At 40.8% G+C, this 60,948-nt stretch overlaps 3 protein-coding genes across 4 annotated transcripts; 1 reads left to right on the top strand and 2 right to left on the bottom strand.

Moving 5' to 3' along the window:
- Positions 1 to 538: 538 nt before the first annotated feature.
- On the bottom strand, positions 539 to 34,730 carry psmd1 (proteasome 26S subunit, non-ATPase 1). Of its 2 annotated transcripts, none has more exons than XM_061683993.1 (25): positions 34,552 to 34,730; positions 33,874 to 33,917; positions 33,714 to 33,787; positions 32,320 to 32,489; positions 31,988 to 32,196; positions 31,748 to 31,891; positions 31,426 to 31,652; positions 31,228 to 31,288; positions 31,007 to 31,135; positions 30,511 to 30,599; positions 30,317 to 30,395; positions 27,800 to 27,973; positions 27,576 to 27,687; positions 27,112 to 27,308; positions 26,908 to 27,003; positions 26,447 to 26,511; positions 14,860 to 14,974; positions 12,958 to 13,074; positions 11,376 to 11,478; positions 6,622 to 6,791; positions 3,949 to 4,041; positions 3,774 to 3,860; positions 3,037 to 3,204; positions 794 to 945; positions 539 to 691 (listed from the first exon to the last, which is right to left on the bottom strand). In XM_061683993.1, exons 1-24 carry the CDS (start codon positions 34,565 to 34,567, stop codon positions 799 to 801), a joined length of 2,886 nt encoding a protein of 961 aa, XP_061539977.1. In that variant the 5' UTR covers positions 34,568 to 34,730; the 3' UTR covers positions 539 to 691; positions 794 to 798. The 2 variants fall into 2 exon arrangements, with proteins under 2 accessions (XP_061539977.1, XP_061539978.1); XM_061683994.1 differs by having other exon boundaries at positions 31,007 to 31,132.
- On the top strand, positions 20,275 to 25,240 carry htr2b (5-hydroxytryptamine (serotonin) receptor 2B, G protein-coupled). Its single transcript, XM_061683645.1, has 4 exons — positions 20,275 to 20,487; positions 20,807 to 21,388; positions 22,573 to 22,773; positions 23,285 to 25,240. Exons 2-4 carry the CDS (start codon positions 21,130 to 21,132, stop codon positions 24,238 to 24,240), a joined length of 1,416 nt encoding a protein of 471 aa, XP_061539629.1. The 5' UTR covers positions 20,275 to 20,487; positions 20,807 to 21,129; the 3' UTR covers positions 24,241 to 25,240.
- A 562-nt stretch (positions 34,731 to 35,292) lies between the features above and the next one.
- Positions 35,293 to 39,289, bottom strand: LOC133406477 (uncharacterized). The gene is made up of 3 exons (XM_061684128.1): positions 38,544 to 39,289; positions 37,090 to 37,203; positions 35,293 to 35,885 (listed from the first exon to the last, which is right to left on the bottom strand). Exons 1-3 carry the CDS (start codon positions 39,190 to 39,192, stop codon positions 35,794 to 35,796), a joined length of 855 nt encoding a protein of 284 aa, XP_061540112.1. The 5' UTR covers positions 39,193 to 39,289; the 3' UTR covers positions 35,293 to 35,793.
- Between the last annotated feature and the right edge of the window lie 21,659 nt (positions 39,290 to 60,948).

Raw genomic sequence — 60,948 nt, 5'->3', positions numbered from 1 at the left:
GCAATTTTTGAGAATTAAGTCATAGTACAAGAATTATAAACACTGATAATACAAATAATATTGTGAGCATTTTTTTGCCAATTTTACAGGGGATCATTTGCACTGGGAAGTCAGTTTGGAGATCATCCCAAAGATGTTTAAAAGTGGCGTTTATAAGAAACTAAAGACTGATATAAACTTTTACAAGTTTCATCATTAATAAGGGTAAACAAAAATCTTCTCTAATTATAAATTGTTAAAAGACAACCATTTGTTCGTGTACTATCATTAAAAAAATGATGTGTTACACAGAAAGTAAGTTAAATATTGTTTTATTGATACCAATTTGTGAATGCTCTGATGTGTTAGTCGAAGAAATTTCACATGACTCCCGTAAAAGCAACTTTAGAGGAGAGGCACCTCAAATGAGGTGAGTGTGATTAGCAGCCCAGGGTGCCCCCTTCCTCTCCATCTCACCTGCGACACAAAAAATACAAATGGAAGGATGAATGTATAACTGTATATATAGATGTCAAATAAACACTAACACACTCTGGTGTATATATGACATTTTATTATATGGACATAACAAAATACAAGGTGAACATGTAAAATAGCTCCCGTCTGACCAACAGGAGCCTGGGGAGAAACAATGAGAGGGAGGGGGGAGTGGGAGTGGGAGTGGCCAGAAGGACACCGTCTCTTCTGAGGCCTGAAGACAAAAACAACAAACACAAACACACGCATGCAGGTCAGCTGAGATCCGAAGTAAATGTGATTTTTAAATAATTTTAAATAATCATTTGTGCGGTACCTGATCTACTCGTCAATGTATTCGAAGGGCTCGGGGGGCTCCGGCTCCTGCTCCTCTTCCTCGATTTTGGGGCCGTGAGCCGACACGGGCTCGACCAGCTCCTCCTCTTCCTCGCTGGTGTCCTTCATGATGATGATGCCGCCTGTGTGCAGCTGAACAAACGATAGTCATCATTAATAATAGGCCATTAACTGTCCTCGATCCTCCTTTGGGAATAAGTCACACCAAAGAAAAACTCTCTCTCTCTTTCTTTTTAGATTTTTAGATGTGGAGATTTCCCAGAAATGCTGGCACTGGTAGTGTAGTAGTACATGCTGCCTCCTTTTGTGCAGAGTGCCAAGCCAGGTGGTAAGAAAAATGGGTGGGTACTTGGTAGCATCAGGAAGGGCATCCCGTATAAAAAACAGGATCTAACAAATCATACGAGGGACTCGCTGTGACGAGAACTGATGGCCCAGCTAAAATCACATTTCCTGGAAATATTGGCCACATTACAAAATCCATGGCCTCAGAAGCATAGTTCTTGGTTGGTCAAAATCGAAAATAAATGGTCTCAGAAGCGTACTTTCCCCCCCCCTTTTTTAAAATAAATGTTCAAATTCCAAATTGTACAACCTCGGAAGCATATATTTTCTGTCAATTTATAACTATGGTCCAGGAGGGTATTTCTCGTATATTTTAGTAAAAAAAAAAAAAAAAAATTGTTTAAATTAAATCAAAATCAAAATCAACAACCGTGAATGCGGGTGCCGAACTGCGAGTGTGCAGGAGTCAACGGTAGCGGGTAATGATGGTCATATTTGGAAATTTAAGGCCTCGGATGTACAGTGCCACCAGAAAGTATTCACACCCCTTCAAGTTTTCCACATTTGATTGTAATCTAAAGCTGATTTGAGTATAGTTTTCCACATAAAATATCCCATAATGACAAAATAAAAAACATTTCAGAAATGCGTGTAAATTTATAAAAAACAATTAAACATTCAAACGTAATAGGTACATCAGTATTCACACCCTTTGCTATGACACTCAAACTTAGGCTCAGGTGCATCGGATTTCTACCGATCATCCTTGAGATGCTTCTACAACTTGAATGGAGTCCACCTGTGGTAAATTCAGTTGATTGAACATCATTTGGAATGGCACACACCTGTCTATATAAGGTCAGTGCATATCAGAGCAGAAAGAAGCAAGCAAATGAAGGCGAAGGAATTGTCTGCAGACCTCTAAAACCGGATTGTGTCAAGGCACAAATCTGGGGAAGGATACAAAAGAATTTCAGCAGCATTGAAGGTCCCGAAAAGTACTGTGGTCTCGATTATTTTGAAACGTAAGGAGTTAGGAAGCACCGTGACCCTTCCTAGATCAGGCCGTCCGACCAAGCTGAATAACCCGGGAAGAAGGGCCTCGGTCAGAGAGGTGAACAAGAACCCTATGGTCACTAAGGCGGAGCTCTATTCTTCCCTTGCGGAGATAAAACCATCCAGAACATTTTCCAAACTGTCTGAAAATATCTTTTTACTTTGTCATTATGGGATGGTAGATTTAAAAAAAAAAAAAAAAAAAAAAAAAAAAGATACTCAAATCAAATCAGCTTTAGAATAAGTCTAACGGGAAAATGTGGAAAAAGTGAACGGGTGTGAATACTTTCTGGTGGCACTCGATATATTTTCTGGAAAGTTTGGTTTCCTACACAGTTTGTGTGTACATTTCTGGAAATGTTGGTCAAATTCTGACATCTATGTCCATCGAATGTCGGTCAATGTTTTAAATCTAACGCTGAAGTATACATTTAGAGGAAATGTTGGCCAAATTTAGAAATATGGCCCAGCATCATACACTTTGGTGACATTGCGAAGTGAATGAGCTCAGAGGCGTTCTGCTGTACAAGGTGCAATCATGAATGAAAGCTGATGCGAGTGTTTATTCTTCCAGTGCAGCCAACACGTAGCAGATGTCCAGCCAGGTCTATAAAAGTGCTCACTTCCTGTGAATGACATAACAAACCCTTACAAGGAGAGCGGGCCAATCAAAAGAGTACTTCCTCTTTGCCGCATGGCGTCGTGTGCTGATTGGCTCTAGCGTTTAGAGCAGGAAACACTGAGTAGATCTTTTATTGGCCTAACGTCGTGCTGCTGCATCTCGATGTTGCATTCCAACACACACGCAGAAGAACGCTCGAGCGGTGTGCGGTTGTTCAAGCTATTGTTGAACGCGTGTTTGCTGGTTCGGGTTTGGGTTACCTGTTTGAAGGGCTGGTAGCGGCACGTGTCAGGCATGATGAGGACTTTGAGCTGGGCCGGCATCACTCTGGCTGGGTTCTCCAGCAGCTGGAAGTTGGGCTCCGCTTCCTTCTTCTTCTCCTTCTCCTTCTCCTCGTCCTTCTTCTCCTTCTCGCCTTCCTGCACTTCCTGTCGCCACAAACAGACGAGCACAGAGTGGGTGTGTTCTTTGCTTTGTCGTAGCAGCTGATTTGTTGGCTTGTAAAAAAGCAATAGAAGGTAACTGTTGTCTTATAATGAAATTATGAACTGAAGGATGATTTATCAAATAGTTAAGCTGTTCTTTCCCTGCCAGATTTCCTCCATTCTTCTCATTTAACGTGGCTCTGTTGTTCTACTTGGCAAAGAAAGGAGAAATGTTAAACATAAAATTCCAAATAAACAATTTTATTGTACAGTTGGCTACATAAAAGTATCCGCACAGACGGAAATGCCCCGTGTGGCTCCCACCTTCTTCGGACTTTCAATCAAGCAAGAGGACTAAGACAGGAGTGAGACAGTTCCACATTTGACTCTGAGCACCAGAGCGGAGCTGTAACATGGCACGGAGAACCAAACGGGAAGTCTAGAGTTGTGGATGGCTGCCCGATTAAACATGCTCGCTTTGAAAAGTGCTCGTCTAAAATGAAGGAGCGCAAAGCAGCTCTGGCAGTCACCTAAAACGAGTGTAAAACTTTCTAAAAACAAATGGCACTCACCACTTCCATCTTCTCCTCCTCTTTTTCTTTCTTTTCCTTCTCCTTCTTCTTTGCTTTGGCTGTGATGGAGAGAACAGCAGTGGAGACCTGCCAGGCGCACACATCACAGTTATGTTATGATTAGAACACAATAACACAACATGCAAAAGGAAGAAGAGACGAGTGTCTATCTTACCTTCTCCTTCTCCTTCTCTTTGGGAACTTCCAGAGCCGGTGGGTAGGCGAAGGTGGAAGGTTTACAGTTGGACCGATACTGCACCTTGGGCATCTGAAGACGATCAAGGAGGGGAATTATTATTATTATTATTGTCCTGGTGAATTTGTAAGTTACTCTTAAGTCACGTACAAAGAAATTAATTGACAGTAGCGTTCCCCTTGTGAATGAATCTATCTGCAGTTGAAACCAGTGGTTTACATACACTAAACAGTATAAAAAGACACGTTATTTCCCCCACCTCACTGTCTGACATGAAATCAGACTAAACAGCCACTGGCAGAGTGGCTTTTCAGCTCATCTCTGTGTCAGCACCACATTTCACTGAGAATAATAAGACACACTCTTACCAGCTTCAGCCAGCACCTTTCATAGGGTCTTTTGATTTTGTTCTGTACCTTTTGAAAAGCACATTTCGGACCAAAGTATGTTCATGTCTGGAACACAGAACCTGTCTCCTTCCTGAGCGGTATGATCGCTGGACATTGCCATGGTGTTTATACTTTTGAATAATTGAAAAGATGAACGTGGCACCTTCAGGCATCTGGAAATTGCACCCAAGGATGAACCAGACTTGTGCACAAATCTCTTCTTGATATGTTGGCTGATGGGCCTTCAAATAAATCCACAGGTGTATTCAGAAGCTTCCATAGACATGACGTCATTTATCCGGGTTTTCCCCAAACAGTTGAAAGGCATAGTAATATTACTTTATGTAAACTTCTGACTTTGACTAAAATAATGAAAAAATATATATAGAAATATTCTCTCATTATTCTGGCATTTAGCAAATGGTAATAATTGTGGTAATCCTAATTGACCGAAAACAGGAAGTCTGATTAGTCTGATTGCATGTGAGACAGTGAGGGCGGAAAAAATGGTGTGTATTTTGATATAATGTAAAGCTCTGGTTTCAACTCCCTACCACTCTCCCTCAATCCAAATTTGTATCCTTGTTTATTGATCATGGTCAGACAGCATGTCACAAAATAAAAATGCATAGAAAACACAATATAAAAATAATAAGTTGTGCAGTTTGAATGAAACAAGTATTTGACCCTCTACGACTCAGACAAGATTTGGCTTTCACAGATTGGCTGGTCCCCATGTGCCGCACAGCTGTGCACAATTAACTAATTGCCTCCAAAGGTGAGCATCATCGTGAGAAAGGTAAAGGAGCCACTTCACAGTACACTGCAGGCTCTTTGTAATGATCTCATGCCAATTTGGACCATTTACCAGGGGGAAAAAAAGTCTCCAGACCTCAACCCAATAGAAAACCCGTGGAGAGAGCTGAAGCTTCGAGTTTCCAAGCACCAGCCAACAAACATGAAGGATTAGGAGAGTTTTTGCAAAGGGGAACCCTCGTGAGCTGTGTGCAAACCTGGTGACATGAAATGCCTCAATATCAATGTGCTTGCCAACAAGAATTTCTCCACCAATGATAAACTTATGTTTTGCTTGGGGATCAAAAAATTTATTTCACTCAATGAAATGCACAACATTTTATAACTTTTATACTATACATTTTGTTTTTAAAGCTTTTATAATGTGCATGTTAATTCAGCAGGGAATCAAATATTTCCCCCTGCTGTATTAAGAACCAATATGTCTGGTGGAAAATGTGCCCAATAGCTTTATATATTATTTTTTTTATATTTAGAACATGCCATTGATACTGTCAGGCATCTACATGGACACCTAAAAGGTACATGGTCATAGAGATGTTCCACAACTTCACATAGGTTGTTACCAAGGGTAATTAAGAGAGTTGAGAGAAATGACATTGCTATGTGTGACTAAAGTGTGGGAAGATTAAAAAAAAAAAGTATTTAATTTGCTTCAAGAACCTTTAGTCATTTACTTCATTACTTATTTATTTGTTTAAGTTTATTTAGTCATTTGGATTGAGTTTTATTGAGGCTCGCAGCTCATTAAAGATTTTGTCTCATTATTGTATGACAGTCAACAGGAATACATCAGAAAGACATCAGCGATAAAGCGTTTCGTTTGTGATTCATAATATTTGAATACTCAAAACATCTGTCACATGGTTGAAATTGTGGGAGATAAGCAGCTATAATATAATAATATATAAAAATACAGAAAACTGAAACTTATGGACGCCACCTTTTTGGTCTTGTTACACTAAAGAGGACTTTTATTGGAAGTGGAAAATTATCTTTGATTAATATGCATATGTACTAATAAACTACTTAACTCAAAAATGTGGTGGCTTTTCTTTTCCAGAGAAATAAAATACATGCTAGTCAGAATTGTTGTTTAACTGTTCAGGTCAAGTACGCGTTCAGACTTAAAGCAGACCTGCAGCTTTGATTGATGTGACAGAGAGAAACATCTCCAGCACAACACAAAATCTCAACATGATGATGTCTGGTCGTGTTAACCTCGACTGGTTCTGAAGACTGTTGGACCACACTCGCCCTGCTCACTATAGCTAACATTTAGAGTTTAACATGGTGAGGATTACTTATGAAATTTGAAGTAAACAATACAGTTACGAGTCTTCCGCTTGATGCTGGCAAGACAAACAGAAAAGACAATATAAATCCCATAAAGACTAAAAATATTCAGTGGTGGTGAGTCACGAGGCTCTTGGTAATGTGCCAGTACCTTGAGGTCCTTGTTAAGGCCAATGATGGCAGTGGGTGTGAAGGCCAAGGACAGGAAGTGGGAGAGGGGGAACCAGAACCAGAACTGGGTGAAGACAAGCAGGCCCACTACTGATGGCATGTGAGTGTGACCAGTCCTGGACTGAAGCGAGATGCTGACGTTGCGTCCACCTACAACACAGAGGGCACAACGCTTGGATACATGGTAACTGCTACTTTAACAAACCATTGAGTTAAAGGGGGCGGCACGGTGGCCGACTGGTTAGAGCGTCAGCCTCACAGTTCTGAGGTGTGGGGTTCAATCCCCGTCCCCGCCTGTGTGGAGTTTGCATTTTCTCCCCGTGTCTGCGTGGGTTTTCTCCGGGCACTCCGGTTTCCTCCCACATCCCAAAAACATGAATTAATTGGAGACTCTAAATTGCCCGTAGGCATGACTGTGAGTGCGAATGGTTGTTTGTTTCTATGTGCTCTGCGATTGGCTGGCAACCAGTTCGGGGTGTACCCCGCCTCCTGCCCGATGACAGCTGGGATAGGCTCCAGCACGCCCGCGACCCTCGTGAGGAGACGTGGCTCAGAAAATGGATGGATGGATGAGTTAAAGGGGACATATTACGGAAATGTATTGGTTAAATTAGCTATCGGTAGCTTTGGGCCTGCGCCATTATTTTACAATATGAAGGCGGACGGGTGAACAGCTCCTCTAGAATGGGTCCAAAAGTCTCCAATAATGCCACAAAAGTCACTAGATTTGGCAATACTGAGTAGCCGCTAACTTCACTGCGTGCCCTAATTTTGCCCCGGTGATCATGGGAACGAAAGCTACACTATACATTTGCATGAGACAAAACAAAAAGTAATTTGAACCAGATTGTGACGAGTGGATATTAAGCGTGGGGTAATGGTTTAGCCTTTGTTTATTTTGACAGAAGAATGTCAGTGAGACTGTGAAAACAACCTGTCTACTTCTTTAAGGTATTACAGTCAAAAACTAAAGTCAGAGCACTGGTGTGAGCAGTTAACACAATGATAGCACATTTACACGAATTTGTGACAACACAACTACTTGGAAATAAACAGTTGGATGAGCTCCCCTCACAATCAAAATATCGAGAGGCAATAAAACAAACTGAGAAGGGGGACCGTTAACAGCCACACAGAAGATAAATGAAAGAACAATACATCATTGCTAATAGATTGTGACTGACTGTGGACCAAACCCTTTCAAACTTGGCACAAGTTAAGGAAGGTGGAGAGGTTAATGTGGGGACCAGGGATCTATTGATCACGCTGTGGCTTGTAGATAACAGACATATTGCAATGGCAAGCCATAAAAATCAAAAAATGAATTGTCTGTAACATCCGGCATTAAATCACACATTCCTCATGTAATTGTTTGTGTCTGCTTGCTTGTCTAAAAATAATTCCTTATCAGATCATGAAAATGCTGAATATGTAAAAAAGAAAAGCATTGTGCTGAATTTTTAAAGTGTCTTCTTCTCCTTTTCTCACTGTTTACAGTTAAAAGAGCTTTCACAATGAGGGCAATAGTAGAATGAGTGTAACGAGATGTTGACACTGTTCTCCAAGAGTTGAAGATTAGTGACTTTTTATTCTGACAGTATCTGAACAGCGCGAAGAAGGTTCAGCGCAAACGCCCTCCTCCTAACAGAGGCAAACAACAGGGAGGTTTCTAAAAAGTTCAGACGCAAAGACAGTGACAGGAAGGACTTATAGGAGGGAACCAGGATAAATCTGTCATGTCCAGTCATGATGAACAGAAACGATGGTTCAAGGGAGTGGGCCGTACCGCTTCAAATTAAATCAGCCAAGACAATAGCAGGTAACCCATTCTTATCTGAGGTCAATCAACTAAATTTCCCCTGGTAGAGTGATTTGAACCACTTGAAACTCTTCCAATCCACTGACTTGAATGCTGGCCAAAAATCAGTCACATAGCCAGAACTCGTTTCTTAAGAGTCTCTTCAAAATGTGACAACGGGTTAAGAACACTTGACCAGTGAGTTCCCCAGACAGGAGGTTATTTCAAGTACAGTGGGACCGCTAATATACTAATAACAACAGGTCGACTTATTTTTACATTTTCCTGTGGGAAAATATTATCGAAATTCAAACAAGAGGGAGGTGGACCAGCATCCTGAAGCAGATTATGTTGGACCTTAGAGGTTGCAACAACCAGCGCCCTTTATGTCTCTGGGAAACCACCAAAGCACATTGTGTTTCTTTCTATTCGTGAAGGACATTCTGTAAAATCAAAAGAAGGGGAGGATAAAAATGTATAAGTGTAATGGACATGGAAAGAGGGAACATGAAACAAGGTCTAACATTTCCTTGGTAATAAGGCACAGCAATAATGAAATGGAGAGCTAATCGCCTCCGCCTGTCAAATCAAATACAATTACGACGACACCTCAAAAGTTTCAAGTAGACAACAAAATGCGTGATTAAGTGTGTCTGACACCCAAAGAGGAGGGGTGCGATTCCTGTTTGGATCTGTTTAAATTCCAGGTGCCAAAATGCCGTGTGAGTGTCCTAAAAACATGCAGAATCCCTGGAAGTTGAAGGAAGAGAGGGGAGATCGTCTTCGGTGTGAAAAACAATCCCAGCGATAAGTAACTGTCTGGATGCTCTCACGCGAGGTCATCATGGCATGTTGGTGACTGCACTGACTGTGCCTCGTTCGAGCTATGACTTGGCTGTTGTCCACTGTCAACAAATAAAAGCAACCAGGAGGGCTGAGAGACATTGGTATATGGTTGATAAATGTGAAAATGCTAAAGAGTGCACACCGCAGCGTGTAAAAACGTGGCTTCTTTCTGCATTAGCACAAAGTATTTTATGCTGGCACAGGAAAATTCTCCTGCCCACATCGAACGGTTTGTGTATACACGAGAAAATTGGTGCATTCTGTGTCAGTGTGAGTGTGGAGCTAGGACCTCACACATTTTTCACACCATTTTTGTGTGCTTAAGTCCACAAACAGCGGTGCAGGCACACAAACGCCAGAGACGATCAGACAAACATAATTACCAGTGGGACATCAATGTGCCATATGGCAGAGAATGTAGCAGAGCCGCGCTAAACGCCGGCTGCTAATGAACCTTAATGTGATCTGTTCCAGAGTCAGCGCACGGGTGGTCAAGCGTGGAGGCTTACTTTGGTTGCCTGAAGGAACTCAAATTAAGAGACGCTCGTACAAAAGCAAACACTCCTTGTTTTACAGTGCGGTTACAGTTTTCACATCCACCGAGAGATGAAAACAGGGTATCGTGTGCCAGTTTGAGCCACTACACTACAAGGCCAGAAGGTTAAATACCCTTGAGGGCAGTGAATCAATGCCAATTCCACTGAAAAGGTCATAAACCCCATTTAAAGAGGAGTCTACAATCGGGCATACAGCATTTACATGCCAATAATCATTGCCCTTTCTTTTAAACCTAAGTCAAACGTTGGCCGTTCTGTGGCACTGGCTGATTTCCAATCTTCTCTATAGGAAATCATCCATTTTCTTTACCGCTTATCCTCACTAGGGTCGCGGGGTGCTGGAGCCTATCCCAGCTATCTTCGGGTAGGAGGCGGGGTACACCCTGAACCGGTCGCCAGCCAATCGCTGGGCACATTGAAACAAACAACCATTCGCACTAACATTCACACCTACGGACAATTTAGAGTCTTCAATCAACCTACCACGCATGTTTTTGGGACGTGGGAGGAAACCGGAGTGCCTGTAGAAAACCCACCCAGGCACAAAGAGAACATGCAAACCCCACACAGGCGGGGCCGGGATTTGAACCCCGGACCCCAGAACTGTGAGGCAGATGTGCTAATCAGTCGGTTACCGTGCCGATAGAAAATAATGTAGTTAAGAAAAAAAAAATTTCAGGATCATAAAACCTTTATGGACAAAAATTTTTAACAATCCTTTTATAAGTGTAAACAGAAGTTAACTACTGAAACAAAAGTAAAACTACTTAGTTTTTGAAGCTAAATAATTGATTATGTCATTGATTAAAAAAAAGAATCAATCACATTTAGATACCTTCGAGGTACAGTTGGAATTTGTACAACTCTAACACCGATACAGGTGCTACAGTATTCTGTCTTTTTACTGGTACAGGAGGGCATTTGGTACATTTGCTGATAGCTGAAGGTTTAAGGCTGCTCGTCAGCTAGCATTAGTGGATGCCTTTACTGATAGGCATGAATAGCACATGCTTTTGTTGTAATTCAGGATGGACTTGGATGTTTTGCAAGTTACCATGCTACCAGTCTAATTTTCAAAGGTTCCCTTCTATCAAAACGCTATGAACGCTTGGCCGCCAAGATATCAGCAACAGCCAATGAGAGGGAAGCTGTTTACCGTATTTAAATTGAGAAGATCCGCTATCCAGTCAGTGCAAAGCTTAATTACAAGTCAGATATTAATGACAAATCCGGCCGTATAAACTACCAGGCAAAAAAAGACCAACTAGAATAGATTGAAAAAGGGCCTCCTGGGCATTTTCAGCCCAAATTATCTTGCAAACCCGATAAAAGGGCAAGGATTGCATGGGACCTTTAATAATATAATTTCATAAACTTGAGTCACATGATGGCTCCAAATTTTTTACCTTTGAGGCACATTTTTCATGAAAATTTTGTTTGAACTCCAAAATTGTCAGACTTTTGGGGAGTTCAACATGGGTGGTTAGACTGTGTGTCTACAAATATTAAACATAATATATAGTACACACTGACCTGCATCGAGGATTCCCTGGGCCAGGATGGCACCGAATTTGGCCATAACATCATCGTGCTTGTCATTGATTACCTTTGCATAAAGCTGTCTGAATTGATTCACCTGCAGAAAAAGAAGGAAGTTTATTAATATACAAACAACAGCACTTTATTTCCTTATAGAGATTTTGGGAAAACATGGCTTCAATAAGGCTGTTCAACTATCATGCTCAGCAGAACTTGTAAGAGCAACAACACTGTCCCTCCAAGTTCCTTTCCTGGATGCAGTACTTGCGCATAACTTCTTCATCACCCCTATTTCCTTCACCAACATGTCCATTACAATCTGCACCAATCACGACTCTCTCTGTCTGGGATGCTCAGAACTACTTCGTCTAGCTCCTTCCAGAATTTCTCTTTCACCTCTAGGCCACATCCTACCTGTGGGGCATAGCCACTAATCACATTATACATAACACCCTCAATTTAAAGTTTCAGCCTCATCACTCGATCTGGTACTCTTTTCACCTCCAAGACATTCTTAGCCAACTCTTCTTTTAAAATAACCTCAAATCCATTTCTCTTCCCATCTCCATCATGGTAAAATTATTTAAACCCTGCCCCTAAACTTCTAGCCTTACTGCCTTTCCTCCTGGTCTCCTGGACACACAATATATCAACCTTTCTCCTAAACATCATGTCAACCAACTCCTGAGATGTTCCTGTCATAGTCCCAACATTCAAAGTCCCCACATTCAGTTCTAGGCTCTGTGCTTTCCTCTTCTCTTTCTGCCTAAGAACCCGCTTTCCACCTCTTCTTCGACTTCGACCCACAGTAACTGAATTTCCAACGGCGCCCTGCAGGTTGACGGCGCCGGTGGCGGACGTTGTTAACCCGGGCCAGGACCGATCCAGTACGGAATTCTTTGGATGAACGGTCATTCATGTAAACCCCTAAATTCATTTCAAACAGTACTGTCTGTATCGAGATGTGATGTGTGCTATTTCTACCCCTGCGTGCCAGTAAAGCCTAAGGCATGAAGTTCAATGCCTGGATGGCATTTTATTCACATGTCGCGCGGCCTGAAAAAGCCCAATAGAAGCCTTTGTGTACAGACGTGACTTTCTTGTGTTGTCTGACTGGTGAACTTGAGTAAAAAATCAGCGTGCTCATCACAGTGGATTGAAGCAATGGCACCCGATGCGGAAGTCGAAAAAGAAAGTCAAAATTATTGAGAAATGAAAGTAGCAAGCGGCATGTAGATTATTGTAATGAAGTCAAAGTACCATTTCTTCTTCACATAAATACTCGAGTACAAGTAAAAAGTATGCTTCACTAAAACTACTCTGACAATTAAAATTTATCCAAAATGTTACTTGAGTAAATGTAGCGTGTTCCCAACAATCTCTGGCCATGACCTGGCCATTTCTTTCCCTTAATCTTCAAAAAGATGATGCCTTGAGCTTTCAATTTTCTCTCTTTGCTATCCTTTCATACAAAATACTAAGGCTGTTGCTATTGTTGATTGAATTGAATGTTTTTTTTTTTTCATTAACATGAGTTGTAGTTTAGGATGTTCGTTAAACCAAACAGTGGACAAACCTTGGGACAGGTGACTTCTGTTTGCTGGATCATGATGAGTGCAGAGGCAATGAGAGCACCCTGTCTCACGTAGTTCACTGGGTCATTGGTCATGGGCTCCAACAGATTAATGGCCTCCTGCAGAAACAACCACTGCGATGAAAAACTGCATCGTGCTCAAATCAAGAGATTTTATAAGCTTTGACTGATGTTCTCTTGGGTTAAAAAAAACAAACCCAGATGCTATTTATGAACATTTCAAATTTGCTATTTGTAACACTGCAACATTGTCACAACAAGGGGAACATGTGTTACGGAAAACGATTATTAACAGAGGAAACAAGACCATACTAATTAATGAGATTAGTTAGCATCCATATCTGGTTGCCCAGGACAACTGTGTCAGTGTTAAAACAAGGACCGCCTTCCACAATTTGCTCCTATTATGACAGAGAGATGATTTTTCTAGTTCTCACTCTGTTGCTCATTGAGCATTAAGGGTTATAAGATGTCTCTTGAGTCATGTGATGATAAGTTAGAGGTAAAGACAACACCAGTTGACCACATCATGCTCCCCACTGTTTTTTAGGTAATAAGTTTAATTTGAGGAAAGGGGTTCTGCTAAATGTTAATTAATATGGAATAGTATAAATATATAAAACAAGAATGTAATAATAAAGTCCTGCTCTACATTTCAACCAACAAGAACCCTCCATTTTTTACACACAAAAAGGTACAATGTTGCTATAATAATTTCCAAAGAACAAGTTGTATAAATTACAACAAAATCATTCATTCATTCATTTTCACTAGGGTCGTGGGCGTGGTGGAGCCTATCCCAGCTGACTTTCGGCGAGAGGTGGGGTACCTCCTGAACTGGTCGCCAGCCAATCACAGGGCACATATAAACAAACAACCATTCACACTCACATTCACACCTATGGAAAATTTAGAGTCGTCAATTAACCTACCATGCATGTTTCTGGAATGTGGGAGGAAACCGAAACCCACGCAGGTATGGGAAGAACATGCAAACTCCACACAGGCGAGGACAGATTTGAACCCGGGTCCTCAGAACTGTGAGGCACATGTACGAACCAGTCGTCCACAAAATAATTGATTCCTTTATACAGGTGACCTACTTCACTCGCCACAACACCATCAGTCTCCTAATAAAGGGTCTAATGAGCGTGGGCAGCAGTGCGTGCACGTGTGTGCACGTGTGTGCACGCGCACGCACGCGCACGCACGCACGCACGCACGCACGCACGCACGCACGCACGCACGCACGCACGCACGCACATCACACACACACACACACACACACACACACACACACACACACACACACACACACACACACACACACACAGTCCTTTTCTAACTGATGCTTTTGAAATGAGAACTACTTGAGGCATCACTTACATTGCTTGGTTGATAACCAGGTTTGTGTACATGCCCCATGTTTTGATTTTGTATGCGTCTTAGTATTGGAATATATATTTTTTCTCACCAAGTTCTTATTGGCATGTAAATAAAGTCATAATTACAGTAGATATTTGTATGAAAAACACTTCTAGGCCATACATATTCATAAAATAAAATCCATTAAGTACGGTGGTAGCTGAGCGTCACATTTTGCGCCGTGCAAACTAGTTTATTGCGCACTGTTCATAACATCGAAATGTCGTATGTCAGGACAAATGACCTCCTGAGCCTTGAGGATTTGCGGTTTAGTACTTTGACAACAGTTGTGGTCAACTTGTTCAACATTGTCTATGTTATTCTAAGTTTAATAAGTGTCAGGTGAGGTTGTTATATACATTTTTCAGTTTGATACAGTTCATTTGCCTCAAAAGTGAATTTAACCTAGATTGTTAACGTGAAAAATCTACTCTCTTTCACTTCAACAAGGTAGCTTACCTTGTTGCCTGTTCCAGCACAGCAGATGCCCAAAGCCATGGCAGCACCACAGCGAACATGAGGGTTGTAGCTCTCTGACAAAAGGGACACCACACTGGGACACTGCTCAGGAGTTCTGAAAAGAGAAGAAAAAAAATAAAAAACAAAAAAATAAAAACAACTTGTATGTTTCCATTTCCATTAAGCAGGTCACCTGTGTTCAGTTTGGAGGTGATTTTTCGGTTTTAAAGTTGTAAATGGTATCAAAATGAACTTTTTAACACCCATTTGTTTGGTTGGACCCAAACAAATGGGTGTTGGGTAGTAATTACAGTCTAAACACATTAACACTGTGTCACACCAGTATAATGCATTTTGCAAGCCAACTTAGCAATCACTTATACACCTCACAGTGGAAACACATGACAGTGTCGGGAAAGTTAATTTTCGACGCGAACTAGTTCAAAGTTGAGTTTACTGTTCCAAAAATTAGCTAGTTCAGTACATATTTCATAATTCTAAATTTTGAACAAAGTTCATTCAAGAATTAACTAGTTCACAGCTCTTTTTTTGTTTTCCCCTTCCTGTTGCTCGCAGGCTATTCCCCTTGAAATACTGGCATTTCATTTTTCCATTGTTGCCACCCAATCAGTCCACACTAACAGCCAGCTGCAGTTTTCACCCTAAAAACTCAAAAACATGAGGAAAAATTTCATCCTTAACACATTCATTGCCATTGACGGCTTTAGAAGTCAAATATCCGTGTTAACTGGGAGGGCTGGCAGTGATGTGCAAACAAAAACATGCAACACAGTATGACATGAACGATGGTGAAAGGACATTGATAACTTTGCATTTGCAACTGTGGCTCACTTTATTAAACAAAATATTTTATTTATTCTTATATTACAAAGCAAAATAAATTTTATTTTAATTAAAATAAATTACATATCATGACAGTGTGATCGTACAGTTTTAACTAAAGAATTCTGATACAAATAATTTTCCTAGTAGTCCTAATCAATGTTGATAATTATGGACTGTATTACAGAAGAACCACCAAAGAACATAGTCACTCCCATTTATGCAGTGCCCCTGAACGCACCTCGTGTACTCAAGCAGCTACTACGTGCCTGCCATGAATGGCGGCCATGGCCACACAGAATCGGTTGCCAAATACAGCGTTTATCCGTCGACAAATTAAAGCTCCTATATAGTGTGTTGAGATGGGGTTTTCCTGGAGTTCCCTAACAAAACATGACACTCTTGAATGAAAATCAACCTTCATGAGAAAACCGTTTACAGACGCTAGAATGAGTGCATTCTCAATTAGGTTTGCGCCCCGGGCACTTCAGCTGCCCCCTGCTCCAGTGTGTTCCATTAAAAAGTGTGTGTGTTCACTGTGATGGATAAAATGCAGAGGAAAAAAAAATTTGTGTTCATGACAATAAAGGTGATCCTTCTTCTTCAAAAGACCAGTGAAACAAATACGACATGGGCTGATCTGATGAGCAAAAATGTTGCTTAATCATAAGAGTAACAATAGAGGATGTCCGCTTATATATTGTATATTGTACTCAAGTTGTACTCAAGTAAGAGTACTTTTACTTGACAATAATGTGACTCAAGTAAAAGTGAAAAGTAGTCCTCCAAAAAATTACTTAAGAGTAAAAAGTACACAGTAAAATAATTACTCAAGTACTGAGTAACTTCAGATTTTTTTTTCCCGCAGCATGAGCATAAATAACAAAAAATTACAAAATAAAATGTGAATGTGCAAATTCTGATGTTGTAGTGTGTGTGTGTCACAACATCTGCAATATACTGCACAATGTTTTCTAAAGTTATAAGTGAGCTGAAATATCCACATTTGGGCAGACAGTGACAGACAAATACTACAATACGTGAAAGCTGTTGTTTTTGTTCATCTAAACTTAAACAAGAGTAGCGCGCCGTTGTCTTCATGATAACAACGACCTTCCCAACAGAGCCGCCACATAGGCATGACAATCAGTCGGGCTGGTTTATCTAGTGTTAATACATATGCCTGGGAAACCCAATAAAAGACGTTGTGTGAGGTCATGTGACTTTCTTGTGTCATTTGATTGGTGAACTAGGCTTAAACTGGATTGGCGCAAACAGTGCCCAATGCAGAAGTCGAAGTCATAGTCTCGCGCACGAAATAGTTGATAAATAAGCAATAATTGATAAAAGTAGCAAGTGACATTTAGATAATTGTAACAGAGTAAAAGTACCATTACTTCTTAATAGCAGAAGCGGCGTAAGAGTTTTTTCTGGTCTCGTCAACTCCTGTGACAGGCGGAACCTCAGGCCAATGCGCTCCCATATTAGTCCGCGGCGGAGTAATATTCACAATTACATCTGTGTGTGGATGGTGGATGTGTGCAATGGATCTAGCTCCCAGTGTTCAAGGAGTATGAAACAGTCTATGACGTCAGCGACTAGGCTACGGATTCTCCAAGAGCTAATCAGACTCAGGTGTGAGCTGACCTGGAGTACAATCAATGACAAGATTGGAGGTGTGGCTTAAAGATGCTCTGGCCAGTAGAAAACACACACCAGTTTCAAATTGTCTCTTGTCATGAAGCATTATTTGATGTGTAGCATGCCTTGCTCAGAAGAGCTCTCTGAAGACCTACAATTAAGAATTCTTGACTTGTATAAAGCTGGAAAAGGTTATCTCTAAAAGTTTTTATGTTCATCAGTACTGGGTTAGACAAACTGTTTAAAATGGACAAAGTTCAGCACTGTTGCTTCTCTTTCAAGGAGTGGCCGTCCTGATGACTGAAAGAGCACAGCGCAGAATGCTCAATGAGGTACAAAAGAACCTAGCTGTCAGCTGAAGACTTACAGAACTCACATGCCAATATCTCTGACGACAAACCTACCATACAGTCCACACCCACTCACTTGAAAAGTGGGTGGCTTCAAACAAAAGGTGCTCTGTCCTGAGTTGTTTAACACATCTACATAAAATAAAAGCCGGAATTATGAACTTTTGTCTCATAGTCATCTTTTGATCTGAAACCCAAACACCAAAATCAAAACCTTATCCCAACTGTGACGCATGGTGGAGGGAGCATCATGGTATGGGCGTGATTTGCTTCCTTTGGGCATGGACAGCTTGCTATCATCTATGGAAAATGAATTCACAAGTTTATCAAGATATTTTGCAGAAGAACTTGAGGACATCTGTCCAAGAGTTGAAGCTCAAAAAAGGATGCCTTTTTAAACTGGACAACGATCCAAAACACAGAAGCAAATCAACAACAGAATGGCTTCAGAAGAAGAAATTACGGTAAATGTTCTGGAGTTGCCCAGATAAAGTCCTGACCGCAACTTCAGTAAGATGCTGTGGTATGAGCTCAAGAAAGCTATTCACACCTGAAATCACTGGAATCTTGCTGAACTGCAACAGTTATGTAAAGAGGAAAAGTCCGATGTTAATCTAGATCATCGTGCATGTCTGATCTGCAACTACAGGAACCGTTTGGTTGAGGTTATTGCTGCCAAAGGAGTACAACCAGTTATTAAAACCAAAGGTTCACACATTTTTCCCCCTCCCTGTCCTGTGAATGTCTGCATGTTATTTTCAATACAAATATGAAAACAATTGTTTGTATGGTATTAGTTTAAGCAGACTGTTTTTTTTTGTCTTGTGATTTCGATGAAGACCAGACTACATTTCATGACCAATTTATGCAGGGATTTAAGAATACTTTACACATACTTTTTCCTCCCACTGTGTGTTGAATGCTTCGTAGTGTGCAATGGACAGTGCATGGAAAGTCTGCCAACACAATTGTTTTCAAAGAATGTGATTTAGGCATTGAACAAATGAGTCACAAACTCAAAACCACCAGTCAGACTGTAGATCTAGCTGTGTTAGGGAACGTCTGTTTCGGGCCATCTTTCAAAAAGAAGGAATTTGTTTCTGTACACAACCATGACAAGAAAAAAATTAAATACTGTGTTTGATGTGAAGAGAAACACAATGAGATGTGATTTGCAAATACTGTTACTTATACATAAGAACTAAAATGATAGCTCTACAATGAATGTTTTCAATTCTTCCAAGAGGTTGAACATGTTTCGCAAATACTGTTACTTATACATAAGAATTAAAATTATAGCTCTACAATGAATGTTTTCAATTTTTCCAAGATGTTGAACATGTTTAACAGGACTGCCTGCCTGTATGTTGTGTAAAGCAACAGGAGAAACCGAAGACTGTTTAGGTAGATAATTAATTGATCACAAAGGAAGTTCTGGGATTATACTTAAACATGATTGGGTTGCGCAGTGTCAAAACCTGTATTAACATAAAATAGGTTTTCTGTACATGCTAGGAATTCTACGTTCTGGATTCAAGAGATCAGCTCAAACACACAAGATGATCAAACTTGAGTCACATGGCGCTCAATGACAGATGTAGATGGGCTTTTGATTTCATTTCGAGAGCTCAAGTATTCTATTCTGGTGGTCAGATGACGTCCTACAATACCACCTGTGATGTCCTCTGAATGTATCATTGGACTGTTTAATTAAGTACTAAATCATTGTGTGCATGTCTCAAATGTATCATGAGGAGTGGCAGGAGCTGATACAGTTGCGGTTTAATCGCCCCTTCTGTCAACATATCCCAGGCCTTTGGAAGGAACGTCATAAAGTAAATGAAAGTGGCAGGAAAATGGATTATCGATGCATTTGTGTCTGAGATAAGATCTTAGTACATGCTTCCTGACTGTGACATGTAATCACCCATATACAGAATGAACACACCTGGACAGTGTTATAGTAAACAAGACACGATATAGGTTGACTTTTACAGGCAAGCTCTGTAACATATACTTATGTGTACTGGCCACCTTGATGTATAACAAAAATATTTTTGCTAAAGTGGATGGAGTGTAGACTACCCTTTATAAGGACATATACGTGAATGCATACAGGTTTACTGGTAACATTTCGTGTGCGGAAAAGAATCATTCACCATCTGGTTCCTGTAAAGTCCAAGGAATGTTAACTTTACATATTTTAATACCACACATCTGCTTTTAAAATTTTACTAAGACTGCAGAGACTTTTGAGGCTTCAAACAAAAGAAAATGTGGGAAAATAGATTTTCAACGTGTAAAATAGAGGTAAAAATTTACAATTCATTAATACTTCACCCCATGCATTGCTAGTGTTTGTGTAACTTTTAATGGAGGAGAGAAGAGAAAATGACAAATCTAAACATTGGGACAACTGGTTGAAGAAAACAACCCCAGGAACCACTGGCACGTGGCCACCATGAAGACATTCATGTTATGCACAGTGTGACTCACCAAGACTGAGGGGAGGGGAAAAGCGGGAGAGAGAGGGGGAGAAACAAGGAGCGATTGCAAGCTCTTTAGAGGCTGGAGAGAGAGAAGGAAAGAAGAAGGCAGAAGCCACAACACCTGAAAGTTCTAAAGCTGTGATCATGGGAGGTGATGCATAGCCCGACATTTTGGACACAAAACCAATCTCCCATCATGGACATGGAGAGAATGGTCTCATGTTCTCACTTGGGAGGGCTACAAATATGACGTTGCTCTGTTCCAAGTCTTTTTGGAAGGACACCTTCCAACTCATTCAGGAGAGGTAAGAAACCTTTGCAAAATTATACAGTATTTACTCTTCTCTGTGTGTTAATGGGTGTTTCGTTTGAGGATCGATCCCTATTTACTGGATGTGTTAAATAATTAAATTAAGTAAATAGAAAATGTTTTTACATTTTGAATGCTTACTAACATTTTCAGAGAGATGTTTCATGCACACAGTTAGTATTTGGTATTGGAAGAAAAGAAAAATCATGCAAGCCATCGTCACCCTTTTTACAACCATATCCCACTGTCATAATTATTGAGCAGAATAAGATAATATATTCCTGTTCCCCTGATGGATCTATTTGCCCTTTCAGGTGGGAAGAGTGGCTAGTATAATCTGCCAGGGAAAACGAGGGAACATGAGGACTCCAGCTGGTGTCTCCCTGTGGAAATACTTCACCTGTATGGATTAACAATACGGGGGCTTTTCCACAATCATCAAGAGGTTGTCAGATTTTTTTTAATGACAATATATTGTCCGAGGGGATGTGGCATCCGGTGAACTGCCCCTGAGCTTTTTTGGCCGACGTACCTGCCCTTCTCTGTGGCTACCAGTGACAATGCTGAACGAGCCTGCAAAACCACAGAGATCAGCGCCCAGACCCACATTAAGACCCGCTGGAAACTTTACAGCACTATGTCCCAGTCAGATGTGGCTCCACTGGCGGTTAACGGCTCACTATCAGAAGCCTCTGGGGTTCAGCTGAAGTGGGCTGCCCTGCTTATTGTTATGGTCATCATTCCCACCATTGGCGGAAACATCTTGGTCATCCTCGCTGTGTCAACTGAGAGGAAACTGCAGAATGCCACCAACTACTTCCTGATGTCCCTTGCTGTGGCTGATTTACTGGTGGGACTCCTGGTGATGCCAATTGCCCTGGTCACTGTTCTCTACAGTAAGTTAAGCATGTCCACTCTTAGCTAAGAAACACAGTTAACCACAAACCCGCGTGTAATAGGCCCTCCAATGAAATCCTAAACAGCACTTGACAAAAGAATTGCAAGACAGCAATTAACAGGACAAAGTTCAGAAATTTGAATTACAGAAGTGCATATTAAATGAAACATGCAACACATACATTTAGATGCTTAGGGTAAGATATTTTTGCTCCTTCAATGCAACTAAAACAATGGCTTCGCTGGCAACTCCTCCTCTTGAATTTAATGTAGATTTTTGCTGTAATCGTCAGACAAATATCGGTACTTTGAGTATCATGCGTCAGACTAAAGTTAAAGGTGTTAAAATATGTACATATACACTACAATTTCTTAAAAATGTATACCACCGATAGTTAAACTCTCGGAATGCTAAAGCTGTCATTTTAGTAAATACAGTTGTATTTGCGTTTAACAAAAAAAAAAAAAAGAAAAGAAAGAAAAAGCCAAGATTCAGTTACATATTTATATATAAGATTTTAGACTCCACTTTCAAGACTGACCAAGTTCCTGGAGATTTATTCACTTGTAGTACAATGTATTTTATCAATCTCACTAGGAAAGTTCAAAGATAAAATATAAACTGGGTGAACAGATACTCTGAAGGATATGAACAAATTAGCTTTGTGCCTGAATTGTGCTCAATATATTGGCTTATTAAAACAAAATCATTCTGAATTCATTAGGTTTGGTCATTAGTCTTGACTCGCGTAGACGGGCAACTTTAAGAACAAATGTTGTATTTAAATAAGGTTTTATTGAAAAGGAGACCAAAATCAAAACCACCATGAAAATAATCCAAGAGTCCCTCTTAAAACTAAAAGGGTGAGGGAATAAAAGTCTAAGTGCCAAACGAATGCCTGGGAGTGAAAATAAACATTACTGTAAGTCCCTAGGACCTCTAGATGAAGGGCTTTTAGCTCCATCAACAGCCTATGAACGCTCCTCTTTCCAGCACAGTCATACCTCACATATAAACAAACACAGATCTTCTTATTGAGTGCCACTTCTAATCATGTGCTGGGTGATACGTCTCTCACTGCAAGACCAGACCACCTTTTCAAACCAAAAATATGCTTTAAAAACAACTACTGTAGGGGGGGAAATGTCAATTGTGACTTGATATTCTCTATTATTTCTATAGATTCTGGGTGGCCCCTTCCAGACTTCATCTGTCCTATTTGGCTCTTTCTGGATGTGCTGTTTTCAACTGCATCCATCATGCACCTGTGCGCCATCTCACTGGATCGCTACATTGCCATCAAGAAACCCATACAGCACAGCCAGTACAAATCCAGAGCCAAGGCCATGGCCAAGATAGCACTGGTGTGGCTTATATCCATTTGTAAGCATATCACTTCACATCTTCTTACACTTTCCCATGTATTTCACTCATCTCTGTAGCAATTTCTTTAAATGAGAATTTCAAACACTGGCATAGCTTTGAAATACATTTCTTGACACAAGAGCCACGGCAGACCTGGTTTATAGGCTCATAAACACAAGCCGGATGGAATAAAAGCAGATACACTATAAACAGTTACATTCTCTGCAGCAGTGGGAGGCACACTGTGTAGGTGAGGTATACCGGGATAGGAAAAACCGAAGTAAAATAAATAAAATCAGACATCAAAGATGTTTCCAAAGATTTCTTATATCGGGTCAATAATGCCAGTTTAATAGAGACTCTTTGGCCACTATGACTGGTGCATGCATCTGAAAGAACAGACTACTTTCACATTTTACTATTTCATGTAAAAAAAAAAAGTGATTTTTTTTTTTTTACTGAAACCCTAAAGTAATTTGGCTAGGGTTCCAGCTAACACTAATAAATATTACTTCTTATTCTTCTCCAGGTATAGCAATCCCTATTCCAATCAAGGGGCTCCAGAACTACCAACCCAGAAACAACATCACCTTCAACAGTAACCACACATGCTTGCTTAAAACGGACACCTTCCGTGAATTCATCATGTTTGGGTCCATGGCAGCATTCTTTGTTCCATTGATCATAATGATGGTGATCTACCTTCTTACTGTCCACGTGCTGCGCAAAAAGGTTTATTTACTCAGGTCAAAGGTGATTCAGCGCTTCAGCTACCTGGCAGTGTCCACAGTATTCCAAAGGGAACATCCTGGGACTGCTAATCAAGTTGACCAGTTTCATGTGCTGGACAGAAGATTTCCAAGGATGCAAGAAAACCCCAATGTAGGCACAGAAAACCCTCCTCGCGTTGATGAAATCCCCTTTCGCAGAATGTCCACCATGGGGAAGAAGTCAATGCAGACTCTAACCAACGAGCAGCGTGCCTCAAAGGTGCTAGGCATAGTCTTCCTCCTTTTTGTGGTCATGTGGTGCCCCTTCTTCATCACTAATGTCACCTCTGTGCTATGTACCAGCTGTGATGTCAACATCATCGCTCGACTGATGGAGATCTTTGTGTGGGTGGGCTACGTGTCATCTGGGATTAACCCGCTGGTTTACACGCTCTTCAACAAGACGTTCAGGGAGGCATTCACACGCTACATTACCTGTAATTATAAGACCTGCACAAGTCATCAGCTGGACAGAAATCCAAAGGCATCAAACACAGATCGGACTCGTACAAGAATTTCATTCAGATCTTCTATGGCCGAAAACTCCAAACTCTTCATGAAGAGGGGTATGAGGAATGGCATTGGGGTAGTGAGCTACCAAAGTCCACTGAGATGCCAACCACCTGCCCAGTCATCTAGCGGTGTTGCGTTAGATACAATGCGCTTTCCTGACAACTACGACGCCAAGCAGGAAGAACATGTAAGCCGTGTATGAAGCTACAACAATCCAATCAACATGAAAGCATCAGCACCAATTTCAAAAGCTGGACTGATTGGATTGTGTTTGGCTACCCCTTTGTGATGTACTTCCCTTTTTAAACTAGACCAATCTACAGGAGTTGACCTCACAATTTTACAATGTTACACGAAAAAGACAAAATGCTAAATAAAGCATTAAGCCATCTGATGCCAAGGCCAATTTTTTTTACATCAGTCTCCCATTTAGGAAAATAGGATACGGTTTCTGATCATTGTTAAAGAAAAACAAACAGCTATTTATTGTAAAAGTCAGCATTTTGTCTTATTAAACAGACCACTTACTACGCGACAAGACCAAATTAACAATGTCAAGTACAGTGGAACCTCAATAAAACAGACAGCTATCGGATAAAACGGACTGCAGAGACTGAACATGTCCAAAAATAGTTTCCATTTGTCACTTAAAATGCCCTTGACAAAATCTGTCAGTTCCAGAATTGGCCGCTGTTGTTTACTGGCACTGTGGCACAATGCAGGCAGAGAATGGGGCTGAGGTTTTTCCGGGTCACAGGTATACAATATGACTAGATCTATTTCCAAAAGATGTACCCTCCATGCCTACGTGGTGGCCATGTTGAATGTGGGGCATTGACGTGGCGGCCATATGATGGTTCTATCTATTGTCTACTATACATAAACTGCTGGCAGAGAGAGCGCAGCATGGCTCTCAGGAATACAAAACAAGTCTTTGGAGTCTGGAACATCCTACTTTTGGCACAGGAACAGTTTTCTTTTGTCAAGCCGTTCATCTTTGGCAATAGATTTGGAACTAGGAAACGCACCAATTCCTCGCGGCTCATGAAAGCGCCTCGTCTATGATGAGGCACTGTACGTCAACAATGTCACCATAACAAACAACACCGGTGTGGTAAGTTTGGATCAAATGTTAAACTTTCAAACATTCTCAAGCTTATTTTATATTTAGTTAGAATAACTTCGTACTGTACTGAGAGAGTTTGGCCACGAAAAAAGACTACAAAACAATAATTTTGTACTGTACAGTAATATGGGGGCTTACGGCCTCAAAAAAAGAACAAAAAAGTCCTTTATTGTAACGGACAATCGGCTATATCGGATGACACCCTGCCCCTATCAGTCCGTTCAATTGAGGTTCCACTGAATTTAAAATTACAATGTCAAGAAGCACTTGAGATAAAAAGATAACATTAAATTCTTAATGAGGGATTGTAAATTGTCATTATTGGACCTATCATCCTTCTGTTTACGTTCTCCCAACTGTACAGAAAATGCACTTAATTTGGGCTATAAATGTGTGATAAAACCATCTCAGAACACATGTAGATTCACCTTTTCCAATATACATCTCTAGAAATTAGGATTTTTTTTTTTTTTTTTTACTGCCTGTGCCTGAAATGTAGGCTAGTGACATGCTCAAATGGTTTCTGTATAAAATGATTCTAAATAAGGAAATACATCAATAAGAACCTAAACATGCTTAATAAAATATGTTGCTGAACTCAAGTGTGGCTTCTCTCAGAAACATTTATTTTCTTTGACTGGTGATGTCCAGAGTTTATACTTAATGCTAATAAATTCTTTGCACAACACGGCCCAAGAAGACCTGTGGGACAGAAGGCCCAATTGGGTCTTTGCACGTCATCTTCAGCTCGGTCTGTTCCGGTTTAAAAAAATGGCTATATTGAAATGCTACATGCCATGTTTACATAACTTGCACAAACTAACCATCACAGATGTACATTGCCTTAAGGCAAAGCAAAGCACATTTCATACCCAAGGAAACTCAATGTGCTTTACATGATTAAAAGTGTTAAAGAAAATAGCTTATAAACAATTAAAACAAAGAGAAAAATAAAAATACAATAAAAACCGCACACAGTGCAAGAAAGACAATTTAAAAGTGGAAATGCCATGTTTGCTTTGAACTCCAGTGTCCTCCTCTATCAGACCTGAGGCTGTAGATCTCAGAGCCTTACTGGGTTTATATTCCATTCTTTCATGTATTCAGGACATAAACCATTTAGTGATTTCATCAACATAATAGCAAAAGAATCTCTATAAATATCAATGACAAAAATGTGCAATAAATAACAGACATGACCGATGAAATGTAAACAGAGGGGGCACTGGTGGGTGGGATTGAATTGTAAAGATGTTAGAGATTAATTTCTTCTGGTCCATACCTGAACAGGATGAACCCAATGGACTCAACAGCTGCTCTCCTGACGTCATCGTTTACATCACTCACCTTAAGATAAAGGAAGCAGTCATTTCAGTAATGCAAATACAGCAGCTCTTCAAACCCTGCAAATAATCCTCGTGTAGGCACTTCCTTCAAAGCTAATATGATACGCAATTTCTATTGATACTATTAATGTAGACAGTGCCATCCAGAGGACAAAGTCCTCATACATACCATAATGTGCTGCATTTATTTGAAACTACACTCTACCCCTGATGGGACAAGCTGAAAGCTGCAACTAATCTTGCAATTGTTGCAATGTAAAAATCAAGTGTTACAAAATTTAATCCAATCAATAATCAGTCATTTATATTATAAGGTCAGACACTTCTATGTCTCTGGCATTTGCGTCAGTCTGCGTAGTTAGTCAAGGTTTGTGAAGTGGACCAAACAAACACTTACAGCAACGTGTAGCAGGCGTCGGATGGCCTTGTTGTTCCCAGAGCCGCAGTAGGCCATGCCTACGGTGTACATACCGGACCTCCGCAGGATGGGGTCCTAAAATTTAGAAAGGGAAAGCAGTGCTCTCAGAATGGTAGTCTGAATTTGCAGCTGTAATTTGATGCTCTTACAATGTTTCAACAAGTACCCCCGTATAAGCTTTACCTTGTCTCTGCAGAGACTCTCAATGAGGGCATCGGCCTCCTCCATGCGTCCATACATGACCAGAGCGATTCCCACTGCCAGGCCACGCAAGATTTTCTCATGCTGGGTCTCCTGCGCGTAGCCCACCATGTCCTCAATGGCCTGAGCTGACTTGGAGCCCAACATGACGAGACCCAGGGCCAGGCCAGCAGCCTCACCTGGAAGGACATAAATGATAAAATAACTCTTGGCTGGCATGTATTTTTGGGTAGGACCTTACAGTAAATCACACCCTATGCATGACCTCACACTGAATAATTTTAAGACTGTTTTGAATACGGTATATAATAAAAGTGTGACCTAATTGTGTGTCATTTGATCACAATAGGCCTGAAGCTTGTCACAGAGGAAAGACAAACAATTGAAGGCCTGAAGCTTGTCGCAGTTTTTTTTCAAAACATGAAACTCGAGTTGGTTCCACATACCAGTGACAGCATCATCCTGATAGAGATTGGATTTGAGGAGGTCGTACACATCCTGTCTAGCGGTTCCAAGTGCAGCCAGACCGAGACCGAGAGCTCCCCCATGACGAACAATCTGCTCAAACGGCAGATGAAGCACAGCGTCGGGAAGGAAGCACAATAAGGTCACCTCAAGCATGAGTTACATATCAGGATTTGAATGTTCAAGGGTTTAGACGCTAACTTACATCATTGCTGGCATTTTTTAGTTGACTGAGCAGGTAGTCAATAATATCTCCGCCATGATTGGCATGGATGAGACCCAGAGCATACAGTCCTCCTCCCTCCTGGTATGCAGAGCCAGGGGAGGTGTCCTTTGGCAGGTATGTGGCCATTAACTGAAGGGCCTCTTTTTCATGCCCCTATGGAAGAAATGACAACAAGAATTTAACAAAAAGCACCACTTGGGATGTCCCGATCACATTTTTTTTTTTTGCACCAGAGTCTTTGATTTTCAGGATCTGCCTATAACGAGTCCTGACCTGATACTGCGACGATGCATTAAAAAAAAAAAAAAAGTGCACATACGAATCTTCTCAAATTAATATACATACATATACATTTTATGATAAAGTACAAATTGAACTACTCTGTACAACTCAGGTAACTTAATTCTAATAAAGAACAAAAAAACAGGAATGAGTTACTAACATAATAACAAATACATAAACTACAGCCACATGACATTTATACTAATAGAATGTTCACATTAATCAAATTACAGATTAATCTGCAGGAGTTTTAAGAATACTTTCATGTAATTATATGGTGCATTCATACATTTTATTTCCTGGAGACGCAAATAGCACGAATTTGGTGGAATGGCCCATATAAGCTTTAACATGGTATGGGCGGTTGCTCTGTTTGAGAGCATAGTAAACAATACATTTACATCATGCAGCTATGTAGTTGGTGGTTCTTCTACAAACGACACTATTTATTTATGACCTCGTTAAGTGCAACTGGTGCGCAAAAAGCTTTCTTGTCACAAAATAATTCACACTTTTTAAACTTTTATTTGAAGTTAAGTCGTTTGAATGCGTCAAAATTGTTTACCTGTCTGTCGTTCCCTCAACTCTTTGACGATCCAGTTCAGCGAAGCGGCTTTATACATATCAGGCTTTGCACTTATTTTCGAAGTATCTTTCGGCTCGCTCTGAGTGGCGTGTCAGCAAAATGTTTTTACACCGTTTTTTGTTATCTGAAAGCCTGTACAAGTTTAGGGGACAAAGACGTCGCTCCTTCTATGAGCTGTGGTTTTAGAGGGGCAATAGACTCAGCACAAGACTGTGTGCGCGCGCACACGCACGCACACGCATTCCATGTTACAGGCACTCTTTACTACTAAAATTCCCCCGAAAAGGTACATTATGTAATATACAGTGGATAAGGAAAATATTCAGACCCCCTTCAATTTTTCACTATTTGTTATATTGCAGCCATTTGCTAAAATCATTTAAGTTAATTTTTTCCCCCCTCAACGTACACACAGCACCACATATCGACAGAAAAAAATTGTATTGTTGAATATTTTGCAGATTTATTAAAAAAGAAAAACTGAAATATCACACAGCCATAAGTATTCAGACCCTTTGCTCTATATTTAGTAGAAGCACAATTTTGAGCTAATAGTCACAAGTCTTTTTGGGAATGATGCAACAAGTTTTTCACACCTGGATTTGGGGATCCTCTGCCATTCCTCCTTGCAGATCCTCTACAGTTCTGTCAGGTTGGATGTGAACGTTGGTGGACAACCATTTTCAGGTCTCTCCAGAAATGCTCAATTGGGTTTAAGTCAGGGCTGTGGCTGGGCCATTAAAGAACAGTCACCGAGTTGTTCTGAAGATACTCCTTCGGTATTTTATCTGTGTGCTTGAGGTCATTGTCTTCATGGAAGGTGAACCTTCGGGCCAATCTGAGGCCCTGCGCACTCTGGAGAAGGTTTTCGTCCAGGATATCCCTGTACTTGGCCGAATCTGTGCCTTGCCACAAGTCTGTCTCTGAGCTCTTCAGGCAGTTCCTTTGACCTCATGATTCTCATTTGCTCTGCCATGCACTGTGAGGTCTTATATAGACAGGTGTGTGGCTTTCCTAATTAAGTCCAATCAGCATAATCAAACACAGCTGGACTCCAATAAAGGTGTAGAACCATCTCAAGGACAATCAGAAGAAATGGACAGCACCTGAGTTAAATATGAGTGTTACAACAAAGGGTCTGAATACTTATGGCTGTGTGATATTTCAGTTTTTCTTTTTTAATAAATCTGCAAAAATTTCAACAATTCAGTTTTCTTTCTGTCAAAATGGGGTGCTGAGTGTACATTAATGAGGGGGGAAAAATTAACATGAACAAATGCCTGCAATATAACAAGAGTGAAAAACTAAGCTATAATGATTGCTTTTGGCAATATCTTTGTGGCTCTGGATTATTTTGCCACTTTGTAACCTTTAAAATGTAAAAAAAATAAAATAAATAAAAAAAAATAAAAAATAATAAAAAAAAAGAAAACCAATCTTTTTCACCCCATCTTGATCAGCTGAAAATCACACGATCGACCCCTGATTTTCGATCACGTGATCAGATAGGGACATCCCTAAGCACCACTATAGACTTCAATTATTTTTTTTTTACCGATATTAAATATTAAACTGTGCAAAATATATATTTTTTTGTGTTTCTATTGATTACTGTCACAATGACAGACCTTGTGAATGACACCAAGGCTGGCCGTTGCTGTGAATTTTGCCCAGTTGGTGGCTCTTGCAAGCCATTCAAGGTTTTCTCTGTAGAAAAAAAAAGAAAAAAAGAAGAAAAAAAAAAAGAATATTAGCTGGAAACATGAATAATTGTGAATATATTTCTCTTTGTAACTTTTTTCTCCTTTAATACAATACTTACCTGAGGAACTGGTCACTTGTGGTGCCAGTGTGCATGAAAGAGTTGGCTATGACGGTGGCCGTGTGGCACACTGAATTTCGGACCGCATCCTGAAATGAGACAGGAGAACTGGGATTAGAATTGCATACAAAAACGATTAAGCATATGACCAAATCCACATGAACGCAGGCATTTATATATGGCCTTTTTGTTCGCACACAGTGTGTTTTAGGGCACTGAAAATTGTACTTCTGGAGATATTCAAATGTTTGTGGGACTTTGTGGCCAATTTCACACTGCTATCTCATTTCAAAATCTTTTCATGGCAAATATTATTTACTTTATTTATTATAACAAAACATTTCCAAGCGCGTCATGCGCTCACATTAAGCTTTCATTTTGTGCAATGACATACTTGTACAATTGCATTCATCAGAGAGGCGAAAGTATGCATTTATTCTTTTGAGCTATCCATGTACTAATTTGTCTCCTTTCATTGGCGCTCCGTACACATTACCTTTGTGTTTTTGAGGATCATAAGATCAGTGTTGTTGTTTCGAATTAGGAACTGTAAGTGCAACTCGATGGCCATCTCCCCACTGAGGATTTTGATCATCTTGGCGTTCTGATCTTTGGGCTCTTCCTTCTAGGAATGTAATGAGATGCAAGATAATGACTTCAGGGCCAACTTGAGGTTTCTCTCCAGAGAAACACAACAAAAGCTACAGTAGTCTTTACCGTCTCTGTTTGCTTTCCTGCGGGGGAGCTGCCAGCTTTGTCATCAGTCTCCATTGCATCACTGGGAAAAGAAAATGGTTAATATACACAGCTGACTAAACAAGGTGAATTTTTTAAAAATTATTATTATTATAAGCCATAGGCTAGGAGACTCGTTCACATTTATTCAAACTATGTTTTATTTAACTTTATGCCCACCTGTCTTTATCTGTAGTGGAGACAGTGCCTGTATTAGTCGAACCAGGAACTGCTGGGATGGGTGTTCCGACTGTTCGCAAGTTCTGAATGACAGAGGAGAGGAACTGCTGGCTGGCGCTCTCATACAGGTCAAAGCAGATCTGGTAGGCCATTAACAGGTTGTCTTCCTTCACCAACTTTTCCAAGATGTCACTGACAGCTTGAGGATCATCCAGGAATATCAGGCACTATAATAGTAGTAGGAGGACAAAATGAAATAGAGCTGATCCAGTTGCAGCACATTAATGTAGGACTGACTCTTAAAGAGAATTTCTGTGGTTACCTGGCAGACATTGATGAAATCAGGCTTCTCTAGGTTCATATAGAGCTTGACCAGAACCCGCAGCACCTCATTGCGGAACTTTTTGTTCTGCATGAGGGACATGCACACCTTCAGACTGTAGGCAAGTAGCCCACTGACATCATTCTGCATAGGAGGAAAGGGCAGAAAACAAAATGCATAGAGCAGCCACTAACACAAATTATATCTCTCATAAAAGCTGCAAAGGATAAGAAGCGTTACCGATTCTAAGATGGTCTTCTCAAACATGTCAAGACGGCGAGTTTCCAGGGCAATGCCGATGGCCTGCTTATACTTGTGGTCGTTGAGGCACCGCAGGAACATCTTGTTGACAATACCCTCAAGGCGGGGGTCGATACCTTTCTTCTCTTCATCTTCTGGCAGCTCAGCGTTTTCCACACGCAGCTTGGTGTAATGATCGATACATTTGGCTAACAGAAGACATGAAAGTGGATCATGAGCGAATCCACCTTCCCTTCTCTGGTAGAGCCAGCCAACCACCACCATTATCACATCTTAATAATATGAGATAGTGATTGTCTTTCATCACTCACCAATGATTGTCTCCACATATTCAGAGTCATCAGTGACATTGAAAAGATCTCCAGCACCAAGTGCGTAGTTTAGAGACTCCTCAAAAGCTCCAAGATGATAGAAGACCTTTGAAGCTACCAGAGCGGCAAATTCTCTGTTTCGGAACGTCTCATCTTCATATAAGACCTCGCTACACGTGTTAGACACAGATGAGGAAAAAAAGAAACAGGATTATAGAAGCTTACTGGTTTACTCTGAACGCTGTTGTGTACTTTTTTTTTAACTTGGGGTACATACACATTTACATGACATCAATATAGTAAGTTTTATATTCTCAGAGAAAAAAATAAGTGACAATGCCTTTATATGTATGGGAGGCCAATAGTAAACACTATTCAAATGCACATCAAGTGCTTGTGAATGCAGGTCTTAATCAGAACAATATTTGAATACCCTTCCTCAGCATTTGTAATATTCATAATGTAGATGCGTCCTAAAAGTACACTTTGCTGGAGAAGTATTCCAAGTGCAAACATTACTACAGCACAGAGTTCTGACACTGTTTTCCAAGTACTCGCAACTGCCTACAATGGGCCCCCATCACGTGCACATCCATTTTCATTACCATTTTCAGCCTTTCCATGATATGATTTTGGTCACTGATGGTGTAGTGGTACACTCGCCTGACTTTGGTGCAGGCAGCGTGGGTTCAGTTCCCACTCAGTGACGGTGTGAATGTGAGTGCGAATGGTTGTCCGTGTCTATATGTGCCCTGCGATTGACTGGCGACCAGTTCAGGGTGTAGTCCGCCTTTTGCCTGAAGTCAGCTGGGATAGGCTCCAGCGCCCTGCAACCCCATCCAGGATAAGTGGTGTTGAAAATGGATGGATGGATGGATGGATGATATGATTTTCAAATACCTCCAGTTTAAAGAACATAATAGGAGTTCTTCTGTTTATGATGGTCCCAAAATACAACATTTCATTGTTACAAATGGTGCACCAACATACTTACTGTTGGTCATTTGTTTGTTTGATCGTTCTAGCTGGGAAGTTATTTTCTTACTAATGACGACTGTAATTATGAATTTACTACTGCGTTAGCATAGGATGCTTTTATCGCTGCGTCAGGAACAGAACTACACCAATGACTCCCTGGAATTCTCTGTCTATAAGAATTTGGTACAGAAGAAATACTTCCAACACAAATATTTACTGCAATTATGGCTTTAATACTCAGTTAGCATTAGATAGTCACATACAACGGCACATTCTTGCATAGGGTTATGTCACCACCGTAGGAATGGAACTCTCGTTTACTCTCGTAAGCTGAGGATCCCCTGTATTTTGTTGCAGAGTTACTCCCAAAACCCAAAGATGCTACGTCAGAAATGTTTTAAAAAAGTGTCACTTACATTTTGTCAACAGATCCTGATATTTCGGCCCAGAAGTCATTGACGAGGTAGTCAAGCTTCTGCAGTGCAAAAACCTGCAAATAGAATTGAAACCCATTTTAAAAAGGACTGTTTATTTGAAGGCAACAGCAGCTCAGAATTGGGCTGTGAGGTCTCCTACCTTGAGCTGGGGTTCCTCCTCATCAAGGAGGGAAATAATTCCAGCTGCAGGAAAAAAGGACAGTATGTTTATCTCCACACTTTGAGTTCATATGCGTTACTATACATGTTTTTGGGTTCGCTTGCTTATTGTCACTAGCATTTGTGTTTTTCTATATATTAATCGGCTCTCACACTATAGAAACCCAACACACGAGCTGTATCAAGAATGTAATACATTTTTAGATGCTCAATTTGAATATTCACAGTCATCAGGGAATTTATTTGAAAACATTTATTTTTATGCGGGGTATATACGAAGTGATGTGGAACTTTAAAATTTGATACTGAGAAAGGCAAGTGATATGTCGTTTTCTAAATAATCAGATGAGTTTGATACCAATGTTTAAATGGCTAACATTCGTAAAATAAAATCTGTACGATCCGTAATTAAGGAGTAGTAAGAAGAAATTCCTCCATACTGCATTTCCAACACGTAGCGCTACATTTAAAGTCACATTTTGTCACTTCATGGCAACGTATGTGTGTAAACTAGTGACAAATCTAAGATTTTGGAAGAGCTCTTGTAGGTTAGATGCTAACTGACAGCATCCAGTGATCTGTGTGACTCAGCTAAATCAATGGAAGCTAGCTAAACTCGAGCTAAGCTAGCAAACTGATATCAGTTCTTACAACTCACCGGCAGATGTTATCATGGTTGGGCTGTAGTCCCACCTCTGTCCCGAGTTAAGGGTTCCACAACGCAGTTACGTGTGGATTTTTAATGAATTACCTAAATTCAACTATGAGGAGCTGCAAAACAGTGCAAAGCGACGGAGCCACTGAGAAATTCTTTGACAAAAGCCGGAGGTCCCCGACACTAGGACCTCCAATTTTGCTGCCCTCATTGTAGCCTGACCAAAAACACAATTTAAAATCAATGTGTAAAATCTGGGCTGCTTTTCAAAACAATACTCACCAATAAAATAAGCTCAAATAAATCATATTAACAGAGAGGGGAATGAAAAATGAAAATATCTAAGGAGACAGGCTTTTCCACAAACGCATTTTTGTGAATCACTTCCTTCCTACCTTTCCACATGGGCATCCTCAGGGGTTGTTTATGCTAAAATAAATCAAAACGTTCCATAAATATAAAGGAAAGTAGATAATACAAATTTGAATTAATTAATTGAATACATAACTGATCGCGCCCACCACCTCTTCGATGGGTGACTTTGACATTTTAAAGCTTATTTCATTACGGGGTTTTAAATAATGTAAACATATATAACCCATTAAATAACAAATTGCATTTCATTGATTAAAGAAGTAATCCAAATAAATAATTACAAACGTTACAATAACTTTCAAATAAAAAATATGCTATAAAATAAAATATGAACTATATGAATAGGTCATGAAATAAAGAGAAAGTTAATTCACCATTTATTTAACATTTTAATATACTTAATTTTAATTTATTGGGGGGGGGGGTAGAATGTATTTTGACAACAGACCCAAAATTGTGAGCTTTTTTTAATTTACACATCATGAACAATCCATAAGCCTCATAAATACAAACAACCAAGCTAATTTGTTTACTACTACAGTTGTCAGAAGCATAAATCTAAGGCAGAATATAATGTTGACAACAACAACAAAAAATAGGCCAAATAACTTTAACCCAAAATACAGAATGCATAAGTTACAGTCGTTTCGTTCTACTGTTTATAATGTGTGCAATAACTGATTGTACTTCTTCAATAGTGTGTCATGATAAGGCAAGTCTGTATTATTGTGTTTTGTCTGGCTCAGCATTGAGAAACATGGAGCAGCAGGAATTGACATCCGTGACAACCCAAATGCTTTTGACACCAGCTTTTTCCCTTCGGAGTCACAACATTATTGTCCACGGTGATGGGCTCTTGGTCACATGACATCAGGCGTCTGCTCCAACTGATTCCTCGTTAGGCCCAGCGGACATGGAATTGTTTTTCAAAGGGATGCTCTCCTCTATGCTTCCAGAGTCACCTTAAAAGAAAAAGGTGATTGTGGTTATCTTATTGAAATAAATTGAAAGGCTATTAAACCGTTTCAGTCTCCCCCCAAAAAAGAACAAACATTTATGTAATGTGTTCTTTTAGTAGGAAAAATAGCCGTCTATAATATTGTGCTTTATAGAGACATATAGCAACAACATAAGAAAACAGAATGCAAAGAATTAAACACGAAGCACATCATGATTAATTCTTTGCGGCTCATCCTGGTGTGGGCACTATAATACAGTCATGCAGACAACCAAAGAAGAATTTCACAACTACATTGACTTAGTAAACTGCAGTAATATTAGTCATTTTCCACAAACGATAATGAATACATGCCTGTGAATAATGTTATATTATCGGTGTACAGTACATGTGATGCTCCACCGTTTGTGTTCATTTATCCATTGCTTAAAGCCTTGTAAAACTGCCACATAGATGATATTTGTTAACCTGTCTATGGCCTTTCCTATTATGCATTAGCATTAAGCTTTCTACTATAAGGCAAAGTTATATAATTTAGTTGTACACAACATGTAATTATTTTTGTTTTATGCTTAGTTTGACAGTAAACCTAATCTGGGAGTGGCATTTTTTTCCCCTTAAGAATTGTTTATTGTCTGCCAAAAGTTGAATTGACTGCAACCATACAGTGTTCGTCCGATCTGACATTATTGCTATTTACTGTGTGTGTATATATATATATATATATATATACACATACATATATATATTATTGCTAATGCAAGGCAAAAATCTCTTCTAAAATGAATTTCTTTTCTTTTAATCTTTGATTTTAAGCAGTTTTGTTGTGTTACATTGGTCTTATCTCATTATTGTTCTTATTTATTTGCCACGTCTTTTACAATATTGTGTCATTTTATTCAGTGTTTGTCTGTCGAGGCTGAATGTGGATTTGGACCTGGGAGCTGTAAACAAATTGCCGGCACAGGAATCAATAAAGTTGTCTGAATGTGAATTCAAAAACCTGTGAAATAAATGCATACATAATATGTCTCCTTGAACACAGGGGCACATTCCATGGAAAGTGTGCTGTCTTAACTGGGTGTTGACTGCTTTTCAACTGGAATAAATTTAGAAGTGAAAGTGTGGGAGAGATTGAATGGATAATGGTTTTGAAACAGATGGTGTGGGAGTGTTCAGGTCAGTCCTGTTAATGACAAATTGCTAACCTCTTTGCTTGCTGGTTGGAGGACTGTTGGCTGCTCCTCTGGATCCTCCTCGATGAGGCCTGAACAAACACTGGAATGGCCACAAAAGCGGGTTCCCGCTATCCCTGGTGATATCTGGAAGGCAATAATGGGCATTTAAAAATTTGGCAGCTTATCGTAAGTGCTTTAATATCCCATGAATGCTCCTTTTGTTCTTGGACCTTTTCAGTCATCATCAAGAGAAGTATTAGTCTTGTGAATGTCATGCTTTGACCTACTTTCATTTAGGTCTGCCCGGTGTTTGCACTCATTAGGGAATTTATGGCTGATGGCCCTTTACTTTAATCAACATAATCACCCACAAGACATGTTCCGAAAGCGGTTATCATAGGGGGAAAATGTGTATTGTCTTGTTGCAATGGGCGGTCAAAGCTTCATGTTGTCCTTCAGGTTAAAGACCCTAAAGTTTAAAACAAACATGTTGTGTTCAAAGCAGATAGTAGAAACACAGTTTATACGTGTTCACGTTTCACAATCTGACTTTAGCGCTACGCAAACTGCAGAAGACAGCCGCAGTGTATGCAATGAGACATCTTCTGGATTTCCTCCAAAGTACACTAAATGTTTCCTTTAAAAGTGTATCGTAGTGAGCAGTGGCGTCACTAAACCTAACGCCCCCCCACAAATTATTTGGTATAACTGACTATGGCTAAATTTGAATTGTCTTAACCCCCTTAAAACTGATCTCCAGCACCCTTAAAAAAAGTGGTTTATCCAAAATGCCTGCCCGGTCGACCGACGAAAATTAACATTCACTATAAGAGTACACCGGCAATGCAATACCCCTTTTCATGCTTGGAATTTCTCATCTGCACCCCACCCCACCCCCACACCCTAACCCCAGCAGGGGATTATTTGGGAATGTTGAGACCGTAGATGTATGTATGTAAATGTATGTCATTTCAATACCATTGAATCGCGGAGTTAAGATTAACTGCTAAGGAGAACTGAGGTCTTGGTATCAGAAAATCTAATGTGGGATATTAAAACACTGGTGTCAAACTCAAGGCTCGGGGGCCAGATGCAGCCTGCCACATTATTTAATGTGGGCCACTAAAAGAAAATTCAATGCATCTACTTCATGTTTCTTGCTAAATGAACTAGTTCTTTTGATTTTGGCAGAAGATTTGTGCTCAAGTTGCATTTTCCTTCACTTTAACCGATTTTACAATCATGCATTTTCAACAAATCCCCTCTTAATAGAAATTGGACAATATTTGCTTGCCACTATTTTTCATGTCAAATTCAATTTGTTGTTAAAACTATACATATTAACAATCAAATGCATGGGTAATTGCGTATATGTAATATGATGAGTTGCACGATGATACATTTATTTTCGCAGTTTGACACCCCTGATCCGTGCTTGATAAGGATTGGAGAAGCGAGTGTTTGATGCTTGCTGTGGTGCACACCTGCTGTTTGGGCACACGCTATGACCTTGCAGACGTTCTTCTTGATGTCGAGCACGCCGCTCGGCGTGCCGGGCACGAACGAGCCCACCCATATAGTGTCCGCTGGATGTTGCGGGAACACCTTGTGGAGGAGCGTCTCCAGGCGCTGCTCGCACCAGCGGCTCTCACCGTCGCGCTCCCCGGCGGTGATGCGCACTAATCCGATCAAGGCCGGCACGGCGCCGCTGGCTCGTTTGGTGCGCGCCTGGACGTCCTTGAGGACCTCCTTCAAGCACACTTCGCTGCTGATGAAAGTCTGCCTGAAGAGGAACACGATGGCGGGGCAGTCGATGGTCCTCCGGCGGCTGGAGCTGCTCACCTGCTGGGTCACTGTCCTGTGAGCGCCACTCTGGCGGGCTCCTGAGTCCAAATCGTCCGGCTTCCCCGGTAGAGGTTTATCGTCACTTTTAGCGCAGACGAGGCTCTGACCGCCCGCAGCGACACTGGAAATGGGCCGACGGTCGCCGAACAAATCGCCGATGAACTCCCGCAGCACGTCGGCGTCGCTCTGGCTCGCGTCCTTACTTTCGCCCGCATCGCTCACCAAATAGATCCTCTCTTTGCCTCCAATCGAGGCGAGCGTCTTCTCAAAGTCGCCCTCCTCCGACATAGCTGCCTGCGTGCTTTTGTTGACGGCAACTTGTCAAAGCAGACTCGAGGACAAAGCGGTGAGTGCCACCTCCATGCCAGGCAGACAGCCAGTGCCTGCCGACACGTTCGCACGGTTGTCAGTTACACGCGCGGCGGGCGTGGCTAAGGAGCGGAACCCGGAAGCTCAACGCCTATTTCTATTGGCTACTTCTCTTGGTAGGTGTGGCCTAATCGAAGGCTCCGAAATCATTTCTCGACACATTGAGATAAACTCAGCCTTGACATCTGAATCGTACGGTGACATTCCGCCATATAGGATGTGGAAAAGTGGAGCACTCTGTGGAGAGGCCTCATTCATCTGCTGCTTGAGATGTACCAATTGTTTTACAGTCCAAACCAGATCTCATTGCATTAAGACTGAATAAAATTTTTTGGAATGTACTTGACCATTATAACCTCATTTTGCAAATATAATATTCTTTTTTTGACTAATACTGTACCTATCAAAGTAGTCTTTCCTATTATATACCTTTAAAAAATATATATTTTTATTAAAAGGATTAACAAAGCAGTGCGAAGCAGCTGTGATTAGGGAGCGGTTTCTCTGCTTGTCTTCAGCAATTGCTGTTGGTAGTAGTCTAAATATAAAATGAAGACTCAATCATTGATTTCAATCACTAGATATAAAAATTATTAATCAAAATCAGAAAAATGTAAGCATTATTTCAAAATTAATTAAAAAAATTTTTGTCACATCGACATTTCAAGATCTGGTTACACCAGTAAAAGATTAAATATCTAATATTAACACTTCAATATTTATTGTCACAAACAGTGTTTCATACAGCGGTAGCTATAAACACTAGAATACACGCGCTATTGCGTTGGTTTGGTGCTCATCCATTCCCTAAACATAAGGAGTAAACTTCTCAATCTTCAAAATTACATACCTTGTATTTGGTATCAATCGATTTCATAAATATGTTAGTGTGTGAGTGTGTGTGTGAGAGAGAGAGAGAGAGAGAGAGCGAGAGAATCATTCACTGTGAATAAGAGGCACTGACTGTGCACTTTGTAAACAGGCGTTTTATGAAGTGCAGCCCATTTACCGCGATTGCCACCTCCAATATGGTGGACGCGCTGACGTATCGCAGGAATGGACCAACCCGCTCAATAACGCATTAATGGGAAATGTCAATGAAATGACCACGCCATCAGATCTCAATGGGACAAAATAAAATAAAATGAAGGTTTAATGATAAGAAAAACAAAATCACTTTTTCTTTAATTAAAGACAAATTATAGGAATGTTAGAAAACCACGATTAGAATCACATGTGTTTATAATAAAAAGTGGTATAAAGTTTGGATGATGAAATCTCAGGGTGCAGAGGTCACTCTTTTGACCGTGAGTATCCGCATGGAGAAAAGTCCTGCCTTCCCTCCTAAACTGTAGAGGCCGGCCTTTACAGTGAAAAGAAGGGACAAAAACACGAGAAAAAAATAAATGACTTCAACTCAAGATCAAGAGCCCTACTTGTAAGCATTGGGTAGAAAAAAGCCAAAGCCACCCTTGACTTACCATTATGATTAAAAAAAAAAAGACCTCTGCTGAGTTCCAAAGAGCCTAATCCATTAATCCACAAATGCCTTTTCCTTCATTAAAAAGGTGCTGTCAGTCTGAAATTCCATTGCACACTTCACATAAAGCTTCACTAGTGATGAATAAAAAATAGCCTGAAAGTCTGACCAAAACAAACACCTAAACAAATACTAACCTTTGGCCCAGCGTTGATTAGTTGTGTGAGCTGTGTTTGTTTCCAAAGTCTCTTTTGTGTTTGTGCTTGCTGTTGATATACTGACTTCCTTGTTTAAGTGCCGCAGCATCTGAGGGTCAAGAATATCTCTTGCACCAGTCACAGTAACACGGAGTCCCAAACGAACTGGTGGAGGTGGGGGTGGGGGGTGAAACACCGCTATGAATAGCAGCATAATCATGATAAAACAAGCTCATTTTCTACTGCAACAAATTAAAATTGTGTCAACAACATCAACAATACAGTAATAGTTATATTTGACTGGGCTGATTTGATGTTTTTTTTTTTGTCAACTGATGTCATCTAATAATGCAATGAAGTACAGTGGAACCTCAACCGTAGAATTTCCCCATAAGAAATTATCCAGCCATCCGTTTTCTGTAGTGCTTGACCTCATTAGTGTCACAGGTGAGCCGGATAGGAATCCTGTCTGAGTTTGGGTGAAAGGCAAGCTACACAATGGACTGGTCGCCAGTCCATTGCTGTCGGCCAAATGCTGCTCATAGAAATGAATAGAAATGATGTGTTTCAGCCTCCAGGGTCATCACAATAAACCCAGTGTTGACAGTAGAGGCAATGTTTTAAGTAACATTCTAACACTCTTAACTGTCATACAAATGTAAAAATAAAAAAAAATTAGAAAAGTAACAAATGCTAATGCAGAATGTGTAAAGATTCACATACAGGTCAACATCAAGATTTAATTCAGCTCACTTATTGTTGATTTAGCCATATTGTACTTAGCAGTCTGGACAGAGAAGCTATGGTAGCACTGCATCACAAGAAGTTCAATTTCTGGTACTATCATGGTAATGCTTCTCACTTGTCACTTCTCTTCTTTGTCATCACTGGTACCCTTCAGTGATGGCATCACAAAATGCAGAAGAATGAGAAACTTGAGGAGTTACTTCATTAGCTACTCATGGAGTTGAAGCCAACCTAAGAGGCACCTTTTTTTAATTTTGGATGAACACCAAATTGTTCAACTTGAGCGGCATTTCACTTCAGAGGTTCCACTATATTTAAGGCCATCATCCCACTGTATCAAAAGTAAAGTAAACATGCATTATATAACGTACATTTTTATAATTTAAATTCAAATCAAATGTTAAATAAAATACATACCACAATATATAATACAAATAGAATGTAAATAAAAACAGTGTGACAACAACACAATGATTTGCAAATCGTTTTCAAACTATATTCAATTGAATACTCTATACAAAGACAACATATTTAATGTTCAAACTGATAGACCTACCTGCAAAACGCTCTATAGCTGGGACAGGGGCACCTTTATCACTTTGTTACATCACTGTTCCTTTTAACAACACTCAATACGCATTTGGGAACTGAGGACACTAATTGTTGAAGCTTTGGATGTGGAATTCTTTCCTATTCTTGCTTGATGTACAACTTCAGTTGCTCAACAGTCTGGGGTCTCTGTTGTCATATTTTGCGATTCATAATGCGCCACACATTTTCAATGGTACACAGGTCTGAACTACTGGCAGGTCGGTCTAGTACGCACACTCTTACTACAAAGCCACCCTGTTGTAACACGTGCAGAATGTGGCTTGACATTGTCTTGCTAAAATAAGCTGGGACGTTCCGAAAAAGACGTTGCTTGGATGGCAGCATATGTTGCTCCAAAACCTGTATGTACCTTTCAGCATTAATGGTGCCTTCACAGATGTGCAAGTTACCCATGCCATGGCCACTAACACACCCCCTTAACATCACACAGATGTTGGCTTTTGAACTTTGCCCTGATAACAATCATATGGTCCTTTTCCTCTTTGGCCCATACCTACTGTAAAAAAAACTATTGGAAATGTGGACTTGTCAGACCACAGCACAGTTTTCCACTTTGCTTCAGTCCATCTCAGATGAGCATGGGGCCCAGAGAAACCAGCAGTGTTTGTGGGTGTTGTTGACGTACAGTATTGCGTTTCCTTTGCATGGTGGAGTTTTAACTTGCATTTGTGACGTAGCGGCAAACTGTGTTAACCGACAATGGTTTTCTGAAGTGTTCCTGAGCCGATGTGGCAATATCCTTTACACAATGATGCCAGTTCTTAATGCAGTGCCACTTGAGGGATCAAAGGGCACGGGCATTCAGTTTTGGTTTTCGGCCTTGCCACTTACGTCCAGAGATTTCTCCAGATTCTCTGAATCTTTTGATGATTTGGTGAAATCCCTAAATTCCTTGCAAATGTACTTGTACATTGAGAAACATTGCTCTTAAACTGTTGGACCAGTTGGTCACGCAGTTGTTCACAAACTGGTGAACCTGGCCCCATCCTTGCTTGTGAACAACTGAGCCTTTCCGGGATGCTTCTTTTATACCCAATAATGACAGTCACCTGTTTCCAATTAACCTGCTCAACTACAGAATGTTCCAAACAAGTGTTTTTGAGCGTTCCTCAACTTACCCAGTCTTTTGTTGCCCCTGTCCCAGCTAATCAAGCTAGTATATCGTATCATAGCATAGCATAGCATAGCATAGCATAGCATAGCATAGCATATGGTAATCAATGTTGAAAAAGCATCACAATTAACTAAAAATGTGTTATTTCTGTAACACAGTAATATAAGGTATTACTATAAAGATTGGGCATAAAGTAATTCTACCTGTTACAATCTTAGTAACGCATGTTACAATGCATTTAAACATTGCATTAACCAGATGTTCTGGTGCTGAGTGCCTTCCTTGAGTCAGACTGCACTGTCGTGAGTCAACTTTTCAGTCTCAGAATATATGTCATTGTACATAATAGATGTCAAATATTATAGCCGACCAATTGATTAACTGATTATTATTATTTATTATTTTTTTTTTTGCCAAAACAGAAGCTGCTCACCTTGGGCAAGAGGTGAGGTACCCAGGACTGGTTACTAGTCAATCACAGGGCACAAAGAGACAAACAAGCATTAACACTCACGTTCACGCCTACGTGCAATTTAGAGTCTTCAATGAACCCAACGTGCATGTTTTTAGAATGTGGAAGGAAGCCATAGTAAGTGGAAAAACCTCCACAAGCGCAGGAAGAACATTGACTGAGATTCAAATCTGGAACCTCTCGACTGTGAGGCAAATGTGCTAACCACTAACACACTTGTTACACTTAATTAAAATGTTTGTAAAGGACCTTTTATTTTGAATATCTAAAGATATAAACATGATATAGTTTAGGATTTACTTTTATGAAGTCTGAAAGTAAATGGAGAGTAGGTCAATTAAAATGATTTGCATCACATATTTTGGCTCTGTTACCTTTTTAAAGCTATCAGTGTATTAAAGTTAAACGTCATTCTTTTGAATTCAGCAGCTGTTTTGATGAAAGTAACTCAAAAGTACTGTTACAATTCAAAGGCGGTAATAGTGGAATAAAACTAATTTCTTTGAAATAACAAGTAGTATGTACTACATTTTGGAAGTAATTGCCCAACACAGATCAGAATGAGTTGAGAAAGTAAAATTGCACACTTGTGTTTTTGCTCTCTGACACCAGAACCCGGAGAGAGGAGAGAGGACAGATGCCTTCCTCTGTCGTGTTCCTCTGCGCTGGAAACTGCATAGGCAAGACTGTGGAGCAAAAATATCTTAATACTGTCATTTTAATCCTTGTTGGTTACTTGCCAGTCAAAGACACACACACACAATTGAATAATAACCACCTGTTTTAAAAGAATGCTGCGCGTGCGGTTGGTCCGCCGATGGCCACCCGGAAGTTTGTCTCCATGGCATGACTTCCCCGAAACCTGAGATGATGTATCTGGTGAACAATAGACGCACAAAACAAAAAGCAAAACAAAAACATGGCAAACCACAAAGCCTCTCCCCATATATGCATGCATATCATAGAAGAAAAATATACATGGAGTTCCTTGAGGGAGGGGTACAATTGCTTGTCACTAGCTTCCTACCCTTTGGAAAAAAGACCACTTTTGTACATAATTGAAAATTTTTACAAACTCACACGAGAGTCTAATATTACACAAACTTATGGAGTTATTTGGGTGTGAGTTTAACCTTGAGGGACGGAGTATTCCTTTTTCTCACATTTTATATATATAAGAAAAGAAGCATGCAACTGCTAAAGTATCACATCCCAATGTGTAATAGTTTCAAAGTTAATTCCTGTTTCATCCCACTTTTACAAGTTGTTGGGGTGAGCAAAGGGGTGAGCAAAGTACGGCCCATGGGCCACATGCAGCGTGCTCCATTTATGTCGCCCGCTGAGCATTTACTGTACATTACCAAGTGCCTGTAATGCTTTACATACACATTCAAACCTCATTTGCTAAGAACCTGACCTGACTGCCAATTTTAAAAATCAAATGGCCATTGAGCACCAACGTTTCCCTACCCCTGGTTTAAAATGTGTGGCACAAAGCACTAGAACTACAAAGAGTTAAAACCAGATGTACAGTAGTTGACATAGCTGCGTCTTTCTATGATTTACCAACACATTCAGTCCAAAGCAAGCAAGCAAACACGGAAACGCTCCACGTTGGAAAAGCGCCGAAACAAGCTTTCCTGTTTGTCATAGCAGGAAAGCAAGAGTCGCAGTGGTGAAGCAGACTAAAAAAAAGTGTGGGATGTGACAGTCTGACCCATTCTTGGAAATCCCAAGTGGCAGTGATGGGAATAATACGTTTTAAATTACAGCTGCACAAAGCTTTGGCCAGAGGGCTTACTATTGGCTGGAAAGAGCTAATGTTTTCCACAACTACAGTAAAACACATTTTGACCTAATTTAAAAACAATGATAGAGATAATCCCAGACATCAGCTACACAAGCTCTCAATAGTTGTGCACAGTCGTACATCTCCAATGTTACAGGAACACCATAGCTAAATTAAAATTAAGAATTAAAAGAGACATATGACAAATTTTTCCACAATATAAAGGAGTTATTTCTGAAACCAGTCCATTTTTAGGGGCCAGCCCTGTCTCATGCAAGTGAGCGACTATACACCCATGCCCATACGTATTCATTTGAAAACTTTAAATTCAATTTTCCACAATAAGCTCCCTTTAAATCGAGTGTGAACACACACACAAAAAAAATCTTATACAACTTGTGTGGTCACTTTTGGAATATTATATGAGAGATTAACATATATAAAATGCTCCTGGGGAAGGATTTACAGTTTGTACCATAATTTACTACATAAATATACTGTAATGTAATATGCAGTATTTAATATTCAAATTGTGTTATGGGTTGCCATAAACATCCTCTAGATGACACTAGAGTGCCATAATTTGAGGGTGGGACTGCTTGACGTTCCTTCCGTACTCGCTCGGTGGCAGCACATCCCTATTAAAAGTGATATGAAGGTAGTGGAACAGTACAATTAACAAGTATCCATCCATCCAGCATTCTGTCTATCTAACTAATTATTAATGATACTCATCTATGTTAAGAGGCTGATCATGATAATGATTTCTTACAAATTACAATAATGATTTAACAGGTTAGGAAAGCTAAATATCAATATGCAATGCTTTATTTCTGTAAAAGTCTGCAAGTCTTTACATTTTCAAATGATCAATTGCTTAAAATTTCTATAGAAAATCATAATGTCCCATCAGTACTGAACTATTTTTAGAACAGGCAGGCTCCATGTTGACCACTGATTTGGAGACTACAATGAACCTAACATGCATGTTTTTGGAATGTGGGAGGAAGCCGCAGTACCTGGAGAAAACACAGGCAAAGGCAGGGAGAACACATAAGCCCCACACAGGAAGGCGTGAACCGAGACTGAAACCCAGAACCTCTTGACTGCCTGGCAGACGTGCTAACCACTAGTCCTATATGCTTTTCCCTACTGCATTGTGGTTTATTAGTCGTAAATAAAGCGCCATTTAAAAAAAAAAAAAAAGTAAGTTTCATTTAAAGTTTTCATTGCTCTCCAATCTACATCGCTGGTTCTCAACTGTCGTCATTCTGGGACCCAGAAAAGGCAAGTCCGACCTGATACGTGTTAAATATTTCACCGTACACAAGTTTATCAGTTCTGAGTTCCGCTCCTTCAAATTTGTACATCATTCAGTTAACGCTATATTCCACAACTTGTCATTTTCACCCAAGCCACTGCGAAGATGCAGAATGCAAAATTCGAGCTTAAGGGGCGCCAAAGGTTACATACTATAGCTTTAATTATTACTAACCTACGCTCACGCTGTCATAATCATAATTATACAGTATTTTTATGGGGGAAAAAAATACTATATGTCATGTAAAAAAAGGACCCCTTGTAATTTTTTACTTACCACCCATAATGAATCAGAGACCGACTTTTTGGTCCCAATCCACTAGTTGAGAATCACTGCTCTACCTTATAGACAAGTTTAATGACAGTTACTATCAATCATTTACATGTGGGACATTTTAGAATGTTTATGAGTTCAATCATAATAAAAAATGCCAAATAGGATGAAACTAATATCAGAGCTACTGATGTCTTGCTTGATTTCAAGGAAAGCAAATGCAAAGACACAAACATATGCTAGCATTCTAACTGCTGTGGAAATATCAATTTAACAATAAAGATTAGTTATATTGAGTGAATTGTGAAATATGAGGCACAAAATCACTCAATAAAGACAGACTTGCCCATAAAGTGCTACGCCACACTTTACACAATTTTCTTCCTACATACAATCCTGCAGACCATAGTTGTTGCTGTTCACAATCTTTTACAGTAGATATTCATTCATGTAGCATTCATATTCACATCTGCATATACGTATTCTCACTGATTATTTATGTGCAGATGCCATATGCATGCTGCTCTCATTCAGTGTTCTCTCATTGCTTAATATTCAAAATACAGACAGACACTGTAATTGGAGATTTGGAATTCCTTGACAGTGTGAATCAATAAAGAGTGAGTACAGAAGATGGCAATAAATAACGGTGACAAGAATACTATTAATAAGTATAAGCTGAGATGTAAGAATGTTCACTATTTCTCACTTGTAAAGCTCCAGGGGCGCCCTTCTGTGTTCATACGTGGTATCTTCAGGAGTCTCTGCAGAAAAAAAAGTCATCCAGTTGTAGGATGGATAGATGGTTTCGACAGACAGTGAGACTAACTTAGTATACACGGAAATTGAACATGGATGTTTTGGGGACACAAGCAAAGTTAAGTTGGTAAACATGTATTGCTGTAAGGTCATTGGGTTAAAAGTTAACTCGTAGACTCACACACACACGAAGAAAAGCCATCTCTCTGTAGGCTCCGTGTGGTAGACAAAAAGCAAACAAACAAGCCACAGTGCAAGCAATTTTTCCAGGACAGTGAATGTGGACACTGACTATTTTTCCACTAAAAAGACACCAGGCCTCAGTGAGGCGCGGGGGCAGGAGACAGGGGGGGGGGGGGCGGGGGGGGGGGGGGGGGGGTCACAGATGGCAAAACCTTCAATACGTGAAGCCCGCAATCCGTGTCTGGTCAGAGGTCATGGAGCTGACAAGCTGCACAATCCTGAGAGGAAAATGAGATGATGTCATTCAAGTCAATGTTTGTTGTCAACAAATAGTAAAATTAGGAGTTTTGTGTGTGTTTTGTTTTTAGCCTCATTATTATTATTGGCAGCACAGTGGATAGTGGTTACCATGTCCTGTCAGGCTAGCAATCAAGAGGTTCTGGGTTCAAACCTGGTCTCCGACCTTCCTGTGAGAAGTTTGCCTGTTCTAGTTGCTTGTGTGGCCCCCGTCTTCCTCCAACATATGCAAAAACATGCATGTTTGGGTCAAGGAAGACTTCAGCTCAACCCATGACTCACCATTTGCACTATCGTCACTGTAACAGATCATTGCACTATTAGTCACTTTAAATTGCTCTAAATTGCTTGAAGACGGCATCATTTGCACAAGTTCCACTGTATCAGCCTCACCACAGTAGTGGTGCACTCTCATTGCTCAGTGACTCCCCATTATGTCCTAAATGTAGAAGACTTCAACCAATTTTGTTGTTCACGATATGACAACAAAGATATTGTATTCTAGCACCATACGTTTCAAAATTGTAAATGAGGTGCATTTATCCTATAAATTACAACATTAGTTGAAATACTTCAAGTTGAAGTATATATGAAAACAAAAACTATTTAAATAATTGTATGTTTTAATAAGGATATACAGTACTTGTATTTTCACGACAGTCTATAACATTTTTATTCATTTATGCTGGCAAGAGGATCCAATTGGTCCATGGCTGTGAACTGACTTTACATAATCACATTGTTTTGTCATGTCAACGATGGACCGAGTTAAAGAGGCTCCAAGCAGATATCCGTGTTTTGTTTCTAAATGCATTAAATATGTTTGAAGTGCTGAAAACATTTGCAAAGACTTATAACAATATAGTGCTGAATTGTTGAGATAAAAAAAAAAAAAAACACCCGGACTCACCCCTCATTATTCTCGGGGACTTTAACAAAGCTAAACTCAACCACGAACTCCCTAAATACAAGCAGCACATCGACTGTCCTACCAGGGAAAATAATACTTTAGACCACTGCTACACTACGGTAAAAAACGCATACCGTGCTATACCTCGTGCAGCCCTGGGCTCGTCTGATCACTGCTTAATTCACTTAATACCGACGTACAAGCAAGAACTTAAATGTGCGAAGCCTAGAGTGAAAACAGTCAAAAAGTGGACCAATGAAGCAAAGATGGAACTTCAAAGCTGTTTAGACTGCACAGACTGGAGTGTCTTTGAAAATTCAGCTGGCAGCCTGGATGAATATACGGACACTGTCACATCCTATATCAGTTTCTGTGAAGAGGTTTGTGTACCAACAAAATCATTTCGGACATTCCACAACAACAAGCCGTGGTTCACTGCTAAACTTAAGCAGCTTCGCCAAGCTAAGGAAGACGCATATCAGAGCGGGGACAGGGCCCTGTATAATCGAGCTAGAAACCAGCTGACTAAAGAAATTAACATTGCAAAGAGGATCTATGCAGCAAAGTTGGAAAAACAGTTTAGCGCGAACGACTCAAAATCAGTCTGGCGTGCATTCCAATCGCTGACTAATTACAAGCGACGATCCCCCCAAGCTGAGAACAATAGCACACTAGCCGACGACATGAATACCTTCTATTGCAGATTTGAAAAGGACAGTTTCACTCCACACACCCACCCGGCCGCACCCGCGACCACAACCACACCTCTGACTTCTGCGTTAACCATCCATGAACAGGATGTGAGACGCATCTTCAAACAACAGAAGATTAACAAAGCGACAGGACCGGACCATGTGTCCCCATCCTGCCTCAAAGTCTGCGCGGACCAGCTCGCTCCAGTCTTCACTCAGATCTTTAACAGATCTTTGGAAATGTGCGAAGTTCCATCCTGCTTCAAACGCTCCACCATCATTCCAGTCCCCAAGAAACCTGCAATCTCTGGTCTGAATGACTACAGGCCTGTCGCTTTGACATCTGTGGTCATGAAGTCCTTTGAACGTCTCGTGCTGGACCACCTCAAGAGTGTCACAGGTCCCCTGCTGGACCCCCTGCAGTTTGCCTACCAAGCGAACAGGTCTGCGGATGATGCAGTCAACATGGGACTGCACTTCATCCTAGAACACCTCGACAGTGCAGGGACCTACGCGAGGATCCTGTTCGTGGACTTCAGCTCAGCATTCAACACCATCATCCCTGAACTCCTTTCAACCAAGCTTCTCCAGCTCAGCGTCTCACCTGCCATCTGCCAGTGGATTTACAGCTTTCTGACGGGCAGGACACAGCAGGTCAGGCTGGGGGAGGCCACCTCATCCACACGCAGCATCAGCACTGGGGCGCCCCAAGGTTGTGTCCTCTCTCCGCTGCTCTTCTCTCTCTACACGAACGACTGCACCTCAGCGAACCCGACTGTCAAGCTCCTGAAGTTTGCAGATGACACCACTGTCATCGGCCTCATCAAGGACGGTGACGAGTCTGCATATCGACAGGAAGCGGAGCGGCCGACACAACCTGGAGCTGAACACGCTCAAGACGGTAGAGATGATCGTGGACTTCAGGAGGCATCCTTCGCCACAGCTGCCCCTCACGTTGTCCAGCTGCCTTGTGTCAACCGTCGAGACCTTCGAGTTCCTGGGAATTACAATCTCTCAGGACCTGAAGTGGGCGAACAACATCAACTCCGTCCTCAAAAAGGCCCACCAGAGGATGTACTTCCTGCGGCTTCTGAGAAAGCACGGCCTGCCACCGGAGCTGCTGAGACAGTTCTACACAGCGGTCATCGAATCAGTGGTGTGTCGAATTTACATGCCATTTTTTGAGCCTGCTTAAAGTCACTTTAACAGGTTTATGTTAGATGAACAAAATGCCAAGTGTGGAACAGATTGACATACAAATGTTTAGTTTTCTGTTTTTATTAAGCGCATCATAGATTTCAGACGTGTTAAACTGCTTTTTATTATTTTGAATCAATATTTACGATGGCTTCTACCGTATATTTTCTAATCATTAAAAAAAGTCTAACGTTTTTTCCCATTTCCTGTTTCCATGTTCTGTGATAGAAAGCGGACAGTACAATGAATAACATAATACAAAAATACAAGCACACTCTCCTTTTGTACACGGTGACATTGAACAAGCTGTGAAGCCTCAGATGGACGGATCTTGTTTCCAGCGTGAACATTTATTTCATCTGGCCGTCAGGGTCAATTATTGAAGCGGCTTTCTATTATGCAAATCAGGCCATGTTTGAAATGTGGACCTTGATCGCATCAATTGAAGGTTGGCTTCCGATGTGTAGGCGCAAATCTGCATGAATAAGAATAACAACCTTGAGTTCAGAAGCCCAATATTTAGAGGTAGCCTAAAGTTGTGCCCAGAAATAAAATATATCAAATGTAAGTGGTGAGATATGACTAAACTCTTTTTAGTCATATCACAATTACAATGGAACCTCCAAAGTCAAATGCTAGACAATTTGGAGTTCAACAAGACAAAAATATATCTCAAAAATCTCATAAGACTTCAGAGCTCAGTGAGCATCAAAGGGATTAAATCCACTCTTTTTTTGTTTTGTTATCACTGTAGAAAGTGATGGCAAAAAGCAAAAGTGTGCAGATAACCCAAAAACCAGAAATGGAGCATTGAAGAGCCTGCTTGTTCAGTACAATGCATTTCATCCATCTACAGTATATACAACTTATTGTGTTAGGTGAAAGAGGGACTAAACACTGGCCAGTCGATCACAGCAGTATAGAGACAGCCAACCATTCACATTCACGAGTCTACCTTTCCAGGTATAGTGTAGCATCAGTGACTCAATACTCAATCATGAAATATTGATTACATTAATTATTTTACCGAGCACATAGTGTAAATAGACTTAACATACGCGACACAACAAAACATAAAAACATCCCCTTTGTGACTGTATCGCTGTGGAAATACTTTCCTGTTTCCTTTCATTAATTGTCTGTCAGGTGGCTTTGTAAGCTGAGTAGTTTTACTTTACCCATCCATATAGCTTCTTCTCATCCATCTTGCGGGTGAGCTGGAGTCTATCCCAGCTGACTGTGGACAAGACACCGTGGACTGAACTTCTATGAACCTGACATACTGTATACGTCTTTGGAAAGTGGGAGGAAACCAGGGAAAAAAATAAATAAATAAAAGCGATTTGAGCCCAATAGCTGGATAGCGTTTATATTTACAGTTAATTGACTGAAATTTTTTTGAAATGTTACTTACACGCTGCCTGCACAGTTAATAAAGGCACCAGTTTGAGCTTAGGACAAATACATTTCCTTGACATTGAAAAAAAAAAAAAAAAAAACAGTCACTTGAATAGAATATGTGTTCACCTTCAGAGGTTCCACTGTCTTTGTGGCCACTGTGTGAAGAAAAGACAAAAACTGTTACTAACAAGGCTAATTTTCTAATCACTCGCCCTAATTTGCGGTTCTTGAGGAGATGACAAATTGTCCTTTTGGGTACCGCTGACCAAATGTCATCTGTCCTGAACCCTAAATGAGTTATCATATCAACAAATGTCCCATCAGGGGCCCGACGGGGTAACGCTCCGAAAAAGACACCCAGAGGAGACAACACATTTCTAGCAGCGGGACACTTGGAATGTCGTCCAGGGAGGCTTGAAAAGAAGTGGCCGCCCCTGTGGGGGATCCCTCTCGTGGTGAGTCCAAACTCCTGCCCTCAGGCGCTGGACATGGCCAGGAGGTTAGCATGGGGAATGCACATGAGTTAGCGCTGCACACACACACATACACACACACACACACACACACTATATGGGCCTTCCCAGCACAATGTGCATGTTGCAGAGGGGACAGCGTTGACTGAAGGCTCACTGTGGTGGTGTGAGGGGACATGGGTCAGGGTTTAAGAGGCTCATGTACTGTTAATGTGAGGTCACACTCATACATCACCGACATGACAGCACCCATCTCTAACAGCTCTCCTCTGGGGTAAACATGAAACTGGTGCTATAGTGACATCGAACTCCTTTGTGCACTCAGAACTCTTCAACATGGGGAAGTCCACTCCAGAAAAGGAGGAATTTAGCAATAATGGAACCTGTGTCATAGGTGTAATGTGTTCCCTTATGTCTGGATAGTGTGTATGGACATGAACAACAGACAGAAAATGAAGAAAGACAATTATTAAAGAATGTGGAAAAACAAAAAGGCTACTGTAATTACATTTCATTATAAAATGTATTTTATCTGTCGGTACGACATCTCAGTTCAGCAAGCGTGAAAGAGCTGTTTTGTTTTCATATCTTCTCTTTTTGCTTTATGTATTATTTGTTTTGTACAACCCTAAATCCAATGAAGTTGGGAAGTTGTGTTAAACATAAATAAAAACAGAATACAATGATTTGCAAATCATGTTCAACCTATATTTAATTGAATACACTACAGAGACAAGATATTTAATGTTCAGACTGATAAACTTTGTTTTTAGCAAATAATCATTAACTTTTAATTTTATGGCTGCAACACGTTCCAAAAAAGCTGGGACAGGTGTCAAAAAAGACTGAGAAAGTTGAGGAATGCCCATCAAACACCTGTTCGGAACATCCCACAGGTGAACAGGCTAATTGGGAACAGGTGGGTGCCATAATTGGGTCTAAAAGGAGCTTCCCTGAATTGCTCAGATCATTCACAAGCAAAGATGGGGCGAGGTTCACCTCTTTGTGAACAAGTGCGTGAGAAAATAGTCGAACAGTTTAAGGACAATGTTCCTCAACGTACAATTGCAAGGAATTTAGGGATTTCATCATCTAAGGTCCATAATATCATCAAAAGGTTCAGAGAATCTGGAGAAATCACTGCATGTCAGCGGCAAGGCCGAAAACCAACATTGAATGCCCGTGACCTTCGATCCCTCAGGCAGGGACTGCATCAAAAACCGACATCAATGTGTAAAGGATATCACCACATGGGCTCAGGAACACTTCAGAAAACCAATGTCAGTAAATATAGTTTGGCGCTACATCCGTAAGTGCAACTTAAAACTCTACTATGCAAAGCAAAAGCCATTTATCAACAACACCCAGAAACGCCGCCGGCTTCTCTGGGCCCGAGCTCATCTATGATGGACTGATGCAAAGTGGAAAAGTGTTCTGTGGTCCGACGAGTCCACATTTCAAATTGTTTTTGGAAATTGTGGACGTCGCGTCCTCCGGGCCAAAGAGGAAAAGAACCATCCGGACTGTTATGGACCCAAAGTTCAAAAGCCAGCATCTGTGATGGTATGGAGCTGTGTTAGTGCAAATGCCATGGGTAACTTACACATCTGTGAAGGCCCCATTAATGCTGAAAGGTACATACAGGTTTTGGAGAAACATATGCTGCCATCCAAGCAAGGTCTTTTTTCCACCAAAAAAAGCAAAACAAAACAAAAACATCGGTTTTACTTGTTGTGGCACTGATTTAAGAGTAGGACCCACTTCAAAAAGAGAAAATAAGATGGAGGTAAGAAGAGAAGGACAGACACTAAGTTTTCCTATTAACAGTGGTTAACTTCTTTTTAGTCTTGCATGACCTCACAGCATGATAAAATGTGACTTAAAGGTTAACATGAACCATATGTAAGACTTTTAAAGACCACTTCAATCGAATATTCAAAAGACTTATGATTCATTGTGACCACCAATGTGGCAATGAGTTCAATACGGTAGTATACTGTATTTTATCATAATGTTTAATGATATTTTGCAATAATATTTACTCATATTAATAATACTAATTCTGATACTAATTTGATGTAAGTATGAAACATTTGTATATATAGTGTTTGCAGCTTCCAGGTAGCAACATTAATGTGGACTACACAAATGACACTTATCTATAATGTTATACAGTATATAGACCGAACAATGTAGGATTTTTAAGATCTTTAAAAGGAAGACATATTTAAGGATAATTATGTATTTACTTTTCATCCATCCATTATCTATCATATTTATCCTGTTCAGGGTCACAGCTGACGACGGGTGAAGAACTGGTTCATTAATTTCAAAACTCTCAGAATTATTTTTTTTTTGTCATATATTTAACATTTGGCGGCAAGCTGGCCGACTGGTTAGAGCGTCTGCCTCACAGTTCTGAGGACCGGGGTTCAATCCCCGGCCCCGCCTGTGTGGAGTTTGCATGTTCTCCCCGTGCCTGCGTGGGTTTTCTCCGGGCACTCCGGTTTCCTCCTACATCCTAAAAACATGCATTAATTGGGGACTCTAAATTGCCCATAGGTGTGAATGTGAGTGCGAATGGTTGTTTGTTTATGTGTGCCCTGCGATTGGCTGGCAACCAGTTCAGGTTGTACCCCGCCTCCTGCCCGATGATAGACTCCAGCACTCCCCTTGTGAGGATAAGCAGCTCAGAAAATGGATGGGTGGATGGATGTTAAATCCGCTTCTCCTCACTAGGGTCGCGGGCATGTTGGAGCCTATCCCAGCTATCATCGGGCTGGAGGCGGGGTACACCCTGAACTGGTTGCCAGCCAATCGCAGGGCACATACAAACAAACAACCATTTGCACTCACATTCACACCTACGGGCAATTTAGAGTTGTCAATTAACCTACCGTGCATGTTTTTGGGATGTGGGAGGAAACCGGAGTGTCCGGAGAAAACCCACATAGGCCCAGGGAGAACATGCAAACTCCACACAGGCGGGGCCGGGGATAGAACCCCGGTCCTCAGAACTGTGAGGCAGACGCTCTAACCAGTCGTCCACCGTGCCTATGTATGGCTATATCCTTCTTAAAGGAGGCAAAGCTATTTCCTAGCTGTTTGTTTCTCCAAGGGCTTGTGTTCTACTTGCGTGTTTATGCTGAGCATGGAGGCATGAGAGCCAGCATTCCCCCCATGCACAAGTGTGTCCAGATAAGCACATGACATGAGGTCTGGCTCAGCATAGATGCAAATGTTTGACAAGCTCTTTCACCATCTGAGTTATCAAACTTGTACACCTGTATACACACACACACACACACACACACACACACACACACAATTGTGACTCATAAACCCACGTCAACAATGTCAAAGCTTTTTTTGTGTTTTGATAAGATTTGAATACTGCTCAAGTGCTGAGAGCTGGTAAAATACACACAGGAGCTTGTGACCTGCTCTGCTCGTTAGTTCCTCCATTAATTGTATTAGCCATTCGTGGAAAAGTGTACTCAAGTAGCCTCTCCGCTCTGCTACCTCTCAATGTTAAGAGTTTGATTAGTAGTGTGCTGACTGCCTTCCTTTGTATGTGCCTGTGTATCCGCGTGGAGGGAAAGGGGGAACACGGGCAAGGCAGGTACAGAGCAACCCGCGAGGTGGTGGGGGTTCAACTTTGACCCTTTTGCGGAGAGTGACATGGGTCTATGCAGCAACACAATACTTCCAGCGTGCAGCCCTCGCTGGCTGCCTGCTGCTACCCACAATGAAGGCCTTTGGCGAGGGCTCTGCGGGTGGAAAGGCCCCCTGGAGTGCCGATTGCCATCCGGGGGTCTTTCAGTGCTTTCGTGCCTCTCCAGCTCGCCAAGCGAGGCAGGAAAAACTCAATAAGAGAGAAGCTGCAAGGGGAACAATGCGCTATAGAGGGCATTTTAACCCGCAACAAACGGTGTCAACGTGTGGGGAGCGGATGGAAAGACAGACACAGAGTCCGCCAAGCACAGAAAGGACTGTTTCCATGTGGGCCGCCACACTGAAAGGGCTACAGTCTTGTTTTGTTGCATGCGAGAAGGATTTGGTCTCTTTTCAGCCGCAATTGAAGCGGACCGCAGCGGCCGCGAAGCATTTTGGGGGGCAAAAGATAAAGCGTCAAGAGCAGGGCCTTTCTTTCCCTGGCCCGCTTTTTTTCAGAGAGGTGAAGAAGATTATTGTCGTACATGCAAAGACATAAAGCCTGCGTCAAAGTCGGCGAGGAGTGTGTCCCGGATTGAGAGAGCGAAGGCTAGATGTTAGGATGAGGGGTGAACACGGACACATGTGGCGTGTGTCTGCGTGTGTGGCCCAGACACGTGGGACTGTATTAGATCCTCTGAGAAACAGTGTCTTTCCATTTTCAACCTCACTCTGTCCAGCGTGCGCTCCTCTCATGTGAGCATAAAGGATCTGTTCATCTCGCGCTTTCAGTTCCAGTTTGCATCCCGTTGTGAAAATACTTCATTCAGCACTTCCCTGTAGTAATGCTAGCCACCTCTCCAATTTACCAGTTTAGCAACAAAGTGGGAGCGTGTGGGAATCCAGGTGCTTATCATTGTGGTTTTTCATGACACAGGGAAGGAATGATGTATGCACGCTCCTGCATGCCTGCATATACAACATGCACACACATGCAGCTGAATACGGAAGTACATGTACCTTGTCTATGTCTTTGCAAAATATACAGCTCTTCTCATGCACCAGTCTTACATTGTTTTCTTCAGTTTACAGCTTTGTCTGTTTTATATGTGCAAGATTAACAGTGGTGGCAAAAGTTCGGATTTACAATCCGTACATAAGTAGAAATAATACAAAAAGTACTGATTCAACTTCTGTACTTATGTAAAAGTAAAAAAAAATACATAATCTGAAATGTACTTAAGTACTTGGGTATAGAGTAAAAATGTATATTTACTACACAGTAGTTTCCCTTGTTTCAGTTGAACAATTTCAACTCCCAAACTTTGTGCGAAAAAGCATCACACATGCAGAGTTAATACAAATTAATACGCCGAACTGAGCTAAATTGTACAACCTTTTAGTTGTACATCTTTAGAGTTTGTCCCCCTGCATATTTTTATTTTTTTTGTAACCTATCCTTCGTTAGTCACTGATAAACTCACCTATTTGCAGTTTTTGTGCTCAGGCCAAAACCCTGTCTAATAAAAAAGTGTTACTTTGGTGCCATCTTGTGGTATCTTGGTGCCAAGGACCTACAGTGCATGTTGAAGTAACGAGAGGAGCTTTATTAAGTCAGGCCACAGTCCTTTCTAATAGAAAAACAATGCGTTGCTGCTAAAGGCAATTATTAACCTTATTTGGCCATTGGGGCGGGGGTCAATTACTCGAGGATCTCCGCTATTTGCGACAGGGCTCAGTTCTGACTCCCCATACACTGTATTCCATTTTACAACCAACGATGGCTTCCTGTTTGGACGTCCAGTATAGCATTAGCTGCATAGTTCTGAGGGAGGAATCTACTACTATCTGCCATCATTATTTGGCCTTGGTGGAGGTCTACGCTCCACTGACTTTTCTATTTGGACATTGGTTTCTTTTTCCGGATTATGAAAATATTGTGTTATCATTAAGGTGTTTTAACTTTGTATCCAGTTTCTGGTGGCGATGAAGTACCCTGTAGCATTTGACGACATGAAAGGGAAAAAAAGGCTAATGATAAACAAAGACAGTCTGTAGCTGAGTGCATCATCACAGATGAAATTCATCCAGAAAAACCACATCCTGAATATTTACCACCCTGACAGACAACCGGGGCCCGCTTGGCGCTCGCACTTCCCGTTGGACGTTTTTGGAGGCGACACAAATAGACGCGTTCATTACTGCGATCAAAGAAGACATTCCTAGGGTGTCCGAGCAGCCGGAGTTTTCCGTTTCCACACTCAGCATCTTTACTGTCAAGCAGGAACACTTTGAAAAGCCTCCACGTGAATCCACACATACGATTGTATTTTGCCAAACTAACATTTTCCAAGTATTTGGGATGTAATATTGTCTCTATGGCGCCTAAGTAAACATGTGAAATATGAGTTAAAATCGTCCCCGCATTCTTAGTTCCAGACGTTTTTCTGCCGTGACGCCTGAAATCAGGTCACTGGAATTTTTCGAGGTTATCTACGTCACTAGGAAAGCTCTCCTCCTACATCTCTGCTTCCGAGCGTGTGCTCTCACAAGTGGGTCTTCTACACAGAGGCAAGCAATCAGAGGGAAAGGGAGCAGTCGTAGCCAAATGTGGACATAGTGGATACAAAACTGGGTCAAACAGAAGTAGCTGTCAGAAGGGCCTTCTCTGGATACCCGTATGACTAAACCAAGGTGCTTTTTAAAGTTAAATTAACACCATCCATCCATCCATTTTCCCTACCGCTTATCCTCGCTACGGTCGCGGGCCGTTGCAGCCTATCCCACTGTACCGGTCGCCTGAAATTGACACGCTTATACTAATTCCATGTTAGAGAGCCACTATGGAGGTCTAAATTGCCAAAATATGGGACCTTACAGTCTTGCAAGATGGAACCACGCTAAGATGGGCTTGACATTTGAACAATTACTGTATATTACATCGCCCGAAGATAGCTGGGATAGGCTCCAGCATGTCCACGACCCTAGTGAGGATAAACGGCACAGAAAATGGATACGATGGATGTATGTATGTTACATGCACATGCAGAAGTGGTCCTCACAGGAGAAAACAGATATGAGCATTTCTTTTGCACAAGTTGTGAACGGCACCCAGTTTTGCCGTGAAGCTAAATTTGACATCCAAGCTGTTTTTGTTGCTACGTGTTGCAACAAGGGATGGAAAACATGCCTAATAAGAACTTGATTAGTTAAACATATTATCACATACAAAAGTCCATACTACAGCTTGTGTCTCATGAATGGTTTTACAGTACGTTGTGATGAACAACCTGGATGTTGCTTTTCCTCTTTGGCTCGGAGGACACGACATCCATGATTTCCAAAAACAATTTGAAATGTGGATTCGTCAGACCACAGCACACTTTTCCACTTTGCGTCAGTCCGTCTCAGATGAGATCGGGCCCACAGAAGCCGGTGGCGTTTCTAGGTGTTATTGATATATGGCTTTCTCTTCTGCATGCTGGAGTTTTCAACATGCATTTGTGATGTAGTGACGAACTGTGTTAAGTGAAAATGGTTTTCTGAAACTTTCCTGTTTTTTAAGCATTCCTAAACTTTCCCAATTTTTTGTTGCCCCCGTCCCAGCTTTTTTGGAACGTGTTGCAGGCATCGAATTCAAAATGAGAGAATACTTGCAAAAAAACAATAACACGTTCATCAGTTTGAACATTAAATACAGTATATATATTTTTGTAGTGTATTCAATTGACTGTAGGTTGAAAAGGATTTGCAAATCATTTTAATCTTTTTTTATTTACATTTTACACAGTGTCCAACTTTCTGATTCTGATCTGAAATAACTGATTATAGGAATTTCTTCCAGTGACGCTACCATGATGCATATCACAACTATAGCATTTGAGAGAGAAAACATTTTAATTTGTCACTCGAGCAATGCAAAAAGTGGAAATCCAGACACACAGTAGATGTAACAAAGCTTCATTCACTGTTCTTTCCTGGCACTCAAAACCGAAAAGGAAGGAACATGGTTTTTCTGTTAAGGTGGGACCATCCTTTTCCGGTCCCACAAGCAAAAAGAGGACTAAACTAAAAAAAGTGAAAGGATTGTATGAAAAAAAACCT

The sequence above is a fragment of the Phycodurus eques genome, chromosome 8 (genome assembly GCF_024500275.1).
Source record: "Phycodurus eques isolate BA_2022a chromosome 8, UOR_Pequ_1.1, whole genome shotgun sequence".
Lineage (NCBI taxonomy): Eukaryota > Metazoa > Chordata > Actinopteri > Syngnathiformes > Syngnathidae > Phycodurus > Phycodurus eques.
The sequence above is the reverse complement of the archived record's forward strand: the minus strand, read 5'-3'. Positions and strand labels throughout refer to the sequence as shown.

Excerpts from the sequence above, each read along its gene's own strand:
- htr2b (XM_061683645.1), top strand. The coding sequence starts at position 21,130 with ATGTCCCAGTCAGATGTGGCTCCACTGGCGGTTAACGGCTCACTATCA. Across the intron at positions 21,389-22,572 it reads CCTGGTCACTGTTCTCTACA|ATTCTGGGTGGCCCCTTCCA; the intron begins GTAAGTTAAGCA and ends TTATTTCTATAG. Across the intron at positions 22,774-23,284 it reads GGTGTGGCTTATATCCATTT|GTATAGCAATCCCTATTCCA; the intron begins GTAAGCATATCA and ends ATTCTTCTCCAG.
- psmd1 (XM_061683993.1), bottom strand. Across the intron at positions 32,197-32,319 it reads ATATGTGGAGACAATCATTG|CCAAATGTATCGATCATTAC; the intron begins GTGAGTGATGAA and ends GTCTTCTGTTAG. Across the intron at positions 27,974-30,316 it reads GCCTTGGTGTCATTCACAAG|GGGCATGAAAAAGAGGCCCT; the intron begins GTCTGTCATTGT and ends TTTCTTCCATAG.
- LOC133406477 (XM_061684128.1), bottom strand. The coding sequence starts at position 39,192 with ATGTCGGAGGAGGGCGACTTTGAGAAGACGCTCGCCTCGATTGGAGGC. Across the intron at positions 37,204-38,543 it reads AGCGTGTGCCCAAACAGCAG|ATATCACCAGGGATAGCGGG; the intron begins GTGTGCACCACA and ends ATTGCCTTCCAG. Across the intron at positions 35,886-37,089 it reads TCCAACCAGCAAGCAAAGAG|GTGACTCTGGAAGCATAGAG; the intron begins GTTAGCAATTTG and ends TTTTCTTTTAAG.